The following is a 69,936-nucleotide window of genomic DNA, read 5'->3' on the forward strand; positions in this document are numbered from 1 at the left end:
CTTGGCTATTCGACGCCGAGCATCTATCCAAGCTTGTGCAAGAGGGCCCGTCAGGGTAATCTGCTGCTCGGGGACCACTGGCCGATCAGCAGCAGCCATGTACGCCTCTGAGGGGAGGCGCAGAACGGTCTTTATTAAGTTCGAGCCGCTCGGCTCGCTCTGAGAAGTACCGGCCTTACCGGTGGATGAGGAAGGAAGCTCACCCAAACGCCTGATACGGCGCAAAGTTCTTGAAGGGCTGGAGGACGGCACCTCAGAGCTGGCCCTCGGAGAACCCTGAGGGGTCGGGGTACTCTCGAGGGAAACCGTCCCGGACAGCACCGGTGCACCCGCGCCCCGCTCGGGTTGGGGCTCATCAGGTGTAGAGGCAGGGGCGGACTCTGGTCGTCGGCGTTTCCGAGTGCGCAGCGGCACATCATCGGCCGAACGGCCCTCCACCTCAGCTTCAGTGGGAGGTTCTATGTCGCCGGAGGCCTCATCATGAGGGGCGGGGACGTCTGAGGCTTCGGGGACAGTTGGTGCCCCCTCACCTTCTTCGCCGACCGGATCAGCCGAAGCAAGGCCCCGTTCGGCGGCCTCCTTGTTCGTCACCGCCTCAATCTGAGCGGCCTTTAGTTTGAGCTTCTCGGTAGCTTTGGCGCGCCACATGACTTCAGCTGCAGGAGCAAAAAATAAATCAGTTAGAACAAAACAAATGGGAAGATAAGGAAACTTACTCATGCTGCAAGGCAGATCGGCTGTGGTAGAGGACAAGCCGAATATGTGCATTACTCCCGGGAGGAGTAGCTTGTCAATGTGATAGCGCTGGCCGACTAGCCGGTCGGCTGCATGAAGGTAGGCCGCGTCACCTCTAAATTTGCCGAGCTCCGGTTGCGATGGCATCGCCGTCTGCCACAAATTGGTGCGAAAACGTATATAGAAAAAATGCTCCTTCCAATGTTTGTTGGAGCTCAGCATATTATCAAAAAGGACGAATCCTATCCTAGACTGGAAAACAAATGTGCCCCACTCGGCTTGCTTGGGATAAAAAAAGTAGTGGAAAGTTTTTGGTTCTAAGGGGATGCCGTTCAGTTTGAATAAAATTATCACTCCACTCAGCAACCTAATAGAGTTGGGAACTACCTAGCCGAGCGGAATGCGGAAATAATTGCAAACTTCTAAGAAAAACTTGTGGGGTGGAAAACGCAGTCCGGCCAGAAATTGGTCTCGGAAGAAAACAACAGTGCCGGGCGGCGGATCGTGAGGCCGATCGGCCGGTGTGGCTAACACTATTTGGTAGTCGATCGGCAGGTCATAGGCTCGAGTGAGGCGCAAGGCGTCCTCCTCGTCGAACCGGCTTTCCATGTTCGAGTACCAAAGACCCGGAGCACCGCCGGTCGGCTGCGAGGTGCTAGTCATGGTCGACAAATAAGGATACGGGACCAAAAGGGAAAGTTCAAGCAAGGAATGGAGGGAAATCGACTGAAGGAGACGATTAGCAGAAAGAAGAAAGCGTCAGGAGCGAGAAGAAGGGTCTTACAAGCGAGGGAGATGGTCGGAAGAAGCCGTATGGTCGCCGGAAAGCCTGAGCACTAGGTCGCCGGCGAAAGGAGGAGCAACAGGTGTCTGGAAACGAGGAGGACGAAATGCGGCGGAAACAGAGTCGAGGGATTTATATCGCCGCCCGAGAGCAATCTCCACCGTCCGATCCAGGTCATTGATATCGAGGTTGTCATCTAGCCGTCCATTTCAAACGGCGGCTGTCCCATCGGAAGTGACGCAACCGCCATACGCTGACAAACGCACGATCGCCACGTGTCAACCGGTTACTAGCCGCATTTAATGAGCTCCCCTCACCGTGCGCAGAGCACGTGATGGGCAGTATGGGAGAACAGCGGACGTGGATTCCAAGAAAACACAAGGCACGGACAAGATATCGTCGGACGGATAGATACTGCCGAACGGATAAGCATCCTTATGCCTGGCCGAGCGGCCTAATGCAATGAGCATTGCTCAGTCAGATTGGCAGTCCAGTCAGTTGGACTTCGCCTCCTTCGACTAGACTCGAGGGGAAGGCAAGTGATCCAGTGGTAAGAATCCAAAACCCCATAACGAGGGGTCAACGCCACGGGGAGGTCAAAGGGCCCAGTGGCCCGCAGGAGAAGGACGAGCCGATCGGACTTGGAAGAAAGGGACATCTGGTAGTAAAAGGCACCCTGGTAGGGACTAGGGTTCCGACGCTCAAATGAAACGGTACATAATGGCCGAGCGGAAGGACGTACCGCCCAGCCGGTGCGGGGAATTAATGCCGTCCGGACGACGTTCTTCGCCAGGCCGGCCGGACGGACGTCCCGGCCGGGCGGTGGGTAAAAGACAGGAATATCTTCTGACAGCCGTCAAGTCGTATGGCTACGCCATACTCCTAATCTGACAACGGGGTGTCCTGTTGTCCCATCGAAGGCATGTTCGGACTGTAGCAGTATGGTGTCAGGTAAGCTCTCTGACAAGTGCATACCAAGGTATGGGTTGCTGACACGTATGCATCTCGGTGGACGTGCATTAGTTCCTTCCTCGCCCTATATAAAGAGCCTCTTACTTCTCAAAAGGTACATATAATACAAGCTTGGCAGCCACTTTTTCCACCACTTACCTGACTTGAGCGTCGGAGGGTCACCGCCGGGAATCCCTTCCCGGATCGACTTTTGTGCAGGATCGCCGGAGCTTCGTTCGACCAAGCCGGAGATCCACTCCATCGACTAGGATCGCGCCACGTGCCCAGCGTCCTTTGGTTAGGCGATTCGGACAGGATCAGGAAGCAACATATATTTAAGGAGAAGATAGGAGTACAAGCATTAGGTGAAATATACGATGATTCTAATACAACATGGGATAAAATGATATCAAAGTTGAAAATAGTAGTTAAGAGTGTACTCAGTGAGTCAAAGGGACATGCACCACTAAGTAAAGAATCTTGGTGGTGGAATGAGAAAGTACAAGAGAAAGTGAAGGAAAAACGAATAGCTTATAAGGAATTATATATTTGTAAGAACGAGGAAAACTTAAAAAAAAATATACAATAGCCAAGAAAGAAGCTAAGAAAGTAGTGAGTGAAGCAAAAAATGAAACTTTTGAACGGTTATATCAAAAATTGGATACAAAAGAAGGGGAAAGAGACATTTATAGAATAGCTAAAGTGAGAAAAAGAAAAACAAGAGATCTTAGCCAAATAAAATGTATTAAAGATGAATGTAATAGGGTATTAGTAAACGATGGAGAAATAAAAGAGCGGTGGAAGATGTATTTTTGTCAACTTTTTAATGAAGGTTTAGGTGACCAACTTAACTTAGGTAATTTAATTAGGTCAAATGAGCATAGAAATTTTAATTTTTATCATAAAATTCAAACTTTAGAAGTAAAACAAACTTTAAAAGAGATGCACAATGAAAAAGCCGTTGGACCAGATGATATTCTGATAGAGGTATGGAAGTGCTTAGGGAAACAAAGTATTGAATGACTTACAAAATTATTTAACATGATATTGAAAATGAAAAAAATGTCTGATCAATGGAGGATAAGTACTCTAGTTCCCTTATATAAGAACAAGGGAGACATACAAAATTGTGTAAACTATAAGGGTATTAAACTAATGAGTCATACTATGAAACTTTGGGAAAAAGTAATAGAAAAAAGATTAAGGAAGGAGACCACAGTGACAGAAAATCAATTTGGGTTCATGCCTGGAAGGTCGACAATAGATCTTAGACAATTAATTGAAAACTATCGGGAGAAAAAACAAGATCTACACATGGTATTCATTGACTTAGAAAAAGCTTATGATAGAGTCCCAAGAGAAATTATATGGAGAATTTTAAAAAAGAGAGGTATTAGCGTAACATATATTGAACTAATTAAGGATATATATGAGGATGTAATGACCAGAGTAAAGACTTCAGGCGAAGTAACTGAAGCATTTCCAATAAAAATAGGGTTACATCAAGGATCAGCTCTAAGTCCCTATCTTTTTACACTAATTATGGACGAACTCACTGCGCACATTCAAGGCACAGTACCGTGGTGTATGTTGTTTGCAAATGATATTATTTTGATAGATGAGACACGTGAAGGAGTAAATGCTAAGCTAGAATCTTAGAGGGAAACACTAGAAGGGAAAGGTTTTAAGCTTAGTAGATTAAAGATAGAATATATGGAATTTAATTTTAGCAATATTAGAAGTAATGAAACAATTGTTAAGATAGGAGAGGACGAGTTGCCCAGAACCGAGAGATTTAAATATTTAGGATTATTTTTACAAAATGATGGAGGGATTGAGAGAGATGTCTTACATAGAATACAAGCAAGATGGGTGAAATGGAGGGGAGCGTCGAGTGTTTTATGTGATCGTAAAGTACCTCTTAAACTTAAAGGTAAGTTCTATAAAACCGCAGTTAGACCTGCTTTGTTATATGGAGCTGAATGTTGGGCTATGACTCAAGCACATGAGCAGAAGATGAGAGTTGCAGAGATGAGGATGTTAAGGTGGATGTGTGGACATACAAAGATGTATAAAATAAGAAATGAGAGCATTAGAGAGAAAGTCGGAGTTGCATCTATTGAGGAAAAATTCCAAGAGACACGTTTAAGATGGTACAGACATGTACTTAGACGACCAATAAATGCTCCAGTTAGACGATGTGAAATTATGATAAACATGCATATCAAACGAGGAAGAGGAAGACCAAAAAAGACTTGGTTAGCAACAATAAAATAAAATAAAATTTATTTAAATATAGATGATGATATAATAGGAGATAGAGCTCAATGTCGTAAAAGGATTCATACAGCCGACCCCACCTAGTGGGAAAAGGCTTGGTTGTTGTTGTTGTTGTTGTTGTTTGTTTCCTAGGATACAACGATAAAACCACGAACGCAACCAAACACTGGTTGTTCGTGGCAAACTGAGAATGCACTTGAGTGCTACATGAGTAGTTTAGCCAAGTGAATGCACGATTAGAGAAGAATCGAGGAACGAAGGTGGAGAAATTCTCTTGCTTTCGCTTCTCTTACGCATCTCTCTTTGCTCAAGATCCAGCATCCTTATATAGGAGCTCTTACCTTGTCTGCAATAAATGATCAAATTATGATCATTTAATGCTAGGTTTAATGTCATAATTAATGGATTTAATATTTTCATTAATGTCGAGACGTTACGAAATCATTATTAACGGGTTTAATGTCGTCATTAATACTAAGACATTACAAAATCACCATTAATGAGTTTAATACCGTCATTAATGTCGAGACGTTACGGAATCGCCATTAATTTCACATTAATGCTTCCGTTACACTCTTGAGCATGTAGCAAAAAGAGATTCAAGTGACAATATGTTGGTTTATTCTTTTGGGCAAATTTTACCTCGACCGGTCCAGCATTCGACATGCACAGATCGTGCTCGCACACGAGTTAACATTGGTTCAGTACAATCTGGGCACAGGATTTACACCCACCCCTGCGCACTCACGCGTGAGAGAGTCCCTCCCCATGCATATATTTACAACATCAATGCATGTGTCATAATTTAAACCAACAATAAAGCCAAGAGACTTCTAATGTGGGACTAAACTCATGCACAATAAAGTCTCTTCATCTCCACCTCTTTATTGCATTCATATTTCCAATAGATAAGACATCATTTTCTGATTATTTTTTGCGGCAATCGATCAGTTCCACCTTAGGGTGGGATAGGGAGTGAAAAACAAAAAAAAAATTGATGGAAAATTTTCTCATTTGATTTTCATTGAATTGAAGAACTATATAAAAAAAAAATACAACTGTTAAAATCTAGAAACTAAACTAAATCTAAGAAATTTACAACAAAATATAAATTATCATTATTATAATATTTACAAATTTAAAATCTAAATATCTTCATAATGATTCTCCATTAATTCAACTCATAATCTGATTTATGTATATAATCCTCCCATATATCTCCCAGGATGGAGCTCCGGGAGGAGAAACCAATCTTAGTCATTAACTATTGGAAGCATATGTTGGTAATGGTTTGGTGAGAGCATCATACTTCAAGCAAGAGTGGAACACTAGATTAGAATAGAGATTGGTGGCACCGACATTGTCGTAGTAGATGACTAGTTTTTGGGAGGAAGAGAAGCTAAGCTCACCAAGAAGGGAAGACAACCAACACAGATCGACAGTCATGGCCGCGACAGAGCGATATTTTGCTTCAATAGATGATCGAGCAATAGTATATTGTTTCTTCGAGATCCAAGAAATAGGATTTCATCCAAGATAGACAATATATGCGCTAGTGGAAGTAAAGTCATCTTTATTTCTAACCGAGTCTGTATCTCATAAGGCATGTAGAGCAAGAGACGATCAATGATGAAGTAGAATGCCTTGATCAATGGTGCCACATAGATATCTTTAAACATGTTTGACAGCATTCCAATGCTTATTAGTAGAACGTGTTAGAGTGTATACTAAAAGTCTAGCTTTTTGTAAACATTTATTTTGAAATAAAGAATCACATTGGTCAAATATCTATATTTATATGTTAAGTGTAGTTGTTCAATTAATTTATATTGTAGATAACATGGTGTGTGGTGTCACACACAGAAGATCATGTTATCAGTTCCTTATAAGTTATAAAAAGTAGCTCGCGACTAAGATGGAAAGGAACAAACCATTGGAATAATCATAGTGTAATTTGGTATTAGTTTATCTTGACTATAAAATTACACTAGTACACTCTGAGTGTATTGAGCAGGACCATTTGAGATAGTTTCTTTTTTTACTGACTATATAAAAGAACAATACCTCTGCTATTATGGAAGTGTGTACTCTTAATCATGATATAATAACAAGCACATATACTTAATACTTATTTCTTTAATTTATCAAAGGGTGCGATTTAGCTCGTTAAATCAATAGGTCCGATAAGTTGAGAAATGATATTATTTATATGGTGTGTTGTTGATTATAGAATGAAACTATGTCCTAGTAATTTAGGTTGATGATGTCCCCTTGAGGAGCTCATAAGGATTGTCATGTAAACCATGCAGGTGGACTTACTTGGACATGACGATAAGGTTGAGTGGTACTACTCTTGGAGCTAGATATTAATTAAGTGGGTTGTCAGTAACTCATTTAATTAGTGGACATTCAATATCTTAAACATATGGAGACTAACACACTCATGATAAGAAGGAGCCCATATAGTAATATGGGATTGGTGTGGTAGTGCAATAATAACTCTTTAGTGGAATGAGATATTATTGATGAACTCGAGTTGGGTGTTCAGGGCGAACACAGGAAGCTTAAGTTCATCGGGAGACCAAAACCAATTCCTCCTCTCGGTCACTGTCGTAGCTTCTTATTTATAAAGTTTTATACCCACCTAAACTTAACTTCTTACCCACCTTAAGGTGGTCGGCCAAGCCTAGCTTGGAGCCCAAGCTAGGGTCGGCCAAACCAAGGAGATATGGGTTCAAGTGGTGGTCGGCCCTAGCTTGGAGCCCAAGCTTAGGTGGTCGGGCACAATAAAATAAAAGGGATTTTAATTTTAAAATCTTTCCTTATGTGGAAGCTATGATTTAAAAGAGAGTTTTAAAATTAAATTTTACCTTTTATAGTTCCTACAAAAGATTAAGAGAAAGGTTTGGTATCTTTCCTTATTTGTAGATTGAAAGGAAGATTTTAATTTTGGAGAAAATTTTCCTTATTGTAATCATCCACATGTTTTAATAGAGAGATTTTAATTTATAAAAGTTTCCTTTTATAACCAACCATGAAGGGAATTTTTAAAAGAGAAATTTTTATTTTAAAAATTTTCGGAAACAAATTAGGAAGTTTTAATTTTGTGTTTAAAACTTTCCTTGTTTGGAGGACTTGTAGGGGTCGGCTATTAAAAGAATAAAAGGAAATTTTTAATTAAAATTTTCTTTTATTGGCAAGGAAAATAAGGAAGTTTTAATTATGTTTAGAACTTTCCTTATTTGCCAAGACCAAGGAATATAAAAGAGAGGGTAGAGGTGCATCACCTCACAACAATACATCTATTATTCCTCTCTTCTAATTCCTTGGTGGCCGACCCTCTCCTCTCTTCTTTCTCTCTTCTCCTTTTGTTGAGGCCGACGACACTTGGAGGGTTTGTTTCATCTTGGTGGATTCTCGTCTCGGTAGATCATCGCTCACACGACGTCTGAGATAAGAAGAGGAATACGACAAAAGATCGTGAGGTCTATAAGCTACAAAAGGTATAACTAGTTATTAGTTTCCGCATCATAACTAGTTTATTCTTTTGTTTAGATCTTGAAATACCAAACACAAGAGGCTAACGATTCTAGGTTTCAGATTTAGATTCGATTTTGTGTTTCTTTTGTTTTTCGATCTTGTGATTCGATTGTTCTTAGTGGTTAGACCTAGGATTACTATAAGGAGATTAAATATTGAATTTCGTTGAAAGACTTTGTCTAGGAAGTGGTGGATGATCCCATACCCAAGAAGGCCTAGTGCCTCGCCGTGTTTAACTTGGAAGCCGATCTCTGAAATAAATATTTAATCAAATTTGTAACATAGATGGATTTGGATTAATAATGTTAAGCATTGTTTGTGATCCAAGTCTAAACCTCTAAGAACAGATAAGTTGAATTTGGAATCAATAATGTTAAGTTCTGTTTGCGATTCCAAATTTAATTTCTAAATAACACAATAGGTTGTTAGGAAAGGTTTAGGACTTGTAAAAAAATTTTGTACAGAGAAACCGGTACGATATTCCGAGTAGCAACCAACAGAACGATGTAAAAACTGAGAAAGCTTGTTAACCACATAAGCAATATCAGAACGAGTAAGGGATCAATAGGATTTCATTCAAGATAGACAATATATGCGCTAATGGAAGCAAAGTCATCTTTATTTCTAGCCGAATATCTATCTTAGAAGGCATGTAAAGCAAGAGACAATTAACGATGTAGTAGAATGCCTTGATCAATGGTGCCACATAGATATCTTGAAACACGTTTGACAGCATTCCAATACTCATTAGTAGGACGATGTAAAAACTGAGAAAGCTTGATAACCACATAAGCAATGTCAAAACGAGTAAGAGATAAGTACTGAAGGCTACCTATTATAGTACAATACTCAAATGGATTAGAGAGAGTTCTGGCATTGTGAAGTGGGTAGGCGTAGTAGATGTTAGGATACTCCGAGAGCTAGAAAAGGGGTGAATAGCTTCTTTCGCTTCATCTTGTTAATTTGTTACAGCGAAAAACTCGAAGCAATGTTAACACCTTTGTTTACTTGGTATCCGCCTCCTTGATTGACTAATTCAATGATTCACATGATGCACACATCTCTACTATGAACACGCTCATTTTTGGAAATAATTCGGAGGCGGAGATCTCTCGTACAAGCTCACAACAAGAATACAATAAAAATAAAGAAGTAAATATACAATACAATGAACACATTGCTAGCTTGATCTCTTATTATTTGTAAATACCTCTTGATCAGTTGGAAATACAGTAACACTTCTTTCCCAACGTCGTAAGAACCGACGATTTCAAAATATCCACGAAAATCTTTTTCTAGGATTTTTCGAGAATTAACACTTCTTTCCCTAATCAATTGTCACATCATCCGACTATTCGAACACCTGTAGATTTCAAGAATAACAAGCGATTCCCTAAGAATTCAACTTATTGGTTCATACAAAATCTACAAAGAAGTCAGATTGAGTAATTGAGTTCGATTTAGATTAAAATTGTTTAGAGTTTTCTTATTATGGTTTGTTTAATAAAAGCACAATTGAAATGAAATCTCTTAGTGCAAATTAATTCAATTTTCGGTCTTCCACAATTTTTGTATTATCCTAATGAGTAAACATTAAAAAGCATTAAGTAAGATAAGTAGATGAGTATCTAACATGAGCAAGTCTAGCCAGCATTGGTGATCCTCTTCATTTAACATCCTTTGATAAAAACACACGCTAAAATGATTTGGCGTGCAATTTCAACTAAATTATACAAATTAAAAAATATACCTACGAAATTTTAAATATTTGTAAAATACATATCAAAACATTACGATATGAAAATTTAATAAAGGAATTCGTTTTTTTTTTTTAATTATTCTTTTAGAAAAGCGGAAAACCTTTGTTTTCCCCCCTCCCCAACTGCTTTCGAATTCTATTAAATATGGCGCCTTTCTCCACCGCCTAAATCTCTCCCAAATAGAGAGATCGGGATTCGGGAGAAAGAGCCAAAGAGGAATCGGTCCATGGCGGAGAAGGAGAACATTGCCCCGCGCCGTACCCGGGCGGCGGCCAAGAGAGCTGCTTCGCCCTCCGCCGCCGCCGCCCCTGTCCCAAGCCGGTCCCCTACCAAGAGAAACCGCATCGCACTCGCCGAACTCCGTTTCCTGTCCAATGCCACCTCTGATTGCTCCGCCCCTCGTTCTAAGAACAAGGCAAAGACCAGGAAGAAGGCAAAGTTCCGCCCGGCGGCTTCCTCCGATGAGATCACTCCGCGCGTAGATCCCCAGATGTGTAAGTCCTACTCCGATCGCTCCGTCCCTCGTTCTAAGGGCAAGGCAAGGACCAGGAAGAAGGTAAAGCTCCGCCCGGCGTCTTCCTCTGATGATATCACTCTGCGGGAAGATCCCCAGATGTGTACCTCCTACGCATCGGATATATGCCAGTACCTCAGATCTATGGAGGTTTGTGGTTCAATGTTACTTTCTTGTTGGATAGGCCTCGTTAGGGCTTCATCTGGTTGATTTTTAGGCGAAGCCGAATCGAAGACCGCTTCCGAACTACATGGAGAGTGTTCAGCGTGACATCACGGCGGGTATGCGAGAGGTTATGGTGAATTGGCTGGTCGAAGTGGCGTTGGATAGCAAGTTGGTCTCCGAAACGCTCTACCTCACCGTCTCATACATTGATAGGTTCCTCTCCCTGAATGCGATCGCTAGGCAACGATTGCAGCTTCTCGGAGTGTCTTGTTTGCTCATCGCCTCGTAGGTTCTGTTGTATTTGTTGCCCTAAAAAACTGCCCTCTTTTATTTGCATTGAATCATTGATTGATCATGTCCTGAACACTTTGAAAATGCAGCAAGTATGAAGAGATAACTCCTCCGCCGGTGAATAATTTTTGCGACTCCACGGATAATGCTTACACGATAAAAGAGGCTAGTTCATGTTTATTTCCTGAAACACTCTTCTCTTGGCTGAATTGAGCAATGTTGAATTACATATTCTTTTTGTTGCCCTGCTCGTGTAGGTGGTCGAGATGGAGAGGGAGATTTTGAAGTCTTTAAGGTTTGAGTTAGGCAATCCCACTGCCAATACTTTCCTAAGGTATTATACATCTTAAACCATATCAAATATGTCTATTGTCGGCTATCAATATCTTTGTGAGGTATAATTGTTTTTAATTTGTTAAAATTTAATTAAAATCCTTGTCGTTTGTGTCCAATGGTACTTGGAGCCAGTGTTGTAGACTTACAAATGCCTTAATCTACTTGTAGGTTTAGAATCGATGTATGTTTGCAGTCTTTCTAGTCTTCTCTACATAAAGTCATACCCATGCCGACATAGTGTGTGAGCATGCATGCATATTCGTCTCAAGAGGCGACTTGTTGATTGACGATATTAGATAGGTGAAGAGGTCTGTCTATCATAGTTGAAGGGATATTTCAATAGTTGATCACAAAGTTATTTGCAACGATTATTCTAAAAGGGCGAGTCAATGTAATTATGTTTAAGCTCCACTAGTTCAAGTTGTCGACTAATCCACATGTTGTTTCCAAATCTATTGGATTGATTTTCATGAAATTCTTCCAAAAGTTTTAATAATTTGTGTTGTTTGAACTCGTCACTAATATTGAATTTGTCCTAGACTTTACCAACTATCATTACCTACCCAATGTATTCTAAAATTATCCTTACATGTTATATAGTTTATTGATTGTTTGAAGTAAACCTTATTTCGTCTTAACTATTGTGGGTCCAAGATAATATTATTTAAGCTCTATGCTTGATTATGTCAATAATAATATTTTGGTTGTCTATAAAGATGTTCATATTTTTTACATTTTTTTATATTTTCGTCGCTAATAGAAAAGTAAATATAATTGTTCTTCGGTAGTAATATTGTCACTCTACACTTGTTCCTTTAGTTTTTTTTTAATATATTCTTTGATCACAAAAATCTTGTCTATAAAATGTGATAAATTGTGTCATACTCTTACAAGATTTCCTTTTATCCAAATGGCAACAATTATTGCATGAAACACTACTTTCCAACACAATGATACACTTTTTATTTACAATGACATTTCTCATAATCTCTGTTCTTCTCTACTCATTAAATAAAATATTCAAGATATTGAAAGCTCTTATTAAATGATAAAGTCATACATTTTTTTAATATTCCTTCCATTTGTTTTCTATTACTGAAACTACCCATTAGGTGATCAATTGTAGTTTCTAACTTTTAATATATAAAGTTTTAATTCTCATTCTTTGAGCAAAACATGCATTAATCAAGTTGAATTTGAAAAGGTTTAGAGGTTGTACCTAAAACCAAAAAGGAATCTTGATGCACTTCAGTAGTCCAATATCCATATATAAGTTGCTTAACAGAATTAGCATTTCATGCTTGCAGGCAATTTATGCAGGCCTTTCAACAAGATGGCAAAGTGAGAAACATTCCCCCTATTTACATTATGTTCCTTTTCCATTCCTTTATGTTAGAGTGGTTGCTCTTACTCAGGTACATCATTCAAATCTGCAAATAGAGTTCATGGCAAGCTACCTTGCTGAGTTAAGTTTAATGGACTACGATTGTGTCCAGTTTCTACCATCTCTGGTTGCTGCTTCAGCTATATTTCTCGCAAGATTCACATTGGATCCAAATAGTCACCCCTGGGTATGATTCCTTTTTCTTCATGTTCGATTTTGATAGGCAATCTAATAGATCCTTTTACCTGATTTTAATCAAAGCATGCTGCAATAATTAGTTTCCGTGAGCAAATATTGGAGGGATGGGATATAATAAGCTCCAAGGTGAAAACTTTAGTCACAAAGCAACTCAAACATGTTTATTTTTCAGTTGAAATCATGCTGTAATTTAACTTATGGGAAATCGGCATGAGTAAATTTTATGTGCATTTCGTGAATTTGAAAGATAAGTAAAAACATTTTTAAACAGATGATTTAAAATACTAACGTTATTTGGCTTTTGATTTAACAAAATCCCGCAAATACTAACGTTATTTTTCCCTCTGCAGTGCCGAGAACTGGAGCAAAGTACTCGTTATTGTGCTGCGGATCTAACGGATTGTGTCCATGCAATTCATAACCTGCAGTTGAAAAGGAAAACCGAATCCCTAGCGGCCATTGGTGAAAAATATCAACACCACGAGGTAGCTTTCTACCCATCAAATAATATATTACAACGTTATGATGTTTAGGTTTTATTTTTTTATTCAAATTTGTTTATTGAAATGCTTATTGTGCTCAAATATAGATTTAGCTTTTATTGAATTTAAATACGGGTATTATCGTCCTTATAATTGACTTAAATTATCGAATCTACATTCCTAACGATCATTTTATTTATTTATTTATTATTATTATTATTTTGGACAGTTCCAGTGCGTGTCCACATTACTTTCACCCGCTCAGATTCCTGCAAATTATCTTTCATAGGATGCGAAATAGGTGATCTGAAGAGCAATGTGGCAAGCACACAAGGCTATCAACGAGATCCATTGCCCGAGCAAGGGAGCTGCAGAATGTCTGATCGTAGTTTAGTTTTGATCATCCATTTTGAGGAAACACAATTTGATGAGTTTAGTATGCATCAAAATGTAAGATATTATAGTTGGTAGGACACATCAATACCTGAATCACTCTGAAACTATTGTCATTTTGGCTATTCCAGGTATCGATAGGAGCATAGCTCGAGCATTGTAACCAACGAATTAAACTGTATAAAAGTAAATTCCTTCTGTCTATAATTTATAAGCATTTCTGTGGATGTTTTTTTCAAACTAAACTGTTTTCCACTATTTGCTTGTAAAATTCTAAATACATTTTGGAGCCATTGACCATCTTTCCTCCATTTGATTTTGTAGTTCGAGAATAAAGAATTTCATTTAAAATAATAATTTACTCATTTATTTCTTAAAAAATAAGTTTTATTTCAACTTTGGCAATTCTGTTGGAATAAAACGAGTAATCATAGTGTGACTTCATGCCTGAAGAATAAACATCATGCAAACCATTCATGATAAAGAGGGCGATACAGAACAAAAATACATATAAGTTTTGGACACAAATCACACTCACACTCAAGCTAGTGATTAATGAACACGAGGAAGAAAGAAAACCAGTAGTTCGCATGTGAAAGGTAAGCACTCACTATAAATATTTTTTGCACGACGATTGATGATGTACGGGGGAAGCTACTTGGGGCCGATATCCTTGAGGCCACAAATTTGCTCTTCACCCATCGCAGACATCACAGAGACAACCAAGTCCTTTCCCTCTGCGAAACCATCTTTAATCTGCATCGCTAATGGTGTTAAATTGGCACAGGAATAATCCTACCGAGCAAGGTGGACTAACAAAAAAAAAGAAAACCCAAAGAATTGGAAGTGAAAGAAGAAGAAGAATGGGGCAAATCCCAAATAAGCCAACAAAAGAATTCAAGTATAATGCCAAGCATATACAAAAAGTAGAATTCATGGTTATGATTTGTCGATGGCAGGAGGCCAAGAAATAAGGCATTCTGCTGAAAATATAATTTAGACGCAACATGTGGCAATGTGTGTTCAGGCACCTTTTTGGTTCAGGATGAAAAAAAAGTAGGTGATGTGTGGAGGAAAAAACTACTTGTTAAATAGGTTGGCTCCAAGATATTGTTGTTCCCCAATTCTTGCTATGCTTTAGTCAAAGATAAAGATCAAATCCAGAGACCGACTAGTATCTTTAACATCAACCCAAGAGCTAAAGTTTGACAAAATCCTTCACAAAATAACTAGGTTAGAAATCATTTGAGGCTTTGCTAACAAATTTTCAATTTTCATATCAACTGGACCCAAGTATACCTTTTACTCTGAACCATAAAAGAATCCTCATGCGATCATCACATTTTTTTTCAACTAATTAAAATTGAAAAAACATCAGCTAGATCAAACATATTTTGCATGAAATTTATTCATACAAATAGGAAGAAAGAGTTAACTTATGAACTAAGTCAATCTAGGTGGACTGATTTAAATTTGAAGTAAAACTTGTTCTTCGGAACAAACTCAGAATCTAACCTAGTCAATGTGGAACAACTAAGATTAGGGGTGTTATAGTTTTTTAAAAAAAAAATTATATATTTTAAATAAACTTAAACATGCATAACCACTTTGAAAACCTGAGTAAGCAAATTATCGTCTGTTGGGAGCTTCAGATCATCTTTGGTGTTACCATTTTCAGTCAAAAGGCTCACCTGACAAATGCATGTGTTAATAAAAAAATAAATCATCAAAGGGAAAATCAAATATAAAACAACAAGAACTATACAAAGCCATCTTCAGAGATATCAATCAGCTGGTAGTCTGTGCGATTAACATGAGGTACCTGTATACAGATTAAACAAGTTTAAATATCAAAGACATCTGTACGATCAAATAAACAACTTTTCTACATAAGTTGTAAACACACATCACAATTATGTGAGGACGGCACAATATCCTCAAGCTTCTTGCCATTAAAGATATCTATGGCAACAAAGTGACACTTTGCATGACCATGCTTTCCAGTCTTGCTGGTTGAAACCTCAACAACCTGAAATACAAAGTCAAAGACAAAGTGTTTATAAACATTGCAACAATAAAAGATGTATATATATGAAGTTATGATCCCATATAATGCATATAATAAAAATGCAGATTCCAAATTGCTTCTAAAAATTTGGAAAAAAAAAGAAGCCAAAATGGATATTTAGGAAAGAAGCAAAACCACCTGAACATAAGTAAACAGTGAACTTTACAATGATAACAAAGGTAGAATGCTTTGATATTTAGCATACTTATATGGTCAGTAAACAAAATCTTGTACAACAATAAAAAGGAAAACAACCTCCAAATAATTTACAAATAATCAGTTAAGCAACATTAGCAATGCATAGTGCCGCCCACATTCTCCATCAGCTAAGAAAGAACCCATTAAAGTCAATAACTCCTAGTGTCGAGCAGACTAGTGCTCCTAGAACATCTCTTATAGTCTTATACAACTACCATGTTCTGGTTCATTGTATAATTACAGATTTCTCCTCTGTGAAACAGGAAAATCCTTGATTAACTCGCATAAAGAACCACTAGATAAAATCATCGCTAACACAAAAAGATCATTACTGCAGTGAAGAGTACAAAAGGATATAAAAAAATAATAGTGCACAGTTTATCAAATTAGAGATCCATATTTAAGATCACCCTCATTCCCTCGACGCCTAAAAAAAAATATGGTAAATTAACATAAGCTAAACAATTACCGGACCAAAACAATAACAGGAAGAAAGAGAGAAGATACCACGGTACACCACAAGGCGCTGTAAAATTAGTAGAACTACATCAATCGATGAAACAGAAATGTATGAAGCGGTTAAACTAGGAACCTTGCAGGGCCTGCCCTTGATGACGATGTATCCGTTCTTCCGAATTGTCCCAGCCTGCTGCGGGTATGTCTTGGACGCCCCAGCGTCGGCCTTTGACTCGAAGTGATGCTCCTCGTCCGACATGATCGCTGATGCAAACGCTGAGAAAATGTATCAGACTACAGATCGAAGAGCAGCGACATCAAAACTTCACCGAGACCGATAAATAGGGAAGGAAGAATCAGGAGGCCCGACCAAATGCTCAGTACCTGGTAGCGAAGGCCGGAGGCGTAGGAGCTAGGAAGCGAGATGGAACAGCGAGGGATCGGAAACCGCCTGCAGCCTCGAGCTAGGGTTACCTCACCATAAATAAGACGACAGATATGGCCATGGGAAGAACAGAGCCGTCGGATGTCTAGAGAACGGATTGATTCAGATTTCAGAGAGCCATCTATTTCGTTTCATCTTCGGGGTGAATTTGAGAAAAGAAAAAGTTTTAGCGTTGTTTAGTAAAGTCTCCTGAAGTATTATAATCATCAAAATACCACCTCGATATTTGATAATTTCCATTTTGATACATTTTATTAAACAACGGAAGAAGAAGCTGCTATTCGCACTCACCTCCTTCCACTTCATCTTCTTCGCCAAACTCCCTCGCGCTCCGTTTCCTACTTTTCTAGGTTTCGCCGTCGCCTGTGGCAATGGACGTCCCTAACATCGACGAGATCGCCGCGTCATTACGGAGCTGCTCTCTGGGCAGAGCCGACCGGATTCCGTCGCCGCCGCCGCCGCCGCCGCCGCCCGGGAAGATAACCGTGGACTTGAACTCGGAGATCCCCCTTCCCTACCACTGGGAGCAGCGACTCGACATGCAGGTGCCTCCCATCTCTCTCCATCCTCCCGCCGGACTCTTCCTGTCGGCGTTTGTTTGATCCAATCTGAATGCTCTGGAGTCAGCCACAAAATCCGATCTTGGAACCGACTCCGGCGTTAAGATCTTTCCTTTTTCTACTTCCTTTATTACTAATCTGTTCTTTTTGAGTTGATGTTATTGTTAATTAGTGAAGAGCACACACTTCTGATTGACGATGAGTTGTTCATCCTTGACGAAAACATCCTTCTCGTAGTTTTTTTTTTTCTTGAAATTTTCCGATCAAAATGTGCAAATTTTCGATTTTGATTATGTTAATTGGTTACTAATCTCACCTCCCCTGTTTTCACCTTGAAGACGGGGGAAATCTACTACATCAACTGGGAGACCGGCGTGAGGACCATCCTCGACCCTCGCTCCGCCGGCACCTCGACGTATTCATCGAGCTACTACTACTCCGACGAAGACGAAGTCTCCGGCACAAGAAGCGGCAGAGGCGGGAGCGACGAGGAGGAAGAAGAAGACGGCTACGGTGAGACAGTCGATTCCGAAGAAGACGAAGCCTTTGGTACCGGCAGCAGCAGGAACGGGTGCGACGACGAGGAGGAGGAGGCGGACTCTAGCGGCGATGACGGAGAAACCCTCATCGCCGCTGGCTGCAACGCCTGCTTCATATACTTGATGGTCCCTAAGGGCGCCCCCGCCTGCCTCAAGTGCGGCGGCGCCCTCATTCACCTCGGCGACTACCTCTGAGATTAAAAAGGATCAGATTTTAAGGAACAAGCTTCCATTTTCTCCGTAATTCCATTTCTCCCACGGGAATTGCTTCTGTTCCATTCTTCCGGTGGAGAGCTGGCTGTGGCAGTGGTTTCGTCGGCGTCCATAGATGAGCTTGTGATCTCTGCGGATGAGATTTTGATTCCCTATTTTGGGTGTCGGCTTTTGATCCTACACCTGCTGCCAATCTGCTTGCCGCCTGAGTGTAGGACGTACGCAGAGTGATAGTGGAATTATGAGTTAGTTTTCTTTTCATTTTTTTTAAATTTAAAATTGAATTGATGATGAATTGCATTATGATAACTTTTCAAAACTGTTTTCAAATCTAAACCTATTATTACATATTTACTGTAAATTATTTTGGAAACAATTTTTAGAGGGGAAAATTACAGTGAAAGAAATTAGAAAGAAAAAAACAAGAAGAAGAATCAAGTGCTTAAAAGAGATGCTTATAGGAGGAATAGAATAGAGTGGCATGGAGAAATTGTAAAAGCACAAGTAAATAAATATATTGTGGCAATTACTTGAGATAAAGGAATCTGGTCAGTATACTGTAGCAAAAGCCACTGGGTGCTCATCCACAACACAACAGAAGACAGTTCATCACAGTCTGGGGTGCCAAATCATGCATTCTCTCTAAGAAATAAAAAAACATTGATATTTAAATTTCTTTACATTTTAGTTTTATATAAAATTATTATTTTTTCACTTTGCAGATTAATTACACAGTATAAATGGGACAAACAGACCTAGAGATGAGTTGTAATTTGTAAATCATCTTACAACAAAAATTGAAAAAGAAAAATTAGATATACAAATCCCTTTGGATTTAATAATAATTATAACAATTTTCATTTCTAAATTGGCATACACTTAAAATGATGACCTTGCAAGCTGCGATTAATGCAAATCGCTTTCAAATCAGCTTACAAAGATTTTAACCTGTGCAAAATTTAAGTGGGTAAAATTTATAAAACCCGAATGTTCTATGATAAAATATGGCATGGCCCCTGGCAACGCGAGCAGCAAGCACAGTTAGTAATAAAAAGGGATACTGGATTTCCCCAAGAGAACAAAAATGTTTCATCCAAAATTAGGGTAGTACTACAAAATAAAACAGTTAATTAGGAAGGGAACTCTAGTTCTTGCAGTAGAAACTGACGATACATTCGATCGCGATGAAAGTAGAAAGCTCAGCCTGAGGAGATTAAGTATCAACGCTTCTTCTTACTTGCCTTCGCAGCTGCCCTCGATGGAGTTGCAATGAGATAGATGAACAATCCCACGAATGAAAGAACAGACACCAAGGCTCCGTATTTAGCTACTAGCCTCTGCGTATTAAGGTTGGATCTTTGTCAGGCGAATAGGTTAACGAATAGAAATATTTTTCAACTACAAAGAAGAATCAGAAACCGTGAGCTCACCTTTGCCTGAAGTCATAGTTGGATCGGATCAGTTGTGTCAGTACATGAAAGTTGAATTGCACATTATTATATGTAAGGGAGATAGAACTAAGAAATGATTGCAAAAGTGATTTGTGAATTAACTCACCCATTCAAACTTCTTTTCGGGAGGCCTGTCTGCAAGAACATCAATAGGCAGAATTGGGGTAGAATACGCTTCCTACATTACGCGAACAAGATAAAACATTCAACCAGTGGAAGTCAATGAAATTTATTTTTAAGGATATAACAAGATTTCAGGGATGGCTAAAACTACAACTTCTGCTTTCATTATTATTGTTAAATAAAAGGCCTTTATTACAATCCTAATGCACGTGCTAGCTATTAGAAGAGAACCCACTATTTGGAAAATACAAGTCAGCGAACCAGTAACAAGAATAGAAAAGAAACTTTCTAGTGGAATCTATTTCACGATCTATAGAGAAATTCTATAAAGACCAAAAAAATGCAATTCACATTCAATTCATAAATTTTTGGAATCCACATCATGCAAGGAGAGACTGTTCTTGCTAATGTGAAGAACAAATTGTAGCATGTTTCAGAAATGATACAGGTACGAATTCTTCATCCGCTGGTTATTCAGTAAAAATGACCAAGGTCCTTAAATGGGAAAGAAAAACCTTTTACCATCTTAACAAACGTTAGCCTCATAGCCATTTACAACCATCAACTCCGACAGAATAACTTTTTCATGCAAACAGTTTAGCATAAATTACTGAACACATGCCATCATGTGAATCAATTGTTATAAATATTCTATGCACCTTTGAACCTAAAAGAAAAATTACAGCATGGCCATGTAATGTATCACTCCAAAAGCTTACTTGATTACAAACAGCATAAAAGCAAAAATACCTGTAGGGCAGCCTTTGTGGGAATGCGGAATTTGATAACAGCAGGAGAACCATAGAATACGCCCTTTGTTTTAGACTCCAGAACAAAAGAGTGAGAAACAGAGGAGCCACTAAAAATAAGAAAAAAAAAAGCATAGTATAAGATAGGCCAATGGATTTATGATTTTAAAAAAGTATCAGAAAATTAACTCACGCATCAATTTTTTCCCATGTATTTGATGTGTTTCCAGAGAAGAGTTCAAACTTATCTTGGGACCAACTATCATCATTCAAGCTCACGTCATAAGCAGTTCTGTGACATTAATGATTGACAAAGATTATATGAAAGAATATTGTATATTGAATACATATTACAATAACATAGCAAAGATACACTACAAAAATCACAAGGATTTAATGCAAAAATAGATAGATAAATAAATCTTTGAGATTTTCAAAATGTCAGCCGTCTAACTGTACTAAGTACCCTGAATATATATATAAATTGTATCTGATAAGTGGACCATCAACTTGTGCAAAGTGGACATCCCACAATAATAGCTAGCTAATCAGCCTTTTGGGCATCACTCATCTATTTCCAACTTATTTATTTTTTGACATAAGCCAGTGCAAAAGGCTCCTCAGCCAAGGACCATGACAACATTGTTCTGCCAATTATTATACAAACAATCATCATGCAGTAGGATATACAAAAATGAAGACATAATATCAACAGCATTTTTATGTGTACTACAAGGCCACAACTTATACCATAGTGTCGCACTTGTTTAAAATGTAGTAATAATATCCAAAGATATTCATCAGTACGTATTTGTCATGCTTGCATTGGTAGATAATAATTAAAGGCTATCAATGGAAAGATCTTCAGAATCAATTTAGCAAGGAAGACAAGATTACATCATATATATAATTGTGATCATTTCTCCTTATCTATGGTTTCTTCAATTAATTCATAACTTTACAATTTAGTAAGCAATCGTAACTAATATAGACACAATTTTATGTGAGGGCAATTCCACCTGAAAGTTCAGTCCTTTTTAATTTTTCATAAAAATAAAGCTACTAGATTACTAAATGAAAATCCCAATTTATGCAAATGGAGTCAAGGATGATGAGATCTAATATGTGACACTATATAACCAAATCTCATAACTCTAACACCTACAAATTCATTACTTGGAGCAGCTTGCCCCTTAAAGTTTTGATTTAGTAACTAAGAATAACTTATCAAATTCGACAAGCATACCAAAGAACTTTGATAATATTTGCACGAATGTACTTTGCATAAAAGAATATATATATACACGGACATTTCATGGAACATGGAAAATATGAAACAGACAACTCGATAACTTAGAGCCACTTGTAGTTTTTTTGTTTCTCAAAATTTCTCCAGAAGAAGTTCATTTACTGAAATAGTTAATGAATGAACAATTTTCCATCATTTTTAGATTTCTAATGCAAATCAATTTGTGGAGTTACAGAGTGAATCATCACAGACATAAATTGCCCAACTTTTCCACGATCAAACACATACTAAACTCTTGACATGTGAAGATGAACGCTCAAGACGTTAAAATTTTATATCTATAATTGGGCCATAGCCTAGTTTGGCAGAATCTCTAACCGCTATGATTATTATTATCAGCAGATCCGGTGACAATAGGCACAGGGAAATGACATATTTGATTCTAAGCTAAGGTAGGATTCCAAATAAGGGAATTCCAGTAGAACTCGATCAGTGATTGATGAACAAATTTTGAAGGAAAATAATAGATGACACAGATAAACAGTATCAGATGGAAAATTGTAAGGATGATCGGAAACGTGAAGGACGGGATCCCATTAAATCAGAAGATTAATATTATTAACATCAAAATTCTACAAATTAAAAAGAACAAATAGATCATCGAGGTTTATCTCACGAGGATCCTTCATTGTAGAGATCGATCGAGACGGATACACGCTCGACGCCAGATTTGAGCCTCGTGAGGCTCGCCTTCTTGTAAGCAACGACGAATGGGATATCGGAGTCAGCCAGCGCCGCCGAAGAGGCGGCGAAGAGGATCGCTGCGACGAGGAAGAACAGGGAAAATCCCGATCTAGTAGCTTCCGCCATGCCTAGGGTTTCGAGTTCCTTGGAACGCTGTCAAATGGAAAACAAGGCGACTGGGGGAGTATTAATTCGCCGCGATTTCCGTTGGATTTATGCACTCAACACCCCAAAAGTTTTCTTTTTAAAAAATAATTCATTAAATTTCAATTGTTTCCAATTTGATAAAAAAAAAAAATCCAATTCATCTTCTCGTTTTTTTTTTTAATTTCTAAGACAATATAGTAAAATTTAAACCGTTTAATATTTTTTTTCATGAAATAAGATTATTTTAATAAGGGTGGGCAAAGTGAGAGGAAGACCTCGCGTGCTCAAGTCTCCGCCATTCGCCTCTTCAAAATCCCGTTCGATTCCAGTCTCTTCGTGCGAAATCCTCGCCTCCGATCCGCAGAGAGAGCGGCATTTTCTGCGTCCTCTTCATCTTGCGGTCGTCTCCGATCGAGATGTTGTTGTCGGAGAACGGCGCAGGGAAGCTTGTGGTAAGGTTGGAGCGGGAATCCGCCATTCCGCTGCTCAAGCCTAAGCTCATCATGAAGCTCCCGGTCTCATAGGTATGTGATCCGCTGCACTTTTTGATAGAGTTTTCGCGTGTTTCGTCTCTTGCGTTTGATATGCTCGTCTTCTTCTTCCCCTTTGCTTGTGGCTTGAAGGTTTGGTTTCTGCGATTTGGCTGTGTTTCCGAGAAAGCTTCCTTGTTTCTCCTCGCTATTCACTAGTTTAAATGGAAAACAGAAACCTGGATTTTATGGATGCGAATTGGGGAAGATTCTTCATCAAAGGTTTTATTCATCAGTTTTAGAAGGACATGTTCAATTTTTTTCTCATCCTTACCTTGAGGTTGGCAAAGTTGAAATCAGGGATAACAATTCTATGTCACTTAGACCAGTTTGAAACCTGTTTGCTCTAGCCTAAAATAAATACAAATCGCGCTAAAAACTGGCGAATGAGGATTATTTTTCTTCGAGTATTCTACTTCTGGATTGGATTTATCTCCATCATTTTGGTAATCAGATTGCCTAATGTACCTATCTCAGTCAATTTTAATTGTATAGTATCCAGAAAATACCATTGAAAGATATAATTTATCATGGAACAGTGAAAGAGTTCTCAGATATGATTGTTACTATGCTAAAAAATGTCAAGCTAAAGAAATCATATAACATATGAAGTTAGGCTAGTAGTTGGATATATGAAACATCTATGTTGCGCAAAGAAGGGGATAACACCTCTCAACCTCTAAAGCGGAAGAAGAGGAAGAGATCACGCGGAGTAATAAGACAAAGATGCACAAAAGGAGAGCAAACACGAGGAAGGAGAAGAAAAAGAGAAAGAAGAAGAGTTACCGTGGTTAGGCAGCGTGCCTACTCCACAAAACGACCGAAACTTTTTTAGAATTCTCTCTACACAAGAGAATCACATTACATGATTCTTGTGATTGTTGTTGTACAATAGGTTTACAATGATCCTTATAAATAGTGCATGAAACCCAAACCCGACAAAATCGTAATAGATTTTTGTTATGGAAAATCGCAACAGAATTCTGTTATAAAAAACTGTAACCGAATTTTGTTATATAAAATCATAATAAAATTCTGGTATATATAAAATCGTAACAGAATTTTATTACGAAAAATCTTGACAGATTTTTCTTCCATAACATCCCTCACATTAACATTCATTTAAATATGAGTCACCCGTTAACAATCTATGACACAGATCATAATTAATTTTACCTATCCAACTTGATGCATCAAGATTAGAGTGGCATGGCCAAAACATGATCCTTAAGTGGCCTATTTAAGTCAAATAAAGTTTATGTTCAGACTTTCGTGATTAATAGCTATGTATCAATTCACATAATGAAACAAAAGTTTTTCTAAATGTAGATTTGTATGTTTAAACGATAGAGTGTTGGATTGAATGCATCTCATTTCTTAACTTCATCAATCATAATGTTCTTTGTTGATGTCAGAATCTGCGCTAACAAGTGTCTTGGCTTTTGTTCTTTTACCAATATTACTACTTTATGTATGTTTCAGACACCGGAACTTTTGCCTTTATTCAAGTTCAGAGCATTCAACTGACCAACCTGATTTTGTCAAGCTTTGCAAGAGAGTTGAATACACTATTGGCGCATGGTATCTTCTGCAATTTGAAGATTTGATGACTTTCTCATGATCTTGCAATATTTATGAAAGACTTTGTGACCAATGACTTGTTGATGTGTGCATTTCATGCCTGATTTTTAGTATTATTTTGCATACATTTTGTTTCATCTCATGACCATATCCTGCATACTTGCATCTTCTTCTTTTTATTGTTTTTATTCTTTTTGTTCGGAGATCTGCTTTTTGTGTTTTTTAACTAACAAGACGTGAAATTGGAGCTAAATCAAAGTCTCAAAGCCTTGGAATGTGAATTCAAAGCAAGGAACATGCTCTAGCGGTGTCCCATGGCACGGGTGTGTTCCTCCAGTTGAAGTAAACGAAGAACGGAGCAAAAACGAGGACTACAACACCTTACACGGGCTAGCCGTTCCCCAGGCACAACTGTTCCCCATACTGCCACAACAAAGAGATGGCTAGAGCCTAACACACCTAGGTCGTGCCCCAAGGCACGATTGTGTTATTCTTCATAGTGCCGAACATGGTCTAGCCGTGCTCGTTGGCACGCCGTGTCCAACCCTCGACAACAGCCACATGGAGCGACACGACCCGCCCTTGCCTCCCAGCACGATCGTGGCACGATGACGATGCCTCGATATTTTTTGCATCTACCTCCATTTTAGTCGGTTCCAAGGGCTATAAAAAGGCCTAGGAGGCTCTTGTTTAAAGGAGGGAGATTTCCGCATGACAAGGAATCCTAGGAGAGCAGTTCTAAGGAGCCGTCGAAGTTTCCGTCCACCCTAGAGCTTGCAAGACACTGTCAACATCACGACTAAGCTTCCTCTTCTCCTGTCTCTTTGATTCGTTGTAGAATGTCTTCTTCTTTATCTTTCGATTGTAACTTCATCTCCATGGAGTAATACTCTAGATTCTAGGATGAGAGAGTAGCCTGATGTAGGGAACTAGGGCGCTAAACACGCGAAAGTGCAGCGGAAAACATCTAGTTCCTCTCCAGAAGATCCATGCGAAAGGAAACCATATACTAAGTTTCTATATGAAGTAGGGAGTAATATCTTTGGTGCGTGCACACGATCTCTCGACAACTAGGATCTCAGCACGATCACGCGTCCGTTCCTCTGACGGTATCCACACAAACAAGCCTTCGTTTGTTTCACAAGCTCACAAAGTGGAGAAGGCAACCACCTAAGGTTGTGCTAGCAACCAAGATAGGAGGTTTCGGCCAAGAGAAGGAAGAAGGTGGAAGAAGAAGACTAAAAGTTTTTCATCTAATGAAAATTTTATCCATAAATCATATTTATATCCATCTCATGAATACCAAAGGATTTTATCCTTTGGTCTTCCAATCCAATGGTTCAAAATTGACCATTCATCTTCCTAGTTGAATTCAAGTTCACCCAATGAGTCAACTCATTGAACCATCACCAGTCTAACTCATTGAACCATATCAATCTAAATTAGCTCCATGAACATCAATCCAAATTGGCTCCATGAATCTAATTCGAATTAGACTTAATCCAATAATTAGATCCAATTGAGTCTAACTCAATCAGTCTAATTCAGATTAGATTTAATCCAATGATCCATCATATGAACTTATCTCCATGAACTCATCTCTAAATCAACTTGTTCTTTGTGTGTAACCCAATAGGTTCTCGTAATGTTGGCAATATATCCAAATTAACATTTAGATACATAAGCAATGAGTAGCATCTAGTAAGGCATCATCGCTACCCAAGTGACGAGAATGTCGAGATCTAACTTAACCTTTCCGTGGCTATTATCTTATTTGACTTAGTCCTTCTATTTTTGATATCTAGATTGATCAATGAGGCATAGACCGTGTCATCCTCTTATCAATCTTTGTGTTTCTTGATCTCTAAGTAGACACACTAAAACAAATAAGCTCAATATCACATATTGACTCATTTGAGCATGGTCATGCATTCTTATGTCCTACTAATCAAGGGGCCCACGGATATCGCTTCCGTCATATGGAAGGGATAGATCCCATCTACATCACTCACATCCCTCCGCATAACTCATTGCATACCCAATGATCGATTTTATAATTCACCCTGTTACAGGTGACGTTTACCGATACCAAAGTATACAACGTCTTATGTAGGGAACCGTAGTGACTTCAGGTCTAAGGACTATTCATGCCAATAGTCACATGAGAATGTTTATGACACTCATATAACGATTCATGAAACATTCTCATGGCGAGTCATTCAGTATATATTCTCTAATATATACCTATGTGTCAATCTGATATCTCATATCCATGACTTGTGAGACTAAGTCATCCGTTGACATACATGCTAGTTTCAACGCATTAATATTGTCCTTGTATATTAATGCTTGACTAGGAATGTCTAAGAGTAGTGTTCTATGTATATCTATAATATTTCACTATCAATTCAACCAATTATATGTTGTAGATTAGAACATCCTACTCTAAGATATTATTATACTTATTCATTTGGCACTGAATTGAAGTAAATATAATAACCAACTTTGCCTTTATTAATAATGAAATATGATACAAAAGGAGCTCTTTACAATCATCTCATAATTGGTACTAGGGCTAATACTAACACCCGATCTATTGTTGACATTCGTTTTATATATTTATTTATCTTTTTTTAACGCATGATATGTTTATCTATGATCTGGCTTTATTGCGCATACATGATTATGACACTAACCGCGTGCATCTTCATATCTCATGGGACACGGGGAAGGACCGAAAGGTGAATCCAAATCTCCAACCCATAAAGACCAAGGTGTGGGGTTGTTCACGAAAGTAGTCCAAAACCTCATGAGGGCACCAAGGACTATCATAGAGCCTAATGGCTTTATCCCGATTTAGCATCACAAAGTAAGGGATAGCACCTAGAGAACCATGTGGCCACGTGACAGGTGCCTCCATGAGAAAGCGGTCATTTTAATAAAGTTACCCTAAAAGTAGGCGTCGTGTTTGGGCAGACACACCTAGGGCTATAAATAAACCAAATGTTCGTGAATAAGCTCGGTGTTCGTCTTGATAAAAGTTTATTTATGTTGGTTCAATACACACAAAATCAATTAATTAAACAAGTTTGAGCAACTCGTTAAACTAAACAAGCAAGCTTGAACACATATGTGCTCAACTCGTTAATGTTCATCAACAACGTTTGTGAATAATGTTCGTGAACCATGTTCATTATTAAAACTCTTATCAGCATGCCAAATAAACAAAATAAAACTTTAAAATAAACAAACAAGTTTAAATTATCAAGCTCAATAACCAATCAAACAAGTAAAAGTTTTAAACAATCAAACAAGTTTGAATTGAGGGCTCAATAACATCTAAACGAACTAAAATCAAGTCAAGCTTGAATTAAGAGCTCGATAACATCTAAATGAACAAGCTCAACTCAAGTTTGAACCAAGCTCAAACTCATAAAAAATAAACCAAGCCAAGATTGAACAATCATTTCAAAAGCTTGGATCATTTTAGGCACGGCTTGACTTGGCTCGGTTACCTTATCAAACTTAAACACTCCAAAGCTTGGCTCAGCTTGGCTTGTTTACACCCCTAGGCACATTGATATAATTTCAAAAGTCTATACCGGTTACCTCAGGATAGACCACTTGCATGCGCATAAACATTGAAGCAGAAAAGTGAATAGTATTTAGGATTTCAACAATTATCGTGGTGAAACCAAAATCTTAAAATTGTTTCCCCAAATTCGGATTTCTCCAATGCCTTCTCGTGTTTTCTCAATTCGTTTTCTTTCTTTCTTGACTCTTGCGATTTGTGATTGTCTAGATAACTTGATTCGCGATTTCGACCAGTAGTCGGTTTTACATACATGTGGGATCGATTTTTTTATTACTTGACAACAACTGTGCACATGCGGTTTTCGCCCATTACTTGTTAAAAGCTCTTCCTAATCATATTCATATGCATTGAAGTCAAGTGTCTCTATATACTGATATAATAACTTTCATGGATCAATTTCATTTATTTTTTCTGTGTATGCAAATGAAAATTTCCAGATACTTATTGATCTATTGTGTCTGCAGCGACTATATTTGTTGTTTGATGGTGCAAATGATAGCTAGAGAGTGAAACTGTAGAACTTTCCTGCGCAAAAGATAGATGATCTGGAACTAAAATTCCACATATTTTTCCAAGTTTGCTAATTTCTGATTAACTATATTGTGTGATGTAGTTGTTCCTAATAATAAAAGGAAAACCAAACATCTTGGTTGAGAAAAAGTATGACAATTTAAACTATTGCATGAAGAATAGGATTCAAAATTGTTGACTCCCAAACTCTCTCTCGTTTGTTTTCCAGTTGAAGCAGACTAACACCTCATATTTTCCTCTTCTCTGACTGATGCAGCTAATGGAAAAGAACAATTTCCAACTAGTTACTGATGAGGAGATTGTGGTTGCACAATCTGGGCAGTATCCCTTAAACCTTCCTGTCAAAGTGGATGAATCAAAGGTTCAAAAGATGATCCATCAGCATATACTTGTTTTTCATATTACCTTGATAAATTTCCTGGGTTGCAACTAGACAACAAGCGTTTACCAAGGTATTTTAAAGATCATCCTCGTGAAAATCTCCCTGTTCTCTCTGATAAGGTGTATATGTTGCATGTTTCTATGCACTATGTTTCACTTATCTTTTGGAAATTAAACAAAAAAGAGTTATCTCAAATTTTGATGTCATCGTCAAAATTTTGATTATACATCTTGTTTAGCTGCCCGAAAGTGGGAAGGTGGAAAGCTAGGGATGTGGCGACTTCACTGACCGGCTATAGACTTCGTTCCGCTTTGTATAACAAGTAACGTTAGTACCGAGCCAGAAAAGGGGTCCTCGGCGTTGGCCCTTTGACGCTCAAGTCAGTCACCGGAATAGTGGAAGTAAGCGGAGCAACAGTAACTCTAGTGCAAATAGTGAATAACGCGTACCTTCACCGGTGATGGACCCCCTTTTATATAGAGCTCTGGTGGGTGACGTGCACGCTCCTTGAGGTATGGGCACGTTCTCCAATATATCCTATGAAGCGACCTATCAGGAAAGTACCTCTGACACCATACCTTAACAGGGCATGCATATCCCTGATAGGACAGTAGAAGCTTCCGTCGTATGATCCGCCTGTCGACCATGCCTCCTGTCAACGGCACTATCTCCTAGAAGGATATCAAGTGATACGACCACAGTCCTGCTGCTTGGCCGAGCGGGGTAACTACTCGGCCAGGACTCCGCTCCGTTGATGGCCAGGTCTCGTTGCTTGGCCAAGCGGGGTAGCCGTTCGACCGGGACCCCTTCGCTCTGTCTAAGTTGCTCTTCCCTGCGGTGACTGTATAGTAGCATGACCTTCACGTTCGGACAAACTCTCCGATCTCCTTGGCATCTTGTTGCTCCATATTGAATGCCTGATTATTTTGTCATATTATCCCGAGCTGGACAGGTGGTCCGCTTGGACACGTCTCGTGCCGATCGGATATTGACTGTCTCGATCGGTTGTTGCAATCGTCCTCCGTTCGGCTCTTTGACGCCCTGGCGTTGACTACCTTGACTTTGACCTCCACTTTGGAAGTTGACCCTGTGTCAGGTGGACCTCCCTATATCGCCACACCATTTAATATCATATATTTATTATGAAATAGGTTCTTACATTTTCGTTAATTCGTACAAGACATTAAACTGACAATTCCTTTTTTGTATAGGCATATATTCTTAGTTTAAGGTTATCTTATGATGATAAAATCAATTTCCGTTACCTTGATTATAACTATTTTACTTTGGCTTTAAATTTCCAATTTTGTATTTTGGCCTAATGTTTGTTATTCCTTATTCTTCGGACAACTCTTGTTATATTTTCCATAAAGCTTGGAGAGGCACCAAAATAAAACATTATACAATACCCAAGGGTAGAAGAGACTAAAACAAAATATTAGCCAATAGCTGTAAGGGGTAAAAGGAAGCTTAGTTGATCATTTCTTTTACTAAGTTCATTGCTTAAATATTGTCTTCTTCATTCATTTTTAAGCACTAGCTGAACTTCAGCTAGTTGCAATTAGTGTGGGTGTCTTACAAAAAAAAATCTTCCAATTATCGACATTGCAGCATGGATTACTTATCCACAAATATAGATCATTACAAATAATAGTATTCTCATGTGACTGAGCGAAGTCTTGAACCAATTTCTTTCTTATGAAATAGAGGGCTGTTATTCTTCCTTTACCTTCAATGTTTTTCTTAACTTGGTCCTTTCTGTCCTGGAAGTACATTATTTTTCATCGAGGAATAGGAATCGACCAAACAACAAATTACTTTAGTATGGAGAACTTGTAGAATCTTATAGCTCACGTTTGGACAGGTTTTCTGAGATTTGCAGAGTAAAAAATTATAAAAGATGTCTCTTTATTCTAAATAAAGAAACGCTCTCATGCATAATGATGTGTTAAATGGCTTCAGGCTTCAACGGTTATTCTAAAAACAAACAAGATTGGTGACTAGGAAAGAAACCAAGAAATTTGATACAACTACTGCTGATTCAAATATGAAAGGTATTTTTGTTGAATATGTTCAAATTGAGAACATGAAACTCAGTACAAACTATCAATCCACCTTCTCTTTTCCAGAATGCTGATTCAAACATAACTTGCTTGAAACTATTCAAGAATATGCTAGACCTTACTATTAACTTGAACTTAATAACTTGGTTCATATGTTGGGTTAGATCTTCCCAACGAATCTATTTTTGCAATGTTAAATCATGCCATTTCCTCCCAATGAGTATCCATCTCTAAATTCATCTGCATAAGATCATGTTTAGTTTCTAATCTCCTATAAGAATTCACTGCATCGGTGTTCACAACTGAGCAGGATACTAAATCAAAACGTGCTAAAAACAGTTGTATTATTCTTTACGAATCTGTGTTTTATAGAATAAAATTATGTATCTTGTAATATAAATATTTTCTAGCTGTAATTTATTAAACAAATCAGGTTGAAGAGGAACTTGACAACTTACTACTACCTAATCACTAAAGTATGCTTGAAGGTTGTCTTTAACAATATTATTTTTTCCTGAAATAACGCAGGTTTCAGCAGAACTTGACACCTTACCAGAACTTGTTCAACGAATTAGTGTATGATAAACAACTTGACAGTGAAAAACTTTGGCTTTTTCCTCATGAGAAAACTCTCTTTTCTCAAATAGCACTCTAGTTGGGAAAAACAAGGCTTTTTCTTCATGAGAAAACTCTGTTTTCTGTGCCAAGAGCTGGATTTGATTTTGCTTTTTTCTGCCGTTGCAATGAGAAATATATATTTCAGTTTCAGGACTTTTACAGTACATCAATGGTCATGTTTACCTAATGCTTATGCTTTAAAAAAGATATCGTATCAAATTAATTGGGCACATATACAAATAGGGACCAATTACCACAAATTATTTGCTTATGTGCGAATGAAAATTCTGTATGAACTAAGTTGATGTCACCATTTGGTCGATTCTCGAACTGATCTGTATATGTGATTTTCTTCTTTCCAAAGTTTTCAGGTTATTCTTTTTCTTCTAAATTTATTTCTGCTGTGTATGCTGTACTAAATCTGTATTTCATTTTTGCAGTTTGGTATAGGCACGCAGCTTGTCATCTAGACGTGATGATTAAATTGGAGAGCTGAGGCGATGCTGATCTCAAGAGGGCATCATCCTGAACCAACTGGAAAGTCTGAAATCAGTGCTTCTTTCTTCACTAATGAGGTAATCGTTTATCTTATTTTCAACCTTGTTAGGCGAATTGTATCCTACCCTGCTATTGTTTGTTCCAAGTAAATATATATTTAGTAGAAATGATAGCATATCTAAGAAATATAACAGGACACGAGGACAAAAGCACTGATTGCCTATGACAATAATGTTGACCAATGGATGGCGGGGGCGCTATGCCACTTATTAGTGGATTATGCCAAATTGCATTAATGTCCATGTTCAACCTTATTCAGACACTACAATGCATTAGCATTTGTATGGTCATCCTCAAACTGCAGATTCCTTTCTTTTTGACTAATTCTTTCCGCGTTCTACTAGAACACGGTTCTTGAATTTGATTTTGATCGAATCACGTCTCAATATTGATCTTTTATCAGATTATTTTTCTTGTATAAAATATTTTTGTATTATCTTTGATTTTCAAGTTCTCTAAAAAAAACTTCCAAATGCAAGTTATGGCATGATTTTAAAACAACAATAGAATGACCAATAAATTTGTATAGTGAAACACATTCTACGAAGTTATTCTTCTGCAATGGCTTTCACGATGACTTGGCATTATCGCATACCTTTTAGTTCTCACGGTCAATAACAGTGTTGAATATTTCATTGATTTTTTTTTTCTGTTTTAGAAAAAGAAGATGCTCCAATATCCATTTAAATTCACAACAATTTGCAAAGCTTTTGCCACCACTCCTTTGTTGTATAATTGATCACACAACCAATCTTCTCAGTTTTGTCATGTCTTTTATGCTCGTCCCAATTTTTTCTCCGTTAATGTCAGCATCAATATATGCCGATTAGGTTACACCCCAATAGTGTCCTACAATTGAGAGGCAGCAATCACTGACCTCATCCTTTAATCATTTAACTAATTTCTGAATTGATGGCTGGTTCAGCTTCTACCACCATTGCCTTGTGACTCCTTTTCTTCTTATCTCTTACTAAACACTGAACAAAACTTCCCATAGCAATAAAGCAACTAAAAAACACATCTTGCTGTACATTCTGTATTGCTCATGTGAACTATAAACCATAAGAATCTAATCAGCTAGCAACTCCACTGCTCTGACAAAAATGATGCATCAAAAGTTTTCTTTGTGGAACTCGAACTTTGTGGTGGTTTTGTGTGAGAAATCCTGCGCTAGGTGCTGTAGTTCCTTGGTCAGCGTCGGAGCTCCGCAGTAGAACACACCTGCAACATCAAAGCCCTTCGAGTTATATTGGAATTCTAATATATGTATTTATATTTTTTTTAATGTAATCCAGGTGTTTCGATTTTGCCCGATGGACTGCTGTTTCGCTTGGCACAGGTAATGCACGTATTTAGAATTTTATAATATTTTAATCTTGTGAAAGTCTGTGTGACTGGCTTACCGATGCGTTTGTCGCGGTGGTTGAGCGCGATGCGCTTGTAGACGCTGCGCCAGTTGGGGCGGGCGAAGTGGGACTTGACGCGGGTGCCGGAGACGACGTCGACGCCGCTCTTGGCGTGGTGCAGCGACTGCAGCATGGTGATGAGGGCGGAGCGGGCGTCGCCCTCCTCGTACACGCTGGTGCAGTAGTTGTGCAGCTCGATCACGCCCTTCTTGTCCGTCTCCGCCACGTCGTTCATCACCCCTCGGAACCACTCGAACGACCCCTGCTCCCGCGTCACCCAGTAGAAGTACGCGCGCCGCGTCTTGAACGACGACGACGAGGTGGACATCGACGTCGATGCCCGACTGATGTCTCTCTCGGCGTCCCCGCCGCTGCCGCCGCCTTCTTGGCCGAGCATGAGCGAGTCCAGCTCCTTCATGTTGTTGACGATGTCCTTGACGATGCTGATGAAGGGGGTGGCGCCGATGCCCAGCCCCACCAGCAGCACCACCTCGTACTTCTTGTAGTCCTGCGCCGGCGCGCCGTACGGCCCGTCGATCAGCACTCTCGGGAAGCTGCGCGAATGCACACACCACAAAAACATCAATTTTTGTCCCCCCTCCCTTTTTTCTTCTTTCCAGATCTCTAACTCACTCGACTCACCTCGGAGCGAGTCCATTGCTGCTGTTGTCATCGAAGTCTGCTCTCAGTAGCCCACTCTTCCCTCCCATCGGCGGCTGACAGACCTAGATCGCAAAACGGAGCTCAAACAAAGCTACTAATTTATGGTCCTGGAAATCTAAATCATTGATTACAGTGCACAGACCTGCGAGAAGACAGCTTTGAGTTGCCGAGTCCAGTCGCCGAGTGTTCGAATGTGCACGCTGATATAGTCGTCCTGTGGAGCGGAAGTGATGGAGAATGGATGCCACTGGAAAGGGGAGACGGCGGCGCAGTTGACGAAGATGTACTGTCCGCTTCTATACTTGAAGCCCTGCGGCTTGGAAACCTGGAGGGTCAGCACATTGCCGGGGTACACCGCCACCTTCAGTATCTTCACCGCCCTGATGCTCGATCTGAACGCCCTGATCAAGCGTTCGCTCGCGTAGAGGATCAACGGAACCGCCAGGTACATCCATGTCTGCAGAGCACGGTGTTCGGAATGGAGTCAGTAGATGCGAGAACAGGGGAAAGAAGAGATTGCTCGCTTTGTTTCAGGGTGCGCACCGTTCGCTTGTACCATTTCTTGGTGAGGTAGAGGAAGTAGCCGTGGACGATGAGGAGCACGTAGACGACGACGAAGAGGTGGTGCGAGTACCAGAAGGCGTTGTAGCCGGTGAGGCGGTGGAAGGGCTTGGGCAACCGGACGCGGCCTCGCCGGAAGTAGGGCGTGGCCAGGGTGAAGGCCACGGCCATGAGCACCACCATGACGATGCCCGTCCACCCCTCCGTCCCCTTCACGAACCACCAGTAATTGTCCGGCCGCTGGTCGCCGAAGAAGTCCGTCATCGAGCTGTAATACTGTTCGTCGCTTGCGTGGAGCAGCCTCGGGAAGTCGCACGTCAGGTGAGAAATGACGTGCAGCCCGACGCCGACGGTGATGCCGACGGCGATCACCTTGTGGAAGTTGAGGTTGTCGTCGAAGGGGAGGACGCGGCCGAGGCGGGTCCGGGTGCGGAGCCAGGTGATGGTGTTGCGGCAGACGGGGAGGAGGATGAGCGCCATGTTGAACTTGAGGGTCTCCGCGCCGCCCTTGGCCACGCACACGCAGGCGCCCATGATGTCGTACACCGCCCGCCGCCGGTACTGCACGTACTTCCAGGCGAAGAGGCCGGCGCAGATGCAGAGCCACAGCGCCATCACCCACACCCGCTGCCAGTTATCCTCCATGAAGTACCGGAACCGCTGGTACCACCGCCGAAGCAGGCTCTCCTCCTTCGCCGGTCGAAGCTTCTGGCTCAGTAGCTGGCTCAGGTTCCGGCTGTTCGTCGTCCCGATCTGCATCGACTGGCTCGGCATTTGCAGCAGCAGCATCTCCAGATTGTATATCTGAAATTCCATACTCCATCAGCGAAACCGGTCAGATTAAATTCATCTGGTCTGCGATGGAATCGCTTACCTCGATGTAGCCGAGGTTGTCGGGGTCCAACTCCTCCATGATCAGGGCGGCGTACTCCGCCGCCTGTTCTTGGATCGTCGACAGCTTGTTGGCCGATGCGCTCAGCGAGATCAGCTGTTGAATTATTCAAATTCGTCGTGAGTTTAGCTGATCTTCAAACAAAAAAAAAAAAAGAGATTAGAAATTGAGTTAATCACCTCCTTGACCTCTTCCTCTGTGATCCTTCCGTCGAGGTCCTTGTCCAACCTGCTCGGCAGATCACGTTGATTAGTCGCAAGATTCGGTTTTTTTGTTTAATTATTAATTACGGTAAGAAATCGTACATGTCGAAGAAGGTTTGGAGCCGAGAATCGAAGCTCTGGTCGGCGATTTGATCCCAGAACTCTCGCAGCTCATCCTTGGTGATCTCATTGCCGGCGATCCTTCGCCTCCTCGCCAGCGCGTCGAACAGTTCCCCGGCGAACTCGTTCGACTCCTTCATGCCGATGCACTGTCCGAACAGGGAGCGGTGGAGTCGCCCGTCGAGGGCGAGCTCCTCGAAGCGCTTCTCGACGGCCGGCCACCCCGCGGCGCCGGTAGCCTTGGTGATGAACTTGAGCCGCTTCAGCGCGTGGGCCGCGGCGGACTTGGACCGGTCGATGGGTGCTGCGGCCGGCCGCTTTGTCAGCGACGCGAGCCGGAGGAGCTTCTGGGACACCTGCCGGAACCTCGACGACGCGGAGAATGAGGCCGACCGCCGCTCCAGCGTCCGCGCCAGCAGCGACATCTCCGAGTCCTCCTCCGCTCCGCCGGCCGGCTTGACACTATGCACCGCCACCGCGTCGTCGCGCACGTCCAGGGTGATCTCCACGTAGTCTCCCTCATCGACGCCGGCGGCGGAAGAAGAGAGGCTGAAGCGGGCGCTCTTGCGGCTGCTGCTGTTGCTGCTGCCGATGCCGCCACGCTTGCCGAGAGGGCCACTGAAGCCGACCCCGTCCGTCTTGCCGGCGTCAGTTTCCCGGTAATCATCGTCGGTTCCCATCACAGCTTCAATCGATACCGAGGAAAGAGAAGAAAAACGAATCCAATCAAAGTAAAGATTGTTCTTTTGCCTATGGAGCCGATTCAATCAACGTGATATATATGCACATGGTGAAGAAAGAGGCCGCGGATGACGTGGGGGAGAGAGAGAGGAGGTAGGTGAGGACAAGGAACAATAAGCGAGGAAGAAGGTTGTGATTTTGGTTTGACCAAGACGAGTAAACGGAAGGAAGGCGAATTTGACGCCATTGACATTTGTGGCTTTACTTTTCTCATTTTTTTTTTTCGGATATTAGAAATTTCAAATACAACGACCATTATGATTTGATCGAGCATGATATATGATCACTTAATTAATGTTTAATACTTTTCATCATACTTTTTCCGTTATTATTATTATCTTACTATTTTATTAAAAAATCTCTCTCCTTTATTAATTAATTTTGATAAAATTTAAAACATTATTTTTTTTTCTATTAACACTAAAAATAATTTCAAGATTTATTATTAATTCCACAAATAAAATAATCAGTGATTTAGAATTCGAGACTCAACTGCGGCGTATTATTATGAATTTTTTTCATCATTAATTTTTTCTAGTTATTTTATATAAAAAAATATAGCTTTTTTTAGTCTCACATCTTAGAATTGACAACACTATGATCAAAAAAGTTTTTATAAATATTTTAAGTCGACCATGTTAAAAAAATATATTTTTTTTAGTTATTTTTACTAAAATAAGTATAATATTAAATTAAATATATTTTTTCATAAGTAAACCCATTGCATTATTGCACTATTGTATGGGTCTGACGAATCTTACCCAAATAATTAATTTTTGATTCTGAACGTAAGGATGACACTCAAAAATCCAAATAATTCGGATTTTCAAAGACCCAAATAAATCAGGTACTTTACCCTAATGACTCTATTAATAACTCTACTTTAGTATTTTAATGTTAAAATATTTTAATTAATATAATTTCATTATAAAGGATAAATGTAATTTCAATATATTATATTACACACACGACTCGTGTGCACGATCACTAGTATTATTATTATTAATAAATGTGTTCAACCGTTTGTAACATTAGTTTTAGGCTCTTGTTAGCAAGAAAGTAAAAATTAAAAATAAACTATTTTATTGACTTCATCTCTTTGTTTTAACTTAATGCATTTTCCTCACTTTTACTTAGGTCGAACTGTAAAGTCTAAAGTTTTGAGATAGTTTGGATCAGTATTTGAAAGATTATAATTTTTAATTCGTTTTGAATCACAGGACCTATGATTTAGGTTTTCCCATATAACTCAATCTTAAACCTAAAAATTATCATTTAAAGTTTTTTCATAGGCTCTAAAAATTTGTAGTCTTTTATTATCTTTTAGAGTTTATAATTAAAATTTTGTTCATCTTTAGAACTACTTAAACCATTTGAAGAGTTAATTTGAGGAGAGTTGATCAATAATCTTTTTTGCCACTTATTTCTTAAAAATGCATGTTTTGGATATCTATTTTTTTTATTATTTTGCTGAATGAATAGATTTTAAAAAAAATTATTTTCGACATTCAAGTTATCTGCTATGTCGCTTGCTCTTGCTTAGAGCATGTCACTTAGAGGAATAAATAAAACGATAAGAATTTGAATCTTACTAGGGATGGATATTCACAAAACATCTTAATTATAAACAAAAATTGATTCTACATGAATCCCTTTATAAATAAAAGTCATATGGAATTGAAGTAAGTATAATTTTATTGGCTTGAAAATTATATTCTTTTTTTAACACCATACGTACACTAACAAAATAAATGGTCGAGATTTGAGTGGAACAACGTAGAAGTTCAACTTTCGGCCAGGAATCTTAAGCAGCAGCAGCAGCAGCAGCAGCATCATCATCATCATCATCATCATCACCTGAAGAGCAATATTCAGTTTATTTCCTTATCAAAAATAGTTGATAATTGACTCATTTTATCCTCTGTATTTTTTTAACTTTTTTTTATTTATGAGCTTTTCAATTATGCGTGTGAAGAGAACCGGGCCAAGGTCCGTACCGTTAGAGTTGTGCCACAATTAACTAATTTGACTTTATGCTAACGCGCCTTCACCAGTCTTGTTTCCCATGGTGGTTTTTCGCTCAGTGGAGGCCTACCAACCTATTTTAGTCTTTCTTCTTTCCTTTTGCTGGTTTCATCAGATCCAATTTGCGTGTTTTGATTGAATTGCATTTTATTTTATTTTTTCAAATTTTATAGACTCAATGATGGTGGTAATAAATTGATTAAGAACACTCGACGTTATTTAAGTCTTGCTAAAGTGCTATGAATTCATTAAAGGACAATTATACTCACACGAGTTCTAAGAATCCATTACCTTCTTAGGGTAATTGGACCGATTCGATCGGTTGATCAAATCGTAAGTCCAAGAGTTAGTTTGATCCGCTCGAATTGGCTTATTTCGAGCAAATTGCAACTCAAACCTAGTTGAACCTAAAAAATCTATGGATTGAGGGCTTAAATCATTGGTCAATGAATTATGTATTTTTCACATGGTCTCTTTATTCTAAAGCATGGAAAAACTAATTTAATTGTCTTTCTTTTTCTAAATTTGCTAGGATTTAGATATATTCCATTTTTAAAAAAGTTGTTGTCGAAATAATTTATTTTAAGTGAATATATATAACAATAACATATAGAGATATTAAAATCAACCGAAGAGAAACAAAGGAAGATTCAAAGATTTGGTGGCTGTGGCAATTGCGAGCCCACGGTTTTGTGTAGGAGGGAACAAAAACAATGTCTTTAGTCTTGCACTTTTATTTTTCTTTGGTCGACGACTTGCGTTTTATACTTGCATAAGGGCAAAAATCAAAGGGCTTCATATTTTAGGGTTTATACTCAACCTCTGCCTAATCTCATGTGATTTGACCCTAATTAGCTTATGTCTGACATAGGGACGGAGTTAGAATATTAGTTTAGCATAGGCAAATTGCGACTACCACCGATGGACACATTGCGGAGGGTGCCTCCCTCAGTCCAAAGCCGTCGGCAGGCCTAGCAGTAGTGTCGTGGGGTTGAAGCTCTCTGCTTCACAAGTTGCGGCGTTGTTGCCTCGCAGGTAGTGGCTGACTCCAATTTACAAATCACAATAAGGTTACAAATCAAACATCTATAATAGAGATTTAGTTGTTAAGTCCGACTCGAAAGTAAATTTTAGAAGAATAAAGAGGCCAACATCGTTGATCCTGTTCAAAAACGATGAAGAAGGCTAGCTGGGGATGTGGCTCTTTGGCTGACTGCATAAAGACTCTGTTTCGATCTGCAATACAAAGAACGTCAGTATCAGGTCAGGGAAGGGGTCCCGGCGTTGGTCCTCCGACGCTCAAATAAATCACCAGAATAGTAGAAAAATGGCAGAGCAATGTGTTGGATCGAGAATTCGATAGAGGGGAGAGTGAATATCGATTTAAAAATTTAAGTGAGTAAATACGGAGCGAAAAAAGTGAAAAGAGATAGCAACGCTAACACAAGTATTTTTTACTTGGTTCGAAGCCTTTAGCGACTCCTACTCCAAGATCCGCACTCATTGAGTGCTTTCGTTGGACAATTCACTAGCAATTCGAAAAGTATTACAATAGTAAAGTACAGAACTGCTTTTAAGAAATTAATACCGACAATAAGAAAAGGAAAATAGCAGCACTTTGTCGGAAAGGCGTCGCAAGAGCACGGGAGAGCAGATCGTTCGTTGTTTTGTCTTTGCTTTAGTCTTCACCCTCCTTATAGAGGAGGTTCGGGGTGCCTGGATCCCTTCAGGGCGCCCTAAATGTGACGTAGTCAAGCCAACCAGGGTGCTCCACATGACGAAGCTCGTTTGGGGATAAAACTTGCTTCCGGGGCGCCCAGATCCCTTCTGGGCGCCCGGACCCTTATTTTTCGCAATCTCCTTCTTGCAAAAAAACGTTAGTCCAAGGCAAGTATAAATCATATTCTACAAAACAGAATGTTAGCACAATTTATGGATAAGCAGAATAGTAATTAGATTTCATCTCCTCGAGACTGGAATCTAGTCACGATCTCGACTTAGATATCCGAAATGGATCTAAGTCGGATCGACGCCTAATGTTCCCTTTCGAGAATATTTTTGGGACCGATGTGCCCGCTAGAGGGGGGTGAATAGCGTTTCGTCGCGCACTTATGCTTGCTTCGTCTTGATATGCAGCGGAAAATAAAATACAAACACTCACAATGCTAACACCGATGATTTACTTGGTATCCACCTCAAAAAGATGTGACTAATCCAATGATCCACACACGACGCTATCCTCCACTATGAACAACTCCTTCTCGGTCGCAGCCGGAGGCGAAGAAGCCTCGTACAAATCCACACACAACAACACAACGCACATAAGAAGAAAATACAAGATATAGATGAAATACATCCTTCTTCTTGCTTACTTGTTGCTTATTGTTACCTCTTGAATCTTGAGAGAACACTCTCAAGAGCATTCAAGAACTGGCGGTGAAAGTCGGAGAAGCTCGCTGAAGATCCCCGAAAAATCGCAGGAAGAAGATCGCTAAAATCTGGCGAAGAAAACGCTCCTCCCATGCTTTAAACAGTGCTCTCAATCGATTGAATTCATCCCCAATCGATTGTCACGTCAGCACCGCTCCATCGCAGCCGTCTATCACCTGCATCCTGCGCAACAGTCACTTTCCAATCTATCGACTGATCGATTGGGACTTCCTGAATCGATCACCCGATCGATTCAGAACCTTTCTGTGCTCTCGCATCCGCACGAGAGCTTCTAATTCCCAATTGATCGACTGACCGATTGGCAGCTCCCAATCGATCGCCCGATCGATTGGGAAAGTCTCTGTGCTCGCGATTTCATTTCCCAATCGATCGGCCGATCGATTGGGCCTTCCCACAATCGCAGCACAGACCAAATCGATCGACCAATCGATTTGGACCATGTTCAATCGATCGCCCGATCGATTGAACACTCTGAACTTGATTCAAACTCAAGTCTAAAGTCCCAAACCTAACTTCCGGTCAACCGTGACATGTTGGGTCTCCATGCCTAGCATTTGGCCACACCCGACCAACCTCGAACTAGCCTTCTAGCCTCCTCCATTAGCCTTGCATCCCTCGGATATCTCCCCATCCTTCATGCATTGCCTTCAGGAGCTTCCTTCGGCCTCATCCTAATTGTCGGGTCTTCCTTGCCAAGTCATACCAGGACTTACCTTCCCAAGACCACATGCTTGGACTTTCCAATTGCCTGGCTCCTCACCAGGACTTTCTCATTTGCCAAGATCACACTTGGACTTCCAACTGCCTGGCTCCTCACCAAGACTTTCTCCTGCCTAGCTCCTCACTAGGACTTTCCCGTGCCTGGCTCCTCACCAGGACTTTCTCTTTTGCCAAGATCACACTTGGACTTTATAACTACCTGGCTCCTCACCAGGACTTTCTCCTGCCTAGCTCCTCATTAGGACTTTCCCGTTGCCTGACTCCTCACCAGGACTTTCTCAAATGCTTAACATCCAGTTAGGACTTTCCCAGTCAAGTCTCCTGTCAACCTTGACCTACTTGACTTGTATTCTCATCAACCTGATCAACCTTTTGACCATCTCCATAACCGGACGATTGCTCCGGCAATCTCCTTATATTGTCAAACATCAAAACTCAAATCCTGACTCAAGCTTGACTCAACTCAAGCTTAGTCAAACTGGTCAACCTTGACCTAGGGAAATTGCCCCAACAATCTCCCCCTTTTTGATGTTTGACAATACATCTAAGTTAGACTAAATCTCATAGCCTTAACCTCTTCTTTATCACAATGCTAAATCTCATAGCCTTAATCTCTTCTTTATACCAAGGCTAAATCTCATAGTCTTAACCTCTTATTTATCACAAGGCTAAATCTCATAGCCTTAACTTCTTCTTAATCACAAGGCTAAATATCATAGCCTTAATCTTTTCATGACAATGCATGAATGAAGGTTTCCTTCATTTTCTCCCTTTCCTAGAAGGCAAACTCCCCCTTCTTGAGATGAAGGCTTAACTTAACCTCCAATTCTCCCCCTTTGTCATACATCAAAATCAGAAAACAAACTCTTCTCCATAAGAGTTAACTCTACGTTGTTTACAACCTCATATGTTGTTAACAACCCCATAATGAAGATCTCATAGTCTTCATTGCCGCCTAAGCTCCCCCTTGAGCTCTACTTCACTTCAAAATGCTCATCCTAGAGCATGCATCAACTTCCCAATGAAACTCCCATTCATTGTATTCAATGCTCCCTCTTGAGCAGTAATCTTCTTCTCAATGTTCATCCAAGAGCATTTTTCACTTTACCAATGAAGGTCTGACCCCCTTCATTAATCCAATGCTCCCCCTTGAGCATTAACTTACTCCACAATGCTCATCTGAGAGCATTTATCATCCTAGCAATGAAGATAACCAATCTTCCATTGTTCCCCAATACTCGACCCTGAGTATTATCCATCACGAAAGTTTAACTCCCTTTCAAGGTCCTTGAAAATAACTTTTCATGCATTCAAGGAGTAACTCCCCTTAAAAACATGGTCAAACTTTTGTCATTGCACCAACAATGACTTGGAGTTCCTAAACAATTAGGAAAACCAAAACTTGAAGTTTTGAGGTTCAAAATTCAATAATGAAACTAAACCCCCAACCTAAACTTCACCTAAGTCTACCTTAACCAATCCATACTTGCTTTCATCATGAAAACCCCCCCTTAATGTATACAAGTGTATTCCAAAGGGTTAGGAATGGTTAATAACCCTTGAAAACCAAAACTTGAAGTTTTGAGATTCCGAAATTCAAAATTGAATCTAAACCCCATCCTAAACTTCACTTTGATTTATCTTAATCAATCCATGCATGTTTTCATCAAGAAAACTCCCCTTAATTGTATACAAATGTATTTCAAAAGATTTGGAATGGTTATTAGAACTTAAAGTAGCTTAATGTGCTGAAATCAGGCTTTTCCAGCCATAATCAGACTTCCCAATCGATTGAAGTTGGGACTCAATCGATTGAAGCTACTTCAATCGATCCATTGATCGATTCCGCAATCTTCTACTTGCAGAAATTCCCTCTGAATCGATCGACTGATCGATCCAGCCTTGGTTAATCGATCGACTGATCGATTCACTGACTCTCTGTTCACGGGAATTAGCTTCCCAATCGATTGACTAATCGATTAAAACCATCCCAATCGATCGGCTGATCGATTGGGTTTCTGATTTTCTGAAATTTAGTTTCAATGAAATTCAAAAACTCTCCAAAAATTCTACAAAATTACAAAAATCATAAAAGTTCATGTAGATACTCTTTAGGGTATACTCTATCAAGGAAAAATAGTTTTCTATTAAAATACTTCCTATTTTCAAAGAGTGACACAAATTTGAAAACTCTTGAAAATTTCAATGTTTTCTCCTAGTTTGTGTCTAACTTTTCAATGATGATTACTATAAAAAAAAGTCTTCACCAAGATTTTCCAAAAGCCTTTTAAAATCATTTTCAAATTCAATATCCAACTATATTCCTTGGGCTCAATGCACATGACTTATACATTAGCTTTACCAATGATTGAAAAACACATAACTATGTGTTTTAATGAACCTAAAATTTAACAAGATGCACTAAATCAACATCTTGAGTTTTGTTCACCATCCTAACATTTCACTTGTATCTAATGTGTACTAAAACACATACAAGTCACCTTATGGTTCTTTCTGAGATGTATATTTGATTTTGTCCGAAACTAAGGGATCATGCATAACTATCTAGGCATTATGGAACTTGTGATCATCCACCTAGGATGTCACTTGGTGTCATCCCACTTGTTGAGATATTTACCGTTTATAATCAATATCTTTTGTCCTTAATTACAATGGATTAAACATGATGCATCATATGTTATGACATACATAAAAAAAAAAAAAATCAAAAGAAAATTTTCTATAACTACATGATGTATGTATGACATGACATGGTATTTTTTATGTTTTTCATAATAATCATGAATGCAAAAATAAATATGATGTCATGACATATGATGAGCAAACAAAGTATGGCAAATTAGCATATCTAAAATACCTAGATTACCTATCTAAGTGTCCTTACACCTTAGCTAATCTTAAAATTAAATCCTAGATTGCCCAATTTCATCAAGAAGGTGTCAAACCCCAACTTGGTATTTCTTTACTCTCTTGATTTTTTTATGCCAATTAAAATTAAGCACATTCCTCAAATTTTGACATATTTATCCTTCCAAAGGAGTAATCACCTTATACTTTAAGCCCAGATTTGCCCTTGACTGACTCTCTAAGAACATACCAAAATCTTAACTTGGTAGTTCATATGATTCTCCAAATTGCGCCAATTTAATTCAAACATAATTCCTTAAGATTTGGCACATGTTACTCTTTCCAAGAATGACAATTTGGATTAAGGTTTACATTTCCCTTAATTCCATAAGAAACTGTCGAATTCTGAATTTAGCATTACTTTTGCTTCTCTCAAGTGTGTCAATTTAAATTAAATTCACCTCCTCAAATTTTTACACATTTTACTCTTTCAAAGAGTAGCACTAATAATCCTTCTCATTTTCAAAGGTTAGTAAAACCTTGAAAATGCTCTCCAAGTGCCAACTTCATCAAGGTTGGGTTGACTACCCTTCCAATTAGAGTTGACACTCTCTAAACTCATCTAAGGTGTAGAGAATATGTTCCTAGGAATCCAAAACCTATTGGTACTCTTTGGATGCTCTAGGTACTCACTAGGGATGACTTCCCTAGATACCTTCCTAAAGATTTTCTAGGCTTCTTAGAAACCTTGGTCACTTCTACTAAGTCACTCCTAGGGATAACTTCCCTTGTAACCTTCTTTGTGGCTTTATTTAGCCTTTTTGGAGCCTTAGTCACCCTTATTAGATTAACTTTAGGGATGACCTTCCTTGTGACCTTCTTTGTGACTTTGTTAGACTTCTTAGAAGTCTTAGTCACATTGGTCTTGCCAAAAGAACCTTTAGGGGTTCCTTCCCTAGTATCCTTGACTTGACCTTTACACCTAGGGTTGGTCACATAGCTATATGGAACCCTATGAAAAGAAGTCACATCCTTCTTGATTTTAGGTTTGTATCCCAAACCTCTATAGCCATTGGATGGTTCTTGTCTAACTTTTCCTAGGTTATGCTCATTTTGAACCCTAAGCATGTTTTCCATTCTTGCTAAGGTCCTTTCTAAATTATCAAGTTTTGTCCTCAAGACTTGGTTTTCACTCCATAAATCCTTAGATTTTGATTTTTCATTGAATTCTTGAGTATTTCTATTCTTAGGCATATATCTAAAATCCTTGGTGTTATTGCCTAAGTTGTTATTTACCTTCCTAATCTTAGGTGTGGTAAATCTAGCATGAGGAATAATATATTTATCCTTAGTGTCATCATGCTTCCTACTCTCATGATAATTCACATTAAAATGATAAAAATTATTTCTAGCATGCTTTTTATCATGTGTCAAAGGAATGAATTCATTAAACGATACCTTGGTTTTTACCTTGGAAGCTCCCCCTAGAGTTGTGCTTCCTCCTTTGACTTTGGTTGTTTTCTTCTCCTTTGGACATTGGCATCAATAATGTCCATTTTAGTTGCACAAGAAACACACAATGTGTTCCTTGCTCTTCTTTGTTGTGGGGATTGTCTCCTTGGGCTTCTCCTTGCCCTTTGGTACTACTTGGCTCTTCTTCTTGGCCAACTTGGGACACTTGCTCTTGTAGTGTCCATGCTCCCTACACTTAAAGCAAATGATATGGTTTTTATTATTTACAATTAAAGTTTCTATACCTTTGCTTGTATGGATGATGCTTGATTCTCCATTTGATTTATCTTGCATTGTGGAGGTTGCATCATCTTTTTCTTCTTCTCCTCTTGAGGATGTGGGTGCTTCCACCTCTTCAACCCTTGAGGATGTGGATGCTTCCACCTCTTCCTCTCTTGAAGATGTGGATGATCTCTCCTCATCTTCCTTCTCCTCCTCTTTCTTTTCCTCCTCGAATGTTGCCCTTGTGTCAACATCGGATTGATCCTTCTCTTCTTGGACCAATGAGTCCTTCTCCTTAGGCTCATCCACTCCTTGAAATTGAGTGGGGTTCTCATGATAGGCAATGATCTTTTTCCAAAGATCACTTGCACTCGTGCATTCACCTACACTCAAAATTATGTTAGAGGGTAATAAATTTAACAAAGTTTTTGTTACCTCCTTATCCGCCTCCGCTTGCTCCCTTTGTTCCTCGGTCCAATGTCGAGGTCAAAGGCGCTTACCCTTCTTGTCCGTTGGAGCTTCAAATGGGTCCTCCAAAACAACCCATTGGTTCCAATCCATTTGGAACCATGTCTCCAACCGAGTTCTACAAAAATTGAAGTCCTCTTTGTCATACCGTGGTGGAATCCGGATGTTCCATCCAAGCAGTCCTTCGGACTCCATCTTCTTCCTCTAGCTTCTTGCTCTCTTGGCGGTGAGTCCATAGAAGAGCGACATCGCTCTGATACCAATTGTTGGGACCGATGTGCCCGCTAAAGGGGGGTGAATAGCGTTTCGTCGCGCACTTGTGTTTGCTTTGTCTTGATATGCAGCGGAAAATAAAATACAAACACTCACAATGCTAACCCCTATGATTTACTTGGTATCCACCTCGAGAAGAGGTGACTAATCCAAGGATCCACACACGACGCTATCCTCTACTATGAACAACTCCTTCTCGGTCGCAGCCGGAGGCGGAGAAGCCTCGTACAAATCCACACACAACAACACAACTCACACAAGAAGAAAATACAAGATATAGATGAAATACACCCTTCTTCTTGCTTACTTGTTGCTTGTTGTTGCCTCTTGAACCTTGAGAGAACCCTCACAAGAGCATTCAAGAATTGGTGGTGAAAGTCAGAGAAGCTCGCTGAAGATCGTCGAAAAATTACAGGAAGAAGATCGCTAAAATCTGGCGAAAAAAACGCTCCGCCGAGGTTTTGAACAGTGCTCCCAATCAATTGAATTCATCCCCAATCGATTGTCACGTCAGCACCACTCCATCGCAGCCGTCCATCACCTGCATCCTGCGCAACGGTCACTTCCCAATCTATCGACCGATCGATTGGGACTTCCTGAATCGATCGCCCAATCGATTCAGAGCTTTTCTGTGCTCTCGCATCCGCGCGAGAGCTTCTGTTGCCCAATAGATCGACCGATCGATTAGCAGCTTCCAATCGATCGCCTGATCGATTGGGAAGGTCTCTATGCTCGCGATTTCATATCCCAATCGATCGGCCGATCGATTGGGCCTTCCCACAATCGAAGCACAGTCCAAATCGATCGACCAATCAATTTGGATCCTGTTCAATCGATCGCCCGATCGATTGAACACTCTGAACTTAACTCAAACTCAAGTCTAAAGTCTCAAACCCAACTTCTGGTCAACCGTGACATGTTGGGTCTCCATGCCTAGCATTTGATCACACCCGACCAACCTCGAACTAGCCTTCTAGCCTCCTCCATCAGCCTTACGTTCCTCGGATATCTCCCCATCATTCACGCCTTACCTTCAGGAGCTTCCTTCGGCCTCATCCTAGTTGTCGGGTCTTCCTTGCCAAGTCATACCAAGATTTACCTTCCCAAGATCACATGCTTGGACTTTCCAATTGTCTGGCTCCTCACCAGGACTTTTTCTTTTGCCAAGATCACACTTGGACTTCCAACCGCCTGGCTCCTCACCAAGACTTTCTCCTGCCTAGCTCCTCACTAGGACTTTCCCGTGCCTGGCTCCTCACCAGGACTTTCTCCTTTGCCAAGATCACACTTGGACTTTTCAACTGCCTGGCTCCTCACTAGGACTTTCTCCTGCCTAGCTCTTCACTAGGACTTTCCCGTTGCCTGACTCCTCACCAGGACTTTCCCGTTGCCTGACTCCTCACCAGGACTTTCTCAAATGCCTAACATCCAGTTAGGACTTTCCCAGTCAAGTCTCCTGTCAACCTTGACCTACTTGACTTGTATTCTCATCAACCTGATCAACCTTTTGACCATCTCCATAACCGGACAATTGCTCCGGCAATCTCCTTATATTGTCAAACATCAAAACTCAAATCCTAACTCAAGCTTGACTCAACTCAAGTTTAGTCAAACTGGTCAACCTTGACCTAGGGAAATTGCCCCAACAAATGTGTCCTCACAGTCACTCCCCTCCAATGACTTACCTTAACTTACCTGTCCGAAGTCCGGTCATCCCTTTGACCCGTATGGACTTCGTGTCAGCTACCTAGTCAGCCCGTCGACCTAGCTGAGCTTCCCTGCAGCACTGAGTTAGCACGGTATTAACAGAATTCAAGTATAACCTAGGCTTACCTCCGAGGGTTGCCTAGCTTCACTCACTAGGATTTCCATTGTCTAGCTTCACTCATCAGGACTTCCTCCACCTAGCTTCACTCACTAGGGTCTGGCTTCACTCACTAGGACTTCCTCCACCTAGCTTCACTTACTAGGGTCCGGCTTCACTCACCGGGACTTCCGCCACCTAGCTTCACTTACTAGGGCCCAACATCACTCACCGGGTCTTCCACCACCTAGCTTCACTCACTAGGGCCCGGTTTCACTCACCGGGACTTCCACTTTGCCTAACCTTTGTTAGGACTTACCTTTGCTAGTCATCTAGTCCTGACTAGACTTCTCTCTCCCAAGCATCAGGTCTTATTTGGATTAACCCTTGGTCGTATTGTCAAACATCGAAACCCTAGAGGTCGATTGCACCAACACAATGTAGTAGCAGTGAGAACAAAAGCACAAATAATGTATATCACATACCTCCACTTGTGCATGGACCCCTCTCCCTCCCCCTCCCCCCTTTATATAGTGCTCCAGTAGACAATGTGCACGTTCCTCAAGGCACGAGCACATTTCCCCAACTGCCCTATAAAAAGATATGTTAGAAAAGTGTCTCTGACACCATGCTTTAACAGGGCATGTAAATCCTTAATATGACAATAGAAGCTTCCATCGTACGATTTGCTTATTGACCATATCCTATTTTCAGCGGTATTATCTCCCAAAGGGATATTAAGAGATATGGGAAGGGCTCCACTATTTGGCCTAGTGGGATAGTTGTTCGGTCAGGACTCCCTGCCAGTTAGATCTCAGCTGTTCTTCTTCATAATATTTTGGTTCAGTAGACTGTTTCTTGCTTGACCGGATAGGCATTCTGGTCGCCTTAGCGTTCCTTTGGTTGGTAATGAGCATCTGATGTTCTTTTTGTAGTGACCCCGGTCGGACAAGTGATTTACTCCGATGAGCCTCCTAGTTGATCGGACCCTTCAGGCCCGATAGGCAGTTGGTGTCGACTTCCACTCGACCCACGTTTTGTGAGCCCATTGGTTCTCTAGTATTGATCGCCCTGACTTTAACTTCTATATCGATTGCTATCTCCGCTCTTGATCCATACTTGATGGGCTCCTTTATTGTTATATCAATCGTCATCTTTTTTTGCAAAACAAAGAAAAAAATTTAGAAAAATCTAGCTGTGGTTTTTTTTTTTTCGGGCCCTGCCCACACTCGGCCCATGTTGGCTCTGCCCTTGGTTTGACTAGTCTAAATTTTCCTTAAATTTGAACCTCCTAAATTGGCTGACAAATATTTTAGGGTTTAGGATATTACTCGCGGGAAAAAGAAGTGAAAAAAGTTTCGGTTATTAATGGTGAAGTGGTTGCTCGAGCCTTGATGGTACCCTACAACAAACAGTGGAAAGGTTGAGCTTGATGGTTACTCATCATCTACCGGAGAATGGACCAGCTTAACATGGAAGAACACTTTCCTTTTTTGGACCACTGCTGCTGGGAGTGAAAGCTCATTCTGATCCGATCCATCTTCCCTATGATTCCCAACTGAAGTGGTTGCATGGGCTGTGCCCGAATAACTATTTCTTTGTCGAAGCAGGACATTTGAAGAAGTCTGTAACCAACCAACTTGGTTGTGTTTCATGATGGATCAATCGACTATTAACAAAAAAACATGAAGCAAATAACAGTCACAACATTTGCTTATCAAGTGTGTTGAAAAACACTAAATTTTAGGTTTTATATAAAACTACATCATCATCATCATACATGGTTCCTCCACTGCCTCGGCTTTCAATTGTTACAATCTTGCACTATAAGAAGACAAAAATTTACGAACGAATTATGTGCTCCGGCCTAATGGCCGTTACTCATGAGTTAAAAGTTGATGATGCACTTGTGGAACAAATGTTTGGGGTTATACACATAGGCCTCTCTCTTTTATTCTGGAATCACAGAAGTTAGGGTTCAATTTTCATCTGATTTGCTTGCATTTGGTCTGCATTGGAAAGTTTGACATAAACCTCTGCGTTAAGAGTATGACTTAATCCTTAGTTATCTGATACAGTTACCGCGAAAAACTTGCAGAGAAGGCAGTCTCTTGGTTGTGTCGGAAGACAATCTGAGCGACACTTTGCAAATCGTCTTCGCAAAAATCACCAAGCTGAGAAAGGAGTAGAACTCTTTTGGTTAGTGATCTATAATTCATAGAAGAAGCCTGAATCAAGAATTAAGATTGGCACACTGAACTCTATGAAGATGAATAGCAAGACAAGTATCCAATAACTTGTATCATGGCTGAAATATTCATTACCTGAGAGGTAGCATCTGACAATCCATAGAGGGGAGGTAGTTGCACGGTTCGAGAAGGGGGATTTACTAACTGTGATTCGAGGCCTGAAGTTTCAATGCCCTGAAGAGGATATGGATATTGTGCACTTGCCATTTCTGAAGGATAAACTGGCTGCAGCATAGTTGCATGTTCTTGATACATCTTAATAGACAGACACACACCAACAATTAGGGCAGGCATCACTTGAGCTCGGCATTAAGAGATTGTGGAAGCTTACTTGTTTAAGAATGAGATTGTCCATGTTGTTGAGTTGGGGATTCAGTGTAGCCAATTTCATGGAAAGGAACTAAGAACAAAATCAAAAGGATTCTAATGAAATTTCAGCTCACAAGTTGAACAGATTTCATGCAATCTAAAATGCTGATACCTCGACCTGTCGTTGCAACGACTGCACATAGTTTATGATTTCGTCGAGCATTACGGCCTTACCAGTGACCTGCAAACCATGATCCATTCATAAAAAATTTTACAGAAAAAGTTGGCTAAGATCCAATACACCTGAAACTTGCAGAGTTCAATAGTACCTTGTTGCAACCAGGAACAAGATCTTGCAGGAACTTCATCCTCTTGCTGATCTTCTCTCTTCTCACCTGATGAAATAGATCAGCCATTAGAATTGAAACCTGAAACAAACAATGAACGTTGCAGACTCTTAGCTGCTGACCCTTTCAGCTAGGCTGTGAGCATCAGTAGCTTGCCCCCTTCTTGCCCTCACATGGATGTAGTCCTTAGGCGGCTCAGGCGCCTTATCGTCATCTTCTTTGCGAGGTTCTCCACCCACATCCCCATTCTGCTCAGTTTCCATCTTAACCACTGCGTTAATTTCACCTGGTTTGTATCTCTTTGCATCAGAGTTCTCCTCTGTCATCTGCACTTGGAAAATTTGAAGTTCTCCAGTTTTACAGATATGAAATTGCAACGAATTTAGCAAAAGGAGAAACGAGAGAGAATTTAGTCGTACATTTGGGGGATTTGTGGCGGAAAAGAGTGAAGGCGCTTCCTTTCCCTTCCCTTTTCCGGCGACGGCTTTCCTTTTCCTGGCATTGCTATCGCTGGCGCCTCTCAAGGACGATGCCTCCTCGATCGATGATTCCTCCCGGCCATTTCCGAGCTCAGATGCCTCCGACGTCAAAGATGCCCGAAATCGAGACCTCATCTCCATCTCCATCAGGGCGGCGCCTAATACTTGGGGTTCGTTCCCGTTTTCCGTCGCTCCCATCCGAGATCCGGAGAGAGACTTACCGCTCGAGGCTCTCGAGAGCTTTCCGGGAGTCTCCGGGAGGAGCCCTAACTGCCCTGCGAAGCTGGCAGAACTCATCCCTCCGCCGCGTGGAAGCCTCGCGGCGCCCTCCGCGAACCACGGGTCGGCCGATAATGGCATGAATTGGCCTCCGGGCGATGGATTCGCCGGCCCTGGGAATCCTCCTCTGCCCTGCACCGGGTGATCCCGGGCGGAATGGTTGGGCTTCGGAGGGGAGTTCAAGGGGGTGCTGTAACACGAGCTGTGGGCGCTGTGAAGTTGAGATACCAAGGAGAACTCACCGGAGTTGCAGATGGTTCCCAGACGCCCGCCTAGCGCACGCATCTCGGCGCCGTCGGAGGCCGCCAAGTGGGAGGACTGAGAAGAGACGAGTGAACTGAGCGCCGTCTCCAAATCGGCGTCGTTGGACAGCGGCGGCTGCTTCCAATTGAGGTTGAGCAAGCACGGCAGCGACTGACCGGCGGCGGCGGAGCTCATCGACGGCGCTCGCTTGGCGACGGCGGAATGCCAGTTGGAGCCCCAAAATGCGTCGTTCTCCATGTCGATGAGTTCGAAGCGGAAGGAAACAGTCGATGGAGAGAGAGAGAGAGTGAGACAGGTGAACGGAAGAAGAAGAAGAAGAGGAGGAGGCGGAGGAGGAGGAGGAGGAGGTGAGCCACAAATCCAAACTAAAACTCAATTTCAAACAAATTCAATTTAAATTAACGAGAAAATATATATATATATATATATATATATATATATATATATATATAATTTATTAAAAAACATATATCATAAAAAAAATTGGGAACAAATTTACCATCTAATTTTGATTTAAATTAATTTCTAAAGAGCTATTTTAGATAATAGAGTTTTTTTACACTGGATAGTTAAATCTTCAAATGTCCATATTTTAATCATTTTAAATAAAACTACCGTAAAAAATATCAAAAATACTATATATTATTATAGTTTTAAGCAACACTACTCACTACTTAATAATTTTGTTGAAAAAATTTTAAAAATAATATTATAAGTACATAAATCAAATAATTAAATGTGTTTGCCTTTATTATGTTGTAAAGTATTCAAAAGAATAAATAAAAAGATGAATTTTATCAGAAATAAATATTTTGTAAATCAATTTTTAAATGTGAATAAAATGTCCTTCAAATTTATTCAAATAAGTAATAATAATAATAATAATAATAATAATAATAATAATAATAATAATAATAATAATAATTAAATGCGTTTATATTGACATCGCAATCATTGGATGGGAAGTCAAGGAGTGCAATTATTGTAGTTTTGCTTGGATCAAGGAGTATTTTGCGGAGATTTAATTGTACACAGCATTAAAAGGATAGATTTGACCACTAAAACGACCCGCTCAATTAAATGTATATATATTTATTCATAAATCATGAAACCATTTTTTTTTTTTAAAAAAAAAACTTTTTGGCAATACTTTGTATTTTATTTGTTGACTTGGCTAAAAATAATTTTATAAAAAAGGGGGAAAATTATTTTTAAAACCATCCGTTCATATAATTACAAAAGAAATGATCACTCTAATAAAAAAAAAATAATTCTAATTAATTTTATTGACTATTGATCAACCTGACCTCATAAAAAATTTTCACGGATCAATAAAATAAATCAGAAAGCACACAATGATATAATTAGTTCATATACAAGTATTACAGTCAATAAATTTGAAATGGATTCCTAATAAATGTAAAATGCAATATTGATTGTCTCAAGACTCTCAACCCCTCTTAGCATTGATGTTGTTATTTAACTCCCTTTTAGAGATGCTCCTAATGAAAAAAATGATCTAGAATTATTATTAATAATAATGATGATGATTTTTTCTCTTAAAACTTAAAAGACCATTCCACTAATTGTATTTCTTTAAAAAAAAAATCAAGGTGAGATGTCACTTGGGTAAAATATTTAGGTGTATTTTGTTTAAATTATCATACATAATTTTAATTATCTAATTAATAAGTAAAAGTACTCACATCACTAAGAGTATAAGGAATAAATATAATCTAATATCATATGGTTCAATTTTTGAAATACTCATTTTGAGAGAAAAAAAATTAGAAAATCTTCCTTTTAGTTTATTAAGCTCGGAATCACTCATCTAAAATCTTACACTTCTAATGTAATTAAATTCCAAATTATATCCCCTTTACTAACATGACGGATATACTCTATTACTTAGAAATTAGTCATTACTTAATTAAAGAAGATTAAATAATATAACCAGTGGACAGATAATCTACCTTTAAAAATTAGTCGGATAAAATTTAGACACATGAATTATCAAAATAATAATAATACTATGCCACTTACGTAAGATTAAAAACTAATTCATTAACAATAACACTAACTAGGGCTTTAAGCCTAGTAATTAAAATAGTATTCTATTTTAATCACACAAATTAAATACTTTTCCATAATGAAATCCATCTCATTATGCCACCTCATTTCATTTTCTAACCATTTTAACAAGACTCTAATTAAAAAAATTTCCATCCCCTCGGGACGATGCGATTGTTAAGGTATAAGGTGTTGTCACATGAGATTTTGGGGTTGAAACTCGACGTGACCGAACATAACCTCCCCCATGTCTTGGTCATTTGCACTAATGGCTAGTAGTCACCCGTGATTTACCTCTTTCGTGTTGGCCTAGGGACGGCGAGCGAATCACTTTTTATCACATAATTAAAAAAAAAATTCTGCATTTTTATATGAATTTTATTAATAATATATGAAGAAAATAAACTGCTTAAATTGATTTTTAAAAATAAAATATGAACACAAGTATATGCTAGAAATTAGTACAAAAATATTCATCTGGTTTTAAATCTTTGAAAAAGTTTTTAAAAAATATTTATTTATTTTTAAATAATAATAATAATAATTCCAGCTATAAAATGAGTCATCAATGGCTTTCAACATGGCAATCACGGCCACCACATAGATTTGCAAAATTTCTTGTCAAGTGACATGCTTTTCATGCTTCATCACACGTCTCCTGTGGACTACACACGCCAACTATACAATTTTTTTTCTTTTTCGTTTTTTTTCCATATCCAACCCTTTAAACCGATTAATCATAAAAATATCCAATCCGATCTCATAAAAATTTATGACCCATCATCAGAATAAATTAAAATTTATTCACTCAATATTTTTAAGTTTATCATCCTACAAGAAGAAAATCCTAATTAAATTAAAATTCAAATATTAGATATATGATTAAATTATCGTACAATTATATAAATAAAATAAGTTTACATTACTATAATATTATAATTACAATTTCTTATAATTTCATAGCTGACAAGACAAATCCATATTGTAATAAGTATAAAATTATAAATGCTATAACTGTGATAATAATTACGAAACCATAATGACTATAATATTTTAACAATTACAATTTTATAATTACTACAATAAAGATTTATCATATTCACACAACTTATCAATCATTTTAAGATTTAATAGGTTATAATAATATCAAATAGTATATATACGAGGGTAAGTAGGAAATGAATTAATGATTAAAACAAACTCATTTAATTTTTTGTTCGTCTTTTTCTGCTTTTTAGTGTTTTTGAAAATAATAATTTGGGTACGTCTTAACTTTTGTTTGTAATTTTACCCCTTTTTTTAATTAGGGCAATTTATCAGAAAGCAGTTCTAATTTTTCAAATTTACAAAAAATGCTACACACCATTTAGACCACTCGCAAGTCGATTTTAAAAATCGCATAATTAAGCCTTTCGAAGATATTTAGATCTAATAATTCTTAAACAACTGATTTCCATTCAAACAAATCCAACTTAGAATCACCAAAACCGAAAGGTAAAAATTCGAATGAATCTAAACTTGCAACGCAATCTGATATTAACGGGAGTGATGTTGAATTAGGGTTTGCTACAATACTTCACTTCGATCTTATCTGTGATTGTGGCATTATTTCTTCCAGTGGCACACATCAAGGAGTTGCTTTCTCGACATTTTGTTAGTTCTTATTGAATTTTCGATCCAGTCTGTCAATTAGGCAGCATGGCATTCTCATGTCGTGTAGGTCTCCTCTTGATTAGATTTATAATCAAACTTGGAGACATCTTCTCCCCTTTTTTTTTTCTTGCAATTAATGTCTTATAAATTTAAACATTTTGTGAAAATCAACATCATAGAGGTTCGACCAACACTGTGTATGATTTTTCGGATAGATCAGCTTATAAGCACAAGAACTTTGAGAGATCTTTGAGTTTGAGACTCACCTTCATCGAAAGATTGGGGATACAAAGGCTCAAAGTATGGTTGATTGACATCAAGGAAGGGTACAAAAGCTTAAAGTATGGTTGTAGATTGACGTCGAGGGAGCCCAACCGAGTAGGCTATACTAATATAAAGTAGATCTTTCTCTGAGTTCAAATGGTGGCATCAATAACTGTGGGACAAAGTGAGACAAATGACGTAACAAAAACTATTGAATCTTTTGACTTAAACAAAAACGTCTTAAACAATATTCTAAAGGCCTAATGATTCAATAGAATACCAAGAAAATAAACATCTTATTGATGAAAAAACAACCACCCTAAAATATCAACTAAATAACATCAGTAAGAGATAAAAATAAATTTCTCAAATCTCTATTGTTACACATCAACCCATCATCACTATTGGTCAACATAGTTGATCAAGTTTGGTCGACTAGGTCCCAAGGCATGATATCAAGATCCTTCCAAGCAATAAAAGGATCGACATCTCATGTTTCGTGGGGTTATAAAACTTAGAATCATAGTTCCTTATAAAGAGAACACCCTAAACATTCTCATCAGTTTTTAAAGAGTTTCTATCCATTCCTTATGTTAGAAGAACAGGAAAAACATCCTACGAAAACTCCTACGTCAAAACTATACTCAAAACCCACCTCCCTTAATCCTAGTTTACTTGTGACATTCTCTCAGCGCTTTAGTTGGACAACTCCAATACTCAACTAATATACAGAAAGAAAAAAAAATGATAAATCTAATTAGTCTCATTGACTAACTCTGGGATGACCAACCTAGCCCTACAAAATCTTTCCATAAACCATCAGGATAAATCAAAAAGTGCACGCGACGGACCTTTTAAAAGCTCAACATCCTTTGATTATATGTCTCATTTAAAGAAAAAAATTCTACAAATATACCATAACTAAAGATCAAACCACGAGAACTTGAGTAACAACCTGAATATCCTACCATAGCACCATAACCCCAAGACAACTAATATAGAGAGACTCTTTTCAAACAATATTTTTTTGCCTGTACACAAATCCAATAAATAAATAAGAATGAATTTGATCTTCGAAAGGAACTAGTATAGCAATATTCCTTCTAGTTCTCCTTGCCCAATGTGTCCATTGATGACCCATCCATCCAACCAACCAACCAACTTAGCTAACACAGTTTATTATCATTATTATAGCACACTTCTAATCTGGCGTTTCCAGCAGTAGTATTTATTTTAATTATTTTCTGAAAATAATAGCTAAATAATTAGGAAGAGAATCTGGTCAAGATCTAACAACCACAGTCCATGAATGAAATTGATGATGGCATGAACAGTTTTGGCCATGTCTCCCAACTCTCCTCATTGCCCAACTGTTCACCAATGACCCAAAGCAATTTATTAATCTCACACACCTGCCTTCCATGCATGTCCCAGAAAACTCCACACCCTCACCTAACAGCATAACATGCACTTCAATCATTGTTGTAAAGTTTAAACGAGACAGGAGAGAATAACAGGGACACGTGTCATATCTCCAATGGCTGGTGGGGTCATCCATACAACGATGGCAAATATGAATTGTTTCCAAATTTGAATCAGACTGGGTCGATGAAAGAGATGAAAATTTTAACGACAGATCTGGAAATCATTGTTGTTGACCGCTTATTATCTTTTACAGTATTCAAAATTTATTGAACGCTGTATTATGCAATGAATAACCATACATGCGATTTTATCTCAATCAAAATATATAAAATTCTGAGCGAGGCCTCCAGTACGCGACAAAATCATAGTGCCTGAACGTGACTTAGCCACCCCAACTCACTCAATCGCACGAGGTATGAAAACAAGATGAGCAACATATCAAAACTATATATATAATTTTGTTATGCTAAGGACCTTATGCCACATCCCATGCAAACCTAAATTTGTTTTGTGCTTAATACTATAACTAAACTCCTAAACCGAATGAAAGCTTAAAAAAATCACATTAGGCGCAAACAAGTCCGCACGAAGTAGTCTGCAACGTAACATGAGTGTGTGTGTGTATATATCCTATTGTTCATAATATTTCACTATTCATTTTTTGATAAAAATTGAGAATTGAAAAGTAAAAAAAATGCTTTTGAATAACAAAACTTATTGAGTTTCAAGAAAATATGTATATATATATATAATTTTTTATTGATAATTCACATCCTAAAATGATGCTATCCACTGTGCATTTTATTAAGGCGCATTGAAGGGAATTTTGAAGTGAAACAATTATCATGACACACACCAAAAAAACAAAGAAGCTACTTCGGCATAAAGGAAGAAAAAAAGAATAAAAACGCATTTTGGCAAAACCAACAAAAAAAAAAAAAAAATTCAAGAGGGCGCATTTTGGCAAAACCAACAAGAAAAAACAAAATTCAAGAGGGCGCATTTTGGCAAAACCAACAAGAAAAAACAAAATTCAAGAGGGTCATTCGATAAATTGCCTAGAATTCTTCTTCCATGAAAGAGGGGAATCCATATACCAAAAAAATGGAAATATGTTAGGTTGCAGCACCAAAAGAGTGACCGCACACACGACCATGAAAGGACAAATGTTTTCAAGGAAGAAAGATGTTGGCATAAAAAATTGCTCCTTAAAGTGCATAAAGAATTTTCGAAGTGATTTCAATCAGATTCAGCGACAATATGATCATAGCCAATAGCAAGAACTAGTTATCATAATCCATAAATTAGCTTGCAAATAGAATGAAAAATTACAAAATTATCATATAGTGAATGAGAGTGATAAAGCTAGTGATACCGAAAATTTTCACGTGCCTACTGCTGGTAAAAAAAAAAATGGAAAACAAAACTCTCAGACTCAGTAAGCTATTGAATCAATAGGAACAAATATACTCATTTAGGCATATATGCACCTAAAAACTAAGCTTAAGATCAAAATGGAAATGCAAACCTGATTGTTTAGTTTTTGGTAGGTACTCCAATCGCAAAGCTAGCATTGGTTCCGTGGCTACTTGAGGAGTTGATACGATCAACCCTCTTATAACTACCATCACTTGCACGGTTTTGATACCTTCCCCTACCACCACCTCGTCCTCCAAAATCAGGTGGGGTATCATAGTCGCCTCTTCCATAAGCCCTTCTGCCACTGAAGCTACTGCGCCCTCTGGTATCGTAGCGTAGCCCGCCCCCTCGACCAGATAAATATCTTCCTTGGTTACCAACTGCAGCAATCAAATTTTGGCATAAATAGAGAGCAAATCCATCCAGAGATGTCCATCAAGTTGAAATCATAAAGATAATAGCTAAGTACAACACACAGAAGAACAAGAAAATAAAGAATAACTTGCTCACTTTCTGATGACGACAACAAAAAAACAAAAGGGGAATTTTAAAACTGCTCATGAAAATATTCCAAGTGAAAAGAGAAAAAAAAAAATCAAAATATTTTCTTGCAAACCTGTGTCGCCTTTGCATGATAACTATTTTCATGGAAAAAATGTTCCATGAGAAGGTAACAATAACAATTACTGGCAAAGGCATGAAAAAAAATGTACACAACACTTACCTCGTGAATCTGTCGTCCTCTTTTCTTTCACATAAGCTGGTCGACCACCAATCATTATGGGCGAGGCCTACATCAGAAAATAATGGATTCAATATGTAGATTTATTGAAAAGTTTCCAGCAGTTTCACTTGAAATGGTCCAGTTGTAACCAATGATTAAAATACCGTTCCATGCCACCCGGCACTGACGGATTTTACCGTTCCGCCTCAGGAGCGAAACCGGCATAGGAGACAGGGTAATTTCGTGCATCATGGACAGATCACAGAACTTGAGAGGCAGAAGAATCGTGTAGCGTTGCGCAATAGAAGGATCACGCGTCGCAAATGGAAGGAATCACGACAAAAGGGGAGGCAGCGGCAAGGCGAGGCGGATAGGATTTCAATTTGACTTAAACTAGCAGGCGGCTTATAGGAGGCGACAGAGGCATACTGGAGGCTTCGAAGATGTCACAGGACTCCTCCGAAGCCGCTAAAGCGTTGGGACCAAGCACCCCGAAGGCGCGCCTTCAATCGCCAAAGTCATGGAGTTGTGGCGTCGCAGGCGCCACCAAAGGCGTTGCTCAAACATTTCCCAACTAGGTGTGATATTTCGAAGAAGATTTTATAAATCCTAATTAAATCATCCTAATAAAATATAAAAATATATTTAAAATTCAAAAAAATAAATAAATTTTATTAATTAATATTCTGAAAATTATGTTTACTATTTTAAATTTTATTTAAAAATTCTAAAAAATCTAAAAAATCACATTTATATTCTGATAATTTATTATTATTATTATTAAAATTGAAAATTTACAAATACATTAAAAACTAATTTAAAATTTTTAAATAATTTTATAATTATTTTTATAATTTTAAATTTAGTTTTTGAATTTTAAGAATTACTATTTTTTTAAAATATTTTTTATAAAATTTTAATAAGCATTATCTTATGCGAAAATATTAAATATACGTCTCAAAATATAAAATATCTTTAATAATCAAATATTAATATACATTTATATTTATATTTAAAAAATACCGAAACTATATCGACACGGCATGATACGATACCGATACAAGTTCCAATCTGGGACCGAAACCTCGGCACAGGTCGAGATTTTAAACCTTGGTTGTAACAAAGGTTTGATCGATTACAAAGCACATTGTTTACATAAAATCTGTGATCCAATATCATGATGCTGGTTGCTGGATCACACCAGCTATAATTGAGATGCAGACAACTGTTAAACTAGGATAAGACTATGATATGTAGCAAGATGTGTAGAAAATGTCAAGAAACAATTACAAGATTGTTCTAAATGCCAGTTAGACAGTCATCTAAAGACAATAGTCATCACTTATAGTAGAAGAAAGTTAAGACGAAATCAAAGTTGCTAGAAACCACAAAACAAGAAACAGCTTGAAGCATATGCACCACTTAGATATGTTATTAGTTTCAATGACAATTAAATGTTCAGGTAAATCCTACTCTTAGATTTGATTTAAACAACAAAATCATTGACGTTGTTAAATATCAACACTACTAGGTTCTTTATACTAATTCAATGAATCAGGTGTCAAATGGCCTTCAATAGCCTGATCAAGAGCCCAAATCCATTCTAATCCTTCTAGCATGGGTCCAGAGAACACAGTTTCTTATTGGCACTTCAAAGTTTAAAGTGTGATATATTCTAGTTGGTCTTAATGCCAATGAATAAAATACACAGAGCAAGCAACTCAATAGCAATAAATTAATATCAATAGATATCGACCATCTAACATGTAATAATGACAATTAATGACAATTGCTGTTTGTTTTTTTTATTACCTCAAGGTGTAGCCTAAAAATGACTCCCACACGACTTTAATAATACAAAACACTGAACCATTGTGGTCAAAAATTGACATGGATATTATGGTTGTTTGAAAAATCATAAGGGCAAGATAAATGGAGGCAAGGGAATGAAAGAGAAAAGAGAAGGTAACAACAGAAAATCAGAGTTTGAGCAACATCCAATTAATAAATAAAGTTGTGTCTCAACTTATCATGCTCAGAATTACCTCCAAAGACTTTTGGACAGCACTTGCCGTTTCAAATGTTACAAATCCATAACAGAAACCTTGTAGCTGTGGGCAATCAAAATGTAAATTAAAAAATAATGACAGATAAAAAAATTATAGGAGCCAGAAATTATATATTGAAGGCTTTTAAATAGAAAAGAACCTTGTGACTCCTAACTTGTATGCCATCTGGCATAATTGTACCAAATTTCTTGAACTCCTGTTCAAGTTGATCAGGCGTTGCATCCAATGGTAAACTTTTCACAAAAATGGAATGGCCATCAGCTAAAATAGATGCATATAAAGGATAAGCAAATCTTCTGAATACACCGATAAACTGTCAATTAAGCTAGAACATAGATCATTATTACCTTCTGCCTCAACAGCATTGCTAGATTCTTCATTAACAGAATTGGTGGTAGGTACATCATTTGCAGGAACTGCTGAAGGAGCAGTGGTTGCCTCGGATTCTAGTCTAACTGATGCTGACTTAGATAGCATGTGTGGTGGAATTGATGCCAGCGCACTATGTTTCATAACCTTGACCTGCATCCACATTCCATGTTATGGCAAGTAGACTTTTGTCATGATATAGCAAAGCCCGCGGGAATATAAAGTAAACATAAACACAAAACTAAAATGACATGCACATGTTTAAAGATAGCCAATAAATTCTGTAGTTCGTTGAATTGATTGTAATGGAAGGTGTTAATGTAGAGAGGGAGAGAGAAAAACATTTTAGTTAATGTAACTTGAATTGACCTAAAAGATTTGAATATTACTAGAAATGTAATCTCCGATAGAGTTCAACTTCAATCCATGTAGCCATCTCCAATTTGTTGAGGCTAACATGTTCAAAAAGATGGCAATGGCAGTTTGTCTGAAACATACAATTGGTAGAAAGACACATACAAGCCTTTCAAAAAAAAATGAATATTTAATAAGTTATTTTTTAGCAATATGTATTAGGTATTACTTTAAAAAAGAGAATGCAAAGTCAAAGCAATAACTATCATGCCAAATGAAAGAATACTCAACAAACATGGCCACCATAAACCAGATTAGCAGACATTAGTCTTATTTCCCAATTATCAAAAACCATGCTCCAACCATACAAAATTTGAGCAAATTCAGGACATATTTATTAAAATAAGTTTATGTATGTTGTTTCAGAAACATTACTGACATCCTGATTCGTTGTCTATGGTTATAAGCTCACAATTGAAAGGAAGAAAACACACTATTGGTGGTGTTTGTCCTTTTCATAGAAAATAGAAAGGGAATACAACAGTCATACCAAGATTTACATGGTTAAGTTTCCTATTATGACAATTTAACTTATAGTGTGTCATCAAGTTAATGCTCTTCTTATGAATCTATGATGCTAAGAGCTGAAACAAAATATGGACGCCAATTAGACTTCAGATAAAATGACCAACAGGTTGAATGCTAAATGGAGACTGCCACAGGATTGCCATTTAGCTTTAATAAGAATTATTAATGAAATGATTGCTGAGTGTTACATTAAAAATAAAGACCTACATAGATCATGTATTTACTTTCATTAATCAACAGTATTGCACCTATGATGAAAAGGCTATAGATTTAAGTTTCTGATCTAGAAAACTGATGGTTAAGAAAGAAATAGTATATGAATGATTTTAGAGAGAGAGAAAAACAAGCAAATGATTATGAAGAAAAAAGACAACCAAAAATCATGGTCATGTTTCTAAATTAGCAGCTCACAATTGAAGCATATGACTTTTTTGGCATGTCTTCTTGAGCAGTCACAGGAGTTGGTTCAACCACCACAGCATGGGAACTGTTTGGAACTTCATTAATCACCTCTTCTTTTGGCTCTTCGTGTTCCACAAACTGACCATCTTCTGGAGGATTATAGACTTCTCCACTGTTCAACTTATCGTCATCTTCCGAGGCAGTCTGGTCTAGGTCGTGTGGCCCTTGTTGTGGTGGGCAACCTGGAAGAAGAAAACAATGCATTTATATTTTGAAATGAACCAATAAAAAGTAGAGCAAGCCTTGAGACTTTTCAAGGTGCAGCAGCAGCAACACTATTACCCTGGTTCCCTTGCTGGTGTTCGTCCTCTTCAACAAACCTGAATATATCATTCAACACAAAGAAACCCTTATCCTGGGGTGCGAGAAAGAAAGACTGAGTGAAGCCTCTTTTGATACTGTCCACCTCCGAAAGGTACCCAGTCACAAGCACAGTCACCCCGCCACCAAGAGATTCTTGAGCATCCACCGTATTCGTCTCAGCTCTAACAGCACCCATCGACAATACCTTCTGATTGATCGCCTAAATCCCATTCATCGACAAGTTGAAATAAGATACCTTCAGTAGAAAGAACCAATCCATTCTAAAACGTAGGTACGAAAGACCAAACATTTAGGGTTTAAGAGCACCCACCTGAGTAGTGGTGACCAAACTCATCTCTCCGTTGGCATCCGGTCGGCTGAGCAAGCTGTTCTCCTGGTAGAACCGGTGCACCAGCTCCGGCGACTGCTGAAGGATGAGATAGTACTGCTGAACGAAGGCTTTGCCCACCTGATCCACCAGCCATTAGATCACAAACCGAAGACACAAAAAGCCGGAAAGCATCAAATGAAAGGGACATAGGGAGACGTATCCGCTACCACTTGAGCGGGAAGCGGGGATCTGTCGACGCTTGAGGCGGCCATTCGGCTAGAGCAGGAGATCCTCCGAACCCTGAAAGTAGATCCGAAGGGCGGACGAGGCGATGACGCAGGACGCTGTAGGATTGCGGTAGGATTGGTGATTGCCGCCTTTCCCTTCTAGGGTTTGGGTTTGGAGCTGAGGATCTAGAAAGGAATAGGGGCGGGCGAGGAAAAGACCGCCGTGCGAACCCCTCCGCGACCTCTAAATATCTCGTCGTTTATTATTATTGAATATATCTGCCAGATTATTGGTCACGTGAGATGCTCGTGCGATTCGCTCGCGCAAATATACGAGCAAGTCGTACACGTAATCCTACGTGGCAGCAACCCATAACGTTACGTGTAAAGCATCGGTCAACGTTGTGCGTGAGAATAGACTGGGTAAAATATTCTAACATATTTCGTATAGTAATTAAGTCTAAGTTGAATCAGAACTTAAAATGAATTAAATATTTAAAATCATTATTTGAATTTATTTGAAGTTTAATTTCAGTTTAGTACGTTTTGTTAGACTCGATTTGTAGGTAGAGGAAGATGAATAATTAGTCATACTTAGTTTGTTTATTTTGGTATTGTTGATTTATAGTGGAATAAACTTAAAACAATATTCACAATGTTAACACAAGGATTTATTTGATATATACCTCAAAAAAAGATAACTAATCCAAGGATCCACATACAACACGCTCTCCACTATGAAAAACATTCCTTTTCGGTAACTATCGAAAACGAAGAAGCCTTGTACAACCTCTCAATACAACACGAAGAAAATAAAAAGCGAATATAAAGAAAATCTTATAAGATGTACACAAATGAAACCTCTAGCTGGCTTCTTCTTCTTGTATGGAACGTCTCTTGACCTTAGAAGTCCAGCAACACTTTGCTCCAAGAAGTTTCAAGAACTGGCGAGATCACCTTAGAGAATCATAAGAAGAGGAAGTGGAGAATCGCTAAGGAAGAAAGCTCACCGTGGCTTTTTTACTGTGTCTTCATTCGCAATGGTCATATCTCAATCGATTGATCACTGGATTGAGGAGGCTTAAATTGATCGGTTGATTGATTCAAAGCGCCTTTGTGCTTTGCTAGAAACGGCCTGAATCGATCACTCGATCGATTTAGCCTTTCTCGCGTCGCACGAGAATTCCAGCCATCAATCGATCGATTGGGTTGCATTCTGTACTTGCGATAAAGGCTCTCAATCGATCGACCGATTGATTGGGATGTTGTTTATCGCAACACTCTCCCAATCAATTGGTTGATCAATTGATCACCCTTGACTTGATTAACTCAAGCTCAATGGTTCTCAAATCCAACATCCGATCAACCGTGACATGTTGGAATTCCTCATGCCTAGCATCCGGTCAACCTTGACCTGTTGAGACTTCTTCACCAAGTGTTCGGTCAATCCTTTGACCCACATGAACTTTTCTCCTTGTGCCAGTGATCGGTCAACCTTGACCCACTTGGACTTACCGTCTCGTGCCAAGTGTCCAATCCTCTATAGGTCACTTGGACTTCCTATAGGGACCGATGTGCCCGCTAGAGGGGGTGAATAGCGTCTCGTTGCGCGCTCGTTGGTTGCGTCGTCTTGATGATATGCAGCGGAAAGAAAGACACAACAAATCAAAACGCTAACACATAGGTTTTACTTGGTATCCACCTCAAGAAGAGGTGACTAATCCAAAGATCCACACACCGACTCACTCCTCCACTATGAAATACTCCTTCTCGGTCACAACTGGAGGCGGAGAAGCCTCGTACAAACACACACAACACTACAACACTCACACAAGAAGAGAATACAAGAATACAACTGAAATACGCTCTTCTTCTTGCTTACTTGTTTCTTGTTGTTGTTGCCTCTTGAATCATGGAGATGCACTCCAAGAACCCTCAAGAACTGGCAAGAATCTCGGAGGATATCGCAGGTGAAAATCGTAGAAAACCGTAGGAGAAGAACACAAAGTTTTGCTGAGAAAACGCTCCGCCAAGGCTTTAAACAGTGCTCTCAATCGATCCAATCATTCCCCAATCGATTACCACGTCAGCACAGCTCCATCGCAGCCGTCCATCACCTACATCCTGCCCAACGGTCAAATCCCAATTGATTGACCGATCGATTGGGAACATCTGAATCGATCGGTGGATCGATTCAGAAGCTTTCTGTGTTCTCGCGATTGCGCGAGAACTCCCCTGTCCAATCGATCGGTTGATCGATCGGCAACTCCCAATCGATCGCCCGATCGATTGGGAAGGCCTCTATGCTCGCGAATTAAGGTCCCAATCGATCGACCAATCGATTGGATCATTCCTTCCTTCGCAGCACACTCCAATCGATCCACTGATCGATTGACTAGCCTGAACTTGACTCAAACTCAAGTCCAAAATCTCCAACCCAACTCCTGGTCAACCGTGACCTGTTGGATCTCCATGCCTAGCATTTGACCACACCCGACAAACCTCGAACTAGCCTTCTAGCCTCCTCCATCAGCCTTGCGTCCCTCGGATATCTCCCCATCCTTCACGCCTTGCCTTCAAGAGCTTCCTTCGGCCTCATCCTAGTTGTCGAGTTCTCCTTGCTAAGTCACACTAGGACTTACCTTGCCAAAACCACATGCTTGGACTTACAACCTTTGCCAAGATCACACTTGGACTTTCCAATTGCCTGGCTTCTCACCAGGACTTTCTCCTTTGCCAAGATCACACTTGGACTTTCCAATTGTCTGGCTCCTCACCAGGACTTTCTCCTTTACCAAGATCACACTTGGACTTTTCAATTGTCTGGCTCCTCACTAGGACTTTCCAATTGCCTGGCTCCTCACCAGGACTTTCTCCTGCCTAGCTCCTCACTAGGACTTTACCACTACCTAACTTCCAGTTAGGACTTCCAGACGCCTAACCTCCAGTTAGGACTTACCCAGTCAAGTCTCCTGTCATCCCTGACCTACTTGACTTGTCTTCTTATCAGCCTGGTCAACCCTTTGACCATCTCCATAATCGGATGATTGCTCCAGCAATCTCCTTATATTGTCAAACATCAAAACTCAAATCCTGACTCAAGATTGACTCAACTCAAGCTTAGTTAAACTGATCAACCTTGACCTAGGGAAATTGCCCCAATAATCTCCCCCTTTTTGATATTTGACAATACCTCTAAGTTAGGCTAAATCTCATAGCCTTAACCTCTTCTTTATCACAAGGTTAAACCACATAGTCTTAACCTCTTCTTTATCACAAGGCTAAATCTCATAGTCTTACCTCTTCTTCATCACAAGGCTAAATCTCATAGCCTTAACTTTTCTTTATACCACGGCTAAGTCTCATAGTCTTAAATTCTTCTTTACACCAAAGCTAAATCTCATAGCCTTACCTCCATGATAAAGCATGAATGAAGGTTTCCTTCATTCTCTCCCTTTCCTAGAGGGCAAACTCCCCCTGCTTAAGATGAAGGTCTAACTTAACCTCCAATTCTCCCCCTTTGTCACACATCAAAAACAGACAACAAACTCCTCTCCATAAGAGTTAACTCTACGTTGTTTACAACCTCACATGTTGTTAACAACTCTATAATGAAGATCTCATTCTCATATTCTTCATTGCCGCCAAAGCTCTCCCTTGAGCTCTACTTCACTTCACAATGCTCATCCTAGAGCATGCATCAACTTCCCAATGAAACTCCCATTCATTGTATTCAATGCTCCCAATTGAGCAGTAATCTTCTTCTCAATGCTCATCCAAGAGCATTTCTCACTCTACCAATGAAGGTCTGATCCCCTTCATTAACCCAATGCTCCCCCTTGAGCAGTAATCTACTCCACAATGCTCATCCGAGAGCATTTATCATCCTAGCAATGAAGATAACCAATCTTCCATTGCTCCCCAATACTCGACCCTGAGTATTAATTCATCACGAAGGGTTAACCCCCTTCCAAGGTCTTTGAAAAGATTTTCATGTTTTCAAAGAGTAACTCCCCCTTAAAACATGGTCAAACTTCTATTATTGCACCAACAATGACTTGGGGTTCCTAAATAATTAGGAAAACCAAAACTCAAAGTTTTGAGGTTCAAAATTCAATAATGAAACTAAATCTCAACCTAAACTTCACTTAAGTCGATATTAACCAAACCATGCTTGTTTTCATCATGAAAACTCCCCCTAAGTATATA

General features: G+C 39.1%; 7 protein-coding genes and 1 long non-coding RNA gene across 15 annotated transcripts; 3 read left to right on the plus strand and 5 right to left on the minus strand.

Moving 5' to 3' along the window:
• Positions 1-10,227: 10,227 nt before the first annotated feature.
• On the plus strand, positions 10,228-13,978 carry LOC122016346 (cyclin-A3-1-like). Its single transcript, XM_042573610.1, has 8 exons — positions 10,228-10,714; positions 10,782-11,014; positions 11,110-11,185; positions 11,278-11,354; positions 12,664-12,697; positions 12,772-12,927; positions 13,289-13,423; positions 13,650-13,978. Exons 1-8 carry the CDS (start codon positions 10,277-10,279, stop codon positions 13,707-13,709), a joined length of 1,209 nt encoding a protein of 402 aa, XP_042429544.1. The 5' UTR covers positions 10,228-10,276; the 3' UTR covers positions 13,710-13,978.
• A 283-nt stretch (positions 13,979-14,261) lies between these two features.
• LOC122016297 (eukaryotic translation initiation factor 5A-2) lies at positions 14,262-17,080 on the minus strand. 3 transcript variants are annotated; one of them, XM_042573538.1, is made up of 6 exons: positions 16,920-17,080; positions 16,672-16,811; positions 15,720-15,842; positions 15,579-15,635; positions 15,430-15,504; positions 14,262-14,569 (listed from the first exon to the last, which is right to left on the minus strand). In XM_042573538.1, the coding sequence occupies exons 2-6, from the start codon at positions 16,792-16,794 to the stop codon at positions 14,468-14,470; spliced, it is 480 nt and encodes a 159-aa protein (XP_042429472.1). In that variant the 5' UTR covers positions 16,795-16,811; positions 16,920-17,080; the 3' UTR covers positions 14,262-14,467. The 3 variants fall into 3 exon arrangements, with proteins under 3 accessions (XP_042429472.1, XP_042429474.1, XP_042429473.1); XM_042573540.1 differs by having other exon boundaries at positions 16,672-16,799; positions 16,920-17,076; XM_042573539.1 differs by having other exon boundaries at positions 16,672-16,829; positions 16,920-17,061.
• A 199-nt stretch (positions 17,081-17,279) lies between these two features.
• Positions 17,280-18,524, plus strand: LOC122017448. Its single transcript, XM_042575070.1, has 2 exons — positions 17,280-17,525; positions 17,879-18,524. The coding sequence occupies exons 1-2, from the start codon at positions 17,352-17,354 to the stop codon at positions 18,272-18,274; spliced, it is 570 nt and encodes a 189-aa protein (XP_042431004.1). The 5' UTR covers positions 17,280-17,351; the 3' UTR covers positions 18,275-18,524.
• An 809-nt stretch (positions 18,525-19,333) lies between these two features.
• LOC122017490 (translocon-associated protein subunit beta-like) lies at positions 19,334-22,782 on the minus strand. Its single transcript, XM_042575121.1, has 6 exons — positions 22,541-22,782; positions 20,809-20,907; positions 20,617-20,725; positions 19,850-19,921; positions 19,723-19,728; positions 19,334-19,629 (listed from the first exon to the last, which is right to left on the minus strand). Exons 1-6 carry the CDS (start codon positions 22,732-22,734, stop codon positions 19,513-19,515), a joined length of 597 nt encoding a protein of 198 aa, XP_042431055.1. The 5' UTR covers positions 22,735-22,782; the 3' UTR covers positions 19,334-19,512.
• A 245-nt stretch (positions 22,783-23,027) lies between these two features.
• Positions 23,028-33,979, plus strand: LOC122014556. 3 transcript variants are annotated; one of them, XR_006120706.1, is made up of 6 exons: positions 23,028-23,279; positions 23,379-23,507; positions 24,768-24,866; positions 29,249-29,444; positions 32,496-32,630; positions 32,748-33,345. It is a non-coding gene; the product is annotated as an uncharacterized LOC122014556 (long non-coding RNA). The 3 variants fall into 3 exon arrangements; XR_006120707.1 differs by lacking the exons at positions 23,379-23,507; positions 32,748-33,345 and adding an exon at positions 33,909-33,979; XR_006120705.1 differs by lacking the exon at positions 23,379-23,507.
• Positions 33,382-37,210, minus strand: LOC122014555 (respiratory burst oxidase homolog protein B-like). Its single transcript, XM_042570809.1, has 8 exons — positions 36,441-37,210; positions 36,315-36,363; positions 36,118-36,231; positions 35,226-36,047; positions 34,825-35,139; positions 34,662-34,744; positions 34,017-34,573; positions 33,382-33,834 (listed from the first exon to the last, which is right to left on the minus strand). The coding sequence occupies exons 1-8, from the start codon at positions 37,136-37,138 to the stop codon at positions 33,725-33,727; spliced, it is 2,748 nt and encodes a 915-aa protein (XP_042426743.1). The 5' UTR covers positions 37,139-37,210; the 3' UTR covers positions 33,382-33,724.
• A 14,255-nt stretch (positions 37,211-51,465) lies between these two features.
• LOC122017436 (transcription factor bHLH63-like) lies at positions 51,466-53,853 on the minus strand. Its single transcript, XM_042575057.1, has 8 exons — positions 52,867-53,853; positions 52,570-52,773; positions 52,430-52,495; positions 52,273-52,341; positions 52,123-52,191; positions 51,867-52,046; positions 51,625-51,716; positions 51,466-51,551 (listed from the first exon to the last, which is right to left on the minus strand). The coding sequence occupies exons 1-8, from the start codon at positions 53,704-53,706 to the stop codon at positions 51,521-51,523; spliced, it is 1,551 nt and encodes a 516-aa protein (XP_042430991.1). The 5' UTR covers positions 53,707-53,853; the 3' UTR covers positions 51,466-51,520.
• A 3,758-nt stretch (positions 53,854-57,611) lies between these two features.
• On the minus strand, positions 57,612-65,971 carry LOC122015341 (nuclear transport factor 2-like). 4 transcript variants are annotated; one of them, XM_042572179.1, is made up of 10 exons: positions 65,728-65,971; positions 65,501-65,638; positions 65,149-65,389; positions 64,816-65,048; positions 63,441-63,615; positions 63,233-63,354; positions 63,070-63,135; positions 61,025-61,091; positions 60,410-60,680; positions 57,612-57,628 (listed from the first exon to the last, which is right to left on the minus strand). In XM_042572179.1, exons 1-9 carry the CDS (start codon positions 65,770-65,772, stop codon positions 60,418-60,420), a joined length of 1,350 nt encoding a protein of 449 aa, XP_042428113.1. In that variant the 5' UTR covers positions 65,773-65,971; the 3' UTR covers positions 57,612-57,628; positions 60,410-60,417. The 4 variants fall into 4 exon arrangements, with proteins under 4 accessions (XP_042428113.1, XP_042428112.1, XP_042428111.1 ...); XM_042572178.1 differs by lacking the exon at positions 57,612-57,628 and adding an exon at positions 60,169-60,276; XM_042572177.1 differs by lacking the exon at positions 57,612-57,628 and adding an exon at positions 60,169-60,279.
• Positions 65,972-69,936: the final 3,965 nt, after the last annotated feature.

Source organism: Zingiber officinale, chromosome 8B (genome assembly GCF_018446385.1).
Source record: "Zingiber officinale cultivar Zhangliang chromosome 8B, Zo_v1.1, whole genome shotgun sequence".
Classification (NCBI taxonomy): Eukaryota; Viridiplantae; Streptophyta; class Magnoliopsida; order Zingiberales; family Zingiberaceae; genus Zingiber; species Zingiber officinale.

Coding starts and splice junctions, on each gene's coding strand:
- LOC122016297 (XM_042573538.1), bottom strand. CDS start 16,794: ATGTCGGACGAGGAGCATCACTTCGAGTCAAAGGCCGACGCTGGGGCG. Junction 15,636..15,719: donor CGTCCTCACATAATTGTGAT/GTGTGTTTACAA, acceptor ATCTGTATACAG/GTACCTCATGTTAATCGCAC. Junction 15,505..15,578: donor ATATCTCTGAAGATGGCTTT/GTATAGTTCTTG, acceptor TGCATTTGTCAG/GTGAGCCTTTTGACTGAAAA.
- LOC122016346 (XM_042573610.1), top strand. CDS start 10,277: ATGGCGGAGAAGGAGAACATTGCCCCGCGCCGTACCCGGGCGGCGGCC. Junction 11,186..11,277: donor ATGCTTACACGATAAAAGAG/GCTAGTTCATGT, acceptor CTGCTCGTGTAG/GTGGTCGAGATGGAGAGGGA. Junction 12,698..12,771: donor CCTTTCAACAAGATGGCAAA/GTGAGAAACATT, acceptor GCTCTTACTCAG/GTACATCATTCAAATCTGCA.
- LOC122017436 (XM_042575057.1), bottom strand. CDS start 53,706: ATGGAGAACGACGCATTTTGGGGCTCCAACTGGCATTCCGCCGTCGCC. Junction 52,047..52,122: donor ACAATCTCATTCTTAAACAA/GTAAGCTTCCAC, acceptor CTGTCTATTAAG/ATGTATCAAGAACATGCAAC. Junction 51,552..51,624: donor TTCTCTGCAAGTTTTTCGCG/GTAACTGTATCA, acceptor TTTCCAATGCAG/ACCAAATGCAAGCAAATCAG.
- LOC122017448 (XM_042575070.1), top strand. CDS start 17,352: ATGGACGTCCCTAACATCGACGAGATCGCCGCGTCATTACGGAGCTGC. Junction 17,526..17,878: donor AGCAGCGACTCGACATGCAG/GTGCCTCCCATC, acceptor TTCACCTTGAAG/ACGGGGGAAATCTACTACAT.
- LOC122015341 (XM_042572179.1), bottom strand. CDS start 65,772: ATGGCCGCCTCAAGCGTCGACAGATCCCCGCTTCCCGCTCAAGTG. Junction 63,136..63,232: donor TACAAGTTAGGAGTCACAAG/GTTCTTTTCTAT, acceptor GATTGCCCACAG/CTACAAGGTTTCTGTTATGG. Junction 61,092..63,069: donor CTGTCCAAAAGTCTTTGGAG/GTAATTCTGAGC, acceptor TTTCTGATGTAG/GCCTCGCCCATAATGATTGG.
- LOC122017490 (XM_042575121.1), bottom strand. CDS start 22,734: ATGGCGGAAGCTACTAGATCGGGATTTTCCCTGTTCTTCCTCGTCGCA. Junction 20,908..22,540: donor CTCTACAATGAAGGATCCTC/GTGAGATAAACC, acceptor TTAATGTCACAG/AACTGCTTATGACGTGAGCT. Junction 19,922..20,616: donor CCACAAAGGCTGCCCTACAG/GTATTTTTGCTT, acceptor CGCGTAATGTAG/GAAGCGTATTCTACCCCAAT.
- LOC122014555 (XM_042570809.1), bottom strand. CDS start 37,138: ATGGGAACCGACGATGATTACCGGGAAACTGACGCCGGCAAGACGGAC. Junction 36,048..36,117: donor ACAACCTCGGCTACATCGAG/GTAAGCGATTCC, acceptor ATGGAATTTCAG/ATATACAATCTGGAGATGCT. Junction 35,140..35,225: donor AGAAATGGTACAAGCGAACG/GTGCGCACCCTG, acceptor CGTGCTCTGCAG/ACATGGATGTACCTGGCGGT.